The sequence below is a fragment of the Phaseolus vulgaris genome, chromosome 5 (assembly GCF_000499845.2).
Source record: "Phaseolus vulgaris cultivar G19833 chromosome 5, P. vulgaris v2.0, whole genome shotgun sequence".
NCBI classification, from domain to species: domain Eukaryota; kingdom Viridiplantae; phylum Streptophyta; class Magnoliopsida; order Fabales; family Fabaceae; genus Phaseolus; species Phaseolus vulgaris.
Window position 1 is genome coordinate 26,252,135 of NC_023755.2, and position 72,089 is coordinate 26,324,223.

Genomic DNA, 72,089 nt, shown 5'->3' on the forward strand with positions numbered 1-72,089 from the left:
CTTGTTTTAGGGTATGCGATTTTGTATATATATTGTATAGTTGGAAATGCGTTTTTGTCTTCTTTTCTGTGTGCTCTGCGAATATTAAACTATGTATGTAGAACCACCATTTAGCTAAACTTCAGTTACGTAGCACTCAGTGTCTTCATATCAATCTCTTGTTGGTTGTACATCTACATTGTATTTGTCATTTTGCTGCATGTAGAGAGAAGTTTTGGCTCACAATTTTGAGTCCATGTTTGAAACCAGAGTGATGAGAATCAACTAAAGGTGGCTTTTTATAATGAAGAACAAGATTATTCGCCTTCACATTTAAAGTTTTTCTTGTTAATCTTCGCAAAAGATAAAGCCCAAGCCCAAGCCCAAGAAGGCCAAAGCCCACAAAAGCCCAAAGACCATCCCATGAAGGGCAAGGCCAAGTTTTAAATAAATATTGTTTAGAAAGGTGCTTAGAGGGAAACATTAGTAACCTCTATTGTTAAAACATCTTTTAGTCTTTAGTTAGGAGTCTTAGGGGGTGTGTGTTAGTAGATAGGTGTAGGAGTAAATAAGGAGGTGCCAAAGTGAGAGAAGGGATCACACCTTCCTCATGTCTTGGTTTAGGCGCCACTTGCATTTGAATTTAGGGGGGAAATTTGAATTATTTTAGCTTGCATTTTCAGCACCTTAGGCTATAAATAGAGGTGCTCTCTTTGTAAAATTCAGATTGGAATTAATCTAAGAAAACTCTACTCAAATTTTGAGTGAACTTTGGAGAGCTTTTGGAGCCTTCTTCTCTAGTCTTATCTTGATGGATCAATGGAGTCCTCAAGTGGCGGCATCACTCTCATCTAGGAGCATTCCACACTTCTAGTGGCGAGATCATCCATCATCCTTCCATCTTCATGAGCAATTCTCTTCTCCTTCCTTCCTTCTTTGTTAATTCCATGTCTTAGCTTGTTCTTTGTTGTTTTTGGTTCGGCATTTTCAGATTTAGTTTGTGTAGCTTCGGTTCTTTTATGTTCTTTGCTGTCCTTCATCTTATTCTCTTCTTTTTCCAGCTTTTGTTCGGTTCAATTTACTTTCCAGCTTTCAAATTCAGTTTGCTTAGCTTTTGTGCCTTTTTGTTCGGTTCAATTTGACTATAATTGGAGCATCCTAATGAGTTTGGGATTTGGTACTAGTTTTTGGTGAGTTCTTGTCTTAGAACAATGATTCAACTCTAAGAAAAGTGCCTCTATATTGTCCAACTCAAGGTGATTCCTAAGAAGGTCAAGAACCTTTCTCTATATGGCTAGTGGAATCACATCACAGAGTGTAGGAAGCAAAAACTTTTGGGTAACTTCTTCCTGCACCTTTACAAATTTCTTCTTGCACCCCTCACTTTCAGAAAAGACTGTTTGGCCCCCTTTAACAAATTCCTTTCGGATTGTTCTTTCCGAAATATTTCCAGAACATGTTTTATGAATTCCAGATTTATAAATCAGAAATAAAAAAAATGTGTTTCAGAAAAGATGTTTCAGAATAATTTTTTGTCTTCTGAATTTTCACAAAACTACTATTCTAGAAACACCTAAAACTGTAAAGGGTAATTTTGGTATTTCTGAAGAATGTAGGGTGCAGGAAGAAAAGTGTAGAGGTGCTGGAAGAAACACCCAAGCTTTTGACATCAGTAATAGAGAGTAAAGGTGAAAGGAATACAAGGGTGTAATTAGAATCTGCTTAAATTGAGAAAAGCCCAAATATTTGAGGCTTTTTATTGTTAGCAGTCAAGGTAAAAATATTACCTCGTAGTTGGACTAAAGCCAGAAGAATGAGAATTGGCCTAATTTTCTGCGCCTAATAATTTTGTGAGTTTCTAGAATATGCATTTGCCAATATATCACAATATTTGGTTGTATTAATTATTTAGTTAGTTATATTACTTTCTATGTAAGCATTGGTTAACAAGTGCATGAGATGAAACACACGGTTTCAAACCAAAGTACTGCAATTTGAAGGTTCGCGTAAAACTAAAAAAGAGGGCAAAAATGAGGTCCTTCAAATTTTTAGGTGGTTCTGCTTTCACACCCCTCTCATTAGTATGTTCACCCCAACATTTCTAGTATTTGCACCATGCTTTTAATAATTGCACCGCTTTTACCAAAATAAACTGATCCATTCTGCTGGCCCAGTAATTTCACTATTCACCACCACTTTTAAGGTCCGCACGTCCCTTACCAAGTCTAGGCCCATTCAACTAATTATTTAACTAATTCATAATTAAACAAGCTATGTCTATTTTATGCACTGATTCAAATTATTATTTATTGTAATATTTCATATATCTACATGGAAGACTTCTGTTTGATTCTGACTTTTTTAACTGCATTTATCAATATCTACAATAGATTAGACTAGATGATATTATAAAACATTATAGACATTTTTTTGCAATTTTACCTTACACTTTTTGATTTTATGTTTTAATTTTTTTAACTTCATATTTGTAATACTTTTTTTATAATTTCATATGATATTTATCCTGATTGGTTGTGCAATACATGTTATATGAGGGACATTTACAAAGGATGTGCAATTTTTCTTATTTTTACAAAAAAATGGGTAAATTTTTTAAAAAAATACAGAGTAAGTCGTGTGCGAGGAAGTGATACAATCCAAGCCAACAAGGAGATGACCAAGGACTCTAATTACCATTCACACTATGAGAAGTCATCTCAACTTTCAAGTGAAGACCTCACCAAAGATCTAGCAGAACTCACCAGAAAGAGAAATGGGAAAAGATCAGAACATCAAATGTTCTTCCTTATAGTATTCTTAAGAATAAAACAAGTTGTAAATAAATTAGGCAAAGACCAGAACATCAAATGTTTTTTACCTTTGGAAGTGATCCTTCACACTTACTTAACCACTTGGTTAAGTTCGTGTCCAGTGGAGATCTTCCCTAAGTCTCACCATATTATTGTTAAAATCTCAATCGCAAGTAAAGTGTCACATCTAAAATGGAACCATCTAAAATCAACTCACATCAGGAAGTTTTTAATTTGAAGAAGTTGTGCTTAAAAGCACGACTTCTGTTTCGATGAATATTTTTATTTTAACAAATTAGAAGTCGTACATTGAAGAATATAGATGATGAACTCAAACCTCTTAAAGATGAGTGAGTTACTTATTAAAAAAATCTTAATTCTTTTTTAAAGTTAGAGTAATATGATATTAGGGTGTTAAGATGTAACTTTTAAGTGTGTAAAGTTAGATCAGTTTGGAGCATGGTTTTGAAAAAAGCAGTCATTTGCATTGTATACTATGCTTGAATGTATTATACAAATTGATCCTGCCTGTTGACCAGAACGTTGGAACTTGCCTCGTCAAACTTGGATCGACGTGTGCACCGCTTCAACCTCCGTCCTTCGTCACGATCCACCTCAAGAACCTGCAAAAGAACAGAGCGGCGCCGCTGCGGCCGATCGCACTCCAACGCCCAAGTCAGTGACTGAACCACCAAATACTTCAAGAGCAAAACTCTAGAACTCTCAAGGAACCGTGCAATGTTCTCTCTCACAGTATGCTCAAGAACTCGCAAGCGTAAAGAATACAATCTGAACGTCCGTACCTCAAAAGTTCGTTGAGAAACCCTTAAATACCTGGTCATTTTCTCTCTCCTGGCAGTTACAGACCTGGACACGTGGCTCGCATCCAGCTGTACACGTGCCATCATCTGGAGCCTCCTTGACTTGGGCGCTGCTTCTGACTCTCTTTTGGCTAAGTTACTTATGCATGGTACTGCCCAGTGCATAGCTAACTTGGAGCGCGATCTCTACTGGGATTGGCGAGTTAGGGTGCCTTCGTACACCTTCCCTGTGGTCTCGCCGGCCGCCTTCATAATCTGCACCACCTTCATCTTCGGCGATGTGCTTGCTCTGGCGATCTCTAATCACTTGGTCGCCTGAGTTTACATCTGGCGACTTCATCTTCAACTGGGTGATCGCCGGCTCTGGTATGCTGGAGATCGGAGCACGCCAACTTAATAACTGGCGACTCCACGAGCCCCCCGACCTCCTTCCCTTTTGCCAACCTGAATTCCCTTTCGCACTCTAATTTTGCTCTTAACTTAACATTTTAGAACAAGTGATGAATGTGTTGAGGCACAAAGTTGTTGCTATCAATGAATTGGTTAACAAGAAATCAAACGTGGAACTCCAACTCCATAAACCACACAAGGATGAGATCCTTGTGTTTTAGTATTATCTATATTATGACTGTTAGTAATATTTCTACTAGTGCAGTTACATATATATAATTATTTTGTTATAAGCTTCTCTACATAGTTTTATTTCTATATATATATATATACCTTTTTAAGCCTCTGTAAAATACACAAGATAGAATAATATTAGTTCATTCTTTTTCTCTCTCTCCCTACTCAGATACACTTTTCCTAATCATGTCACGAGCTCATTTGTTTTTTCTAATCATGTCTTCCTTTTCCTTTCTTGCTTCCGCTCAAGAACTCTCATTGTCTTCTTCCTCTCCTTCTCCTAAACTTCATAATTTTCCACTCCACTTACCCTTAAACTCATCGATGAAAATTTCCTGGTTTAGTGTTAACAAGTTCTTGTGTAGATCGAGGGCTTAAATCTTCTCAATTTCTTGGAATGTTCCTTCGCTCCTCACAAATTTCTTTCCTCTGGTAATGAAATCGCTAACCCTAATTTTCTTTTGCATAAACAACAAGATAACCTTCTAGTTGCTTATCTTTTGGCATCTATGTCAAACTCATTGTTGACCAAAATGGTTGGTTTAAAATCTGCTTATCAAATTTGGGACAAGTTAAATGTTTACCTTGCATCCAATACTCGTTCTAGAATTTGTAAACTTAAAACTCAGTTGAAATCTCCCAAGCGGGATTGCTCTATATGTATGTATCTTCTTGACATTAAGAGAGTTGTTGACTCTCTTGCTACTGCTGGCTCAAATGTTTCCATAGAAGATCATCTTGAAGTTGTCTTAGACGGTCTCCCTGAGCAGTATGATGTGTTCATCACCTCAATCATATCATGCCTTGACCCCTACACTGTTGAAGATATTAAAGCGTTGCGCTCAAGAAGAAAGGTTTGACAAACATAGGTCTCTTGAACGTTCTTTCATCCAAGCTAACGTTGTCTCTACTCAGTGGGCTCCTTCATCCTCTTTAAGACCTCTGTCTTCTCCAAGAAAATGAATTGCTATAGTAATGATACTGGGGAATGGATCAGGTATGAATATTCAACATATTGGTTTTGTTTCTCTCTATTCTTCTAGTTTTGATATGTCTTTTCTTTTACATAATCTTCTACATGTTCCTTCCATTAATAAAAATCTTATCAGCGTTTAACAATTTTCACGTGATAACAAAATGGATCTGTCGAACACGAACACCACCATGTTGCTGATACAAGTTTGGCTCTTCTTGCTGCTTCTTCTTTTCCTGTTAAATTTTGGGGGGAGGCATTTCTTTCTGCTATTCAGATTATCTATCTTTGACCAACTCCTGTTTTAGATAATGTTAGTCCTCGTGAAAAACTGATTTCCATTAAACCTGATTATAACTTTCTGCATATCTTTGGGTGTGCATGCTATCCCTTTTTGAGACCTTACAATCAACATAAGTTTGATTTTAAGTCATCTTTGTACTTATTTCTAGGTTATAACAATACACACAAAGGATATGTTTGTTAACTCCTTCTGGAAAGACTATTATCTCAAGATATGTTGTTATCAATGAATATTTATTTGCCTTTTTCATGCATAACAGTCATTTCGTTCTTCAAAACGATAATAATACTATTTCTTCTTCTTATTTACCTATAACGGTTGTTTATGTTCCTAATTCTCCATCTCCAATATATTCAAACAATCCATCACCACCTTTATCTACTGTTGATAATCATAGTCAATCTACTCACTGGTGCAAAAAAGGTCAAATACGATAGTCATTTTAGCCGTAAAATGACGGCTTTATGACCGTTGTTGTTCAGCGCGTAGTCTTTTCTCCACAAGCAAAGAAGATGACTATTTAGCCACCATGTTACTTTCAAACAAAGAAAATGGCCAGGGTAAAAGTTGTTGTTTTATACCTCCCTATAACTTGTATATATAATACATGCATGAGGTGTAAAACAACGGCTATGACCAAAGCCGCTGTTATACACCTTTCCATCTAGATGGGAATTTTTTTAGTTCATTCTGTTTAATGCTAATTCCCATATAAATTGACCTATTCAATTATAACCCAGCCAGACAAATACATAAATTTAGGTAATCAAATTATATATATTGATAAAAATGTATTACAAACATTAATAACATATATCTTTACCTTTATTTCTATCTATCTATCTAATTCTTACACTATTGATTAACTATCCTGGAGTTATAAAAATTAAGGAAATATGTAGCTCAAGCATATCTCACATAATATATGGCGGCTGAAGGCAGTGATTGCTCATCCATAAAGAACTGCATTACAAAATAAGGTTCACATAAATTAATGTTAAGATACATATATGTTAAAGAATTATAAAAATAATTTACCATCATGTTACCTGGTCCCAATCACTTTTAATGCCTAGTGATGTGATTCCAATAGCATAGAAGAGAAAGATTCTTGATCTTATTAGGAATCAACTTGAGTTGGACAATAGTTAGGCACTTTTCTTAGAATTGGATCAATGTTCTAAGTCAAGAACTCACCAAAACTAGCACCAAATCCAAAACTCATATGGAAGTTCCAATTATGATCAAATTGAACCGAATAGAATGGAACAAAAGATAAGCAAACTGAAATTAGAAGTGCTGGAAATTAAACACATCGAACCAAATCAAACAAAGGAAGAAAAGCTTGTTGGAAAATGGAAATGATCGAACCAAAAAAGGCAAGAACAATCATACTAGACATGGAAATGAATAAGACACAAAGCTAGAGAAGAGAACACTTATGGAGATGGAAGAGATGGTGATTGATCACGCCACTTGGAGTATGGCTGCTCCAAGATTAGTGTGCTGCTGCCACTTGAGGACACCATGGATCCATCAAGATAAGACTAGAGAAGAAGGCTCAAAAGCTCTCCAATGCTCACTCAAAATTTGAGTATAGTTTCTTTACTCTAAATTCCAATCTGAATTTTACAAAGGGAGCACCTCTATTTATAGCCTAAGGTGCTGAAATGCAAGCTACACAAATTCAAAATTCCCTCCTAAAAAGTTTCTAGAACTGGCGCCAAATACAAAGCATGAGGAAGGTGTGACCTCTTCCTTCACTTTGGCACCTCCTATTCTACTCCTACACCTATCTACTAACGCACCCCCCCTCCTAAAGCTCCTAACTAAAGCCTAAAAGATGCTATAACAATAGAGGTTTCTAATGTTTCCCTCTAAGCACCTTCAACCAAAGAAATTACAAAAAGAGAAAATAATTGTCCCCTATCTCCAAAGCTTTGAACATGCTTCTTGTAAGCCTTTGAGGTGAGCTTTGACCTCCATGGCCGTCCTCCATTTGTGCCTCTATCTCTTCTTGATCTTGTTGATTGGCCTCCATGTCCACTTGAGCTTGATCTCCATCACCTAGTCTTACAATGGTAACCATCTATTGCATAACGTAATAGTCACACTCATAGCCTTCCGATTGTCTATTACAATATAATTCAATAGAAATTAAAAGTTAATATTGATAAACAATGAAAAGAGAAAGAAAAAATTACAAACCTTTAGTGTCATCCACTTCAAATTTTGATAATTTGAATTGGGTCGACCTTTGAGGATGTTATATAAACGCCATGAACTGATTAATACAAAAAACCGCGTTAGTAGATGTTTAATTAGTAACATACGAAGTTAAGTTTATAGTGTACTTATGTATCAATCAAATTCAGATGTGTGGGTGGCTTCTTGTGTAGGGAACAAAACCACACAATAGTCTTATCAACCGTGAATAAGATAAGTAACTGCCAATGACCCTTATATCTTCTATGAAAAAAGTTAGTAAATATTTAAAACATAAAATAGTAATAATTGACGACTTATAATTGAACTTACTCATTAATATAAAGGCATAGGTAAATTTGTTTTCCCTCTTTTTCCAGGGTGTTAATGTTGTATGATTGGGTTTCAGATTTCTTTGTTCCAATGGGATTAATATACAAGGGACCTAAGAATTCATAGGCATCTTCATTCCCTTCATTGATAAAAACTCAATGCAAATACCTACAAGTTATTAGTTAAAGCATAATCATTAATTTAACATAAAGTAAATTGAAATATAGGTAAAGATACTTACATCATAAAAAATTAAATTATATTTATATTGAGCTCCTGGTCCCCACCTGCAAATTCTAACAAATCTAACATGTATATGTACAGTGACATTTCAATGTTTATTCCAAAAAAGGTATCATCCCACGAAATGTCCATAGGGTTTTGACCAATCTCTTTAGCAGCTGCAGCTAAGGAAGTTATAGAACCATCAATCAGAACCTCATGCTTCTTTTTCAGACTCAGTTTCCGACGAGGTTTCTACAAAATAAAGAACATTTGTATTGAATTAGATATAATATATAAATATAAATTAATATAATGAAATGAAATTATTACTGGAGGTTCTTGTATAATTCGAATAAGGTGTCTGAGCCAAGCTATGAATGTCTGAAATGCATCAGCCATACTTGTTACCTCATCTGAAGGTAGTGGAACACGAGCATCAACTACTCGTACTTTTTCCACCATTACCTTCACCACATAAGGGGAGAGAGGGACGTTATGTAAAGTGGTGGACTCTTCATAGACTTTTCCAATGACCACCACTTGAGGAAATATACCACCCTCTACTAGTAGCTCACATTGGCTCATCTAGCCAATGACATCCCCACTAATGTTGTAGGAGTCGCACAACTCCCTTTTGTGCTCTTGGGAACGGGACTAACATGCGACTCAAACGTTTAAGCACAATGTTGTTGCGATAGAAACTCCTGTCGCAAGTCTAGCCGCACCCGTTTAATATCCTTTCTCATCTCCTCCATTAATTTTTGACGTATCTTACTCGTTAGTTCTACTTTTGTCTTTGAGCCAGGGGAGGAGGATGAGTTTCGAGGTGCAACTCTAGAATATTGTTTAATTCCAACCCATTTTCCAATTGCACGTACACGACCACAATGCTTAGGTTGTCCAATTGCTTCGACCAGGATGTCACGACGACCTTCAGGTACAAAATTACCTTGTGATACAAACCCACAGATGACTAAAGACACAACAAGCAATTTCCAGAAGGGTCAGTCATCCAGTTACAAAGTCGGGCCCCACCAAACCTCAAGACAACATTAGCAGAAAAAGAAACTATAAACCAAAGCACCTAAAGTTCTTCCTGCTAGTCTTTTTGAATGTTTAGAATATGTTGTAAATAAGTTGGGCTCACTTGAGGGGTCCAAATAACAAATATAGAATAAAATAAGGTACCTTAAGTATAATAGGGGGTGTGGGTAGCATTTTAGCTTGTTCCTAGCCCATTTGAAGGCATTTTGACCTAGTTTATAAAAGGACAAGCCTAGGATGCGTGATTGACTTAGTCAAACCCTAAGGCTGCCTTTTTTTTCCCTTTTCCCATCCTACCGCTTTAGCTTGTTCTCCAAGGCTCATTCACCTATAAATATGAGGCCTACCTAGTGTATTTTACAAGTTGAAATTATAGTAAAGAAATTTTGCACAATTTTTGTGTGATTAGTGAGTGAGTGAGTCTCCTCCAAAATTGGTCTTATCTTGGGTTCATGATGCTCTCAAGTGGCGGCCTCATCCCACTTATCTTGGTGGTTCCATCCCATCATGTGGTGTGATACACCATTGCTTCACCATCCATAAGTTTTTCTTTCATCATCTCTTCCATTAATCCATTCCTTTTCATGTTTATATCTTCCTTGTCCTTTAATTGTTTCCTTATGTCTATTCGGTTTTGTTCTTCTTGTTCCTATTTCCTTATTTGATTCCGCCATTTATCTTGTCATCATCATCACCATTTAATTTTGTTTTCCTTTTGCCTTTGTGAAATGAACCTTCACATCTATTTAACCACTTGGTTAAGTTAATGTCCAATGCAGCTTTTCCTTAGGTTGTCACCTCTAATTGTCTAAAATCCAAATATAACTAAAGTGTCACCATAAAAATGATCAATCATAAAATCAACTCACATCACCTTGGAAACTTTGCTCAACCAAGGAATCTTGCAAGAGACCAAAATCATATAAGCTTTTAATATAATTAATGCTTTAAAATAAATGGAAAAGAGGATTAAAATAACTTACAATTTTTCTGAGACTATCCGTGATTGCTCAAAACTAAAGGTACCTGACTTTTTAATTTGGGCCATCTTCCATTTTTCGTGGCGGGAAGGTGGTGATGGAGGTTCATTGACCCCTGTATCAACCCCAAACCCAGTCCTCTGTCTGGACTGCTCATTTTCCATCATCAGTGATTGCTCAAGCTTTCGATACCCAAACGAGACATTAGGTGCGGGGTAACATTCTTTTGTGTTGTGACTTGAGCTTTCTTCCGACGATCATGTCATAAATTAAATAAACAAAGTGAATCAAATAATTTAAGTTATTGATGTTATATAAATAAAATAGTTAAGTAACTTCACTTACCAACCACACTTCAGATTAACGGCTTTGAACAAAAAGACACTATGTCTCTTCATCAACATTAGCGTACTTTAAACAAGGATTTTGGCCTTTATAGATGCTAAAAACATATTTCATCGTCAACATTCAATTAAACTGGCGAAATTTAATGCCAATATTAATCTTAGATGGAAGCGATTCAACATTAGGGACATCAAAATGTGTTTGCAAAATAATATCATGAAATTAAAATTGGTCAATTAATATTAAAAAGCATTATATGATAATGATAATAATGTAAAGCTTACTGTGAAATCTTCCCAGAGCATGTTCCGATCGACCTTTGACACATCATCCCTTGAATTAATCAATATAGAGAGCCTCTCGGGAGCAACAATTCCAAGATAGCTACTAAAATTCTCAGCATTATGACCAGAAGCCACTCCAGTGTTGACGTCAATGTCAACAGGTGTCTTCTCACCACTAGCACGTGTCAATGAGAGACGTTTTAGTCTAGTAGGTCATATGTTTGCTATATTGATTTTGGTCATATCGTCAGTCATATCTGTGATAAAAAATTAGGTAACAAACATTAGTTAAATTGCATTGAAAGAAAATCATATAATACAAATACATAAAATTCTAAATTGTATTATAAAAAATATTTCTAAATTTATTACCATAATGGGTTGAATATTCATATGTAAATTCCTTCATTGTGGTCTTTATGGGTTGCATGTACATCATCAACTAGACTAAAACGTCTCTCATTGACACGTGCTAGTGGTGAGAAGACACCTGTTGACATTGACGTAGGATCTTTGACATAGAAAACCTGAGATGCTTGTTGAAACACTATAAATGGCTCATCTCGATAACCTATCTTTCAAAAGTCCACTAATGTGAATCCTGATTCATCAATTTTAACCCCACTCTTATTGTCAACCCATTTACACTTGAAAACTGGAACAAAACACCTAGTATAGTCAACCTCCCATATCTCTTCTATAATACCATAGTATGTCATTAATCCAACTACAGGATTTGTATCTTTTGAAGTGGAAAACTGCATCGACTCAGCTTCAAGAGTAACACCATTGAATTGTACTATTTTCATCCATAGACTTCGTGTGAAATATACAATTTTTCACTTCGTAACCTGTACCGCCCAAGTAGTCAGAATAGATGACGTGGCAGCAAGCTATAATATAGGCGTGTTGAACGGGACACCTGGCTGGCAGAAGGGAAGGAAGTCGGGAGGCTCGTGTAGTCGCCAGTCATTAAGTTGGCGTGCCCCGATCTCTAGCATACCTAAACCGGCGGTCACCAAGTTTGTGTCGTAGTCGCCGGATGTGAACCCAGGCGACAAGGCGGTCGGAGATCGCCGAGAGGAGGACATCGCCGAAGGATCAGGAAAGCTTGTTCCAGGCTTTCGAAGCAAAGGATGAAGTCGTCAGATGGTCATTCCCTAGCTGGCCAGAGGTTGAGGTCAGGGAACAGCTTACCCGAGCATGCACAGTGAAGTAAGTAAAGTAGAATATAATGGCGGCCGGCGAGACTACAGGGAAGGTGTGTATGATGACACCCGTACTCGCCACACAGAGGAGATCGCGCTCCAAGGCAGCTATACGCTGAGTTGCTTCCTGCATAGGTAACTTAGTCGAACAGCCTGAAGAGTAAGAGGTGACGCTCAAATCAAGGATGCTCCAGATGGTGACACGTGTACAGCTGGATGCGAGCCACGTGTCCGGATGTGTAACTGTCAGGAGAGAGAAAGCGCACAGGTATATAAGGGATCCTAACGAACTTCTGAGGTACGCGCGTTTTAGAATACTTCTTTTACGCTCGCGAGAACTTGAGTACGCTGAGAGAGAACATTGCACGGTTCCTGAAGTTCTTAGTTTTCCTCTTAGTATTTTGGTGGTTCAGTCGCTGACTTGAGCGTCAGAGCGCGATCGGCCGCAGCGGCGCCGTTCTGTCTTTTGCAGGTTCTTGAGGTGAATCAAGGTGAAGGACGGGAGCTAACACGGTGCAAAGTCGATCCAGAGGAAGTTACCTTTGTCGAGGCAAGGCTCTCGCGTTCTGGTCAACAGGCAGGATCATAACCTGTATAAGAAATGACATCAAACTTCAATCCAGCAGCCAACCAGGTCAAGGTCTCTGATGTAGTTGAATCCTTTAACACCTTATCTTTAAACCAAGCCATGAAAGTTCTATTATATTCCATCAATACCCATTTCTCTGGTTGTCTTGGGTTATTTGCCTTCACAATGACTTTATGAGCATCTATGTAAGGTATAACCTCATCTGTGTTATTCAATATATACAAATGTGCTTGCAAGACTTTTGATTGAGATTTGCTTACAACATGTACACCGTGTAAACATTTACTTGTAGAATGCTTATGGTGCCATGAGTTGGCTGAAAGACCTATTGGATTTGCTTTTGACATGTACTTTGAACAAAATTCAATACTTTTTTCAGCTATGTACCTTTCAATCATTGAAGCTTACCGCTCAACAGGATACATCCATCTTAAGTACACTGGTCCACACAATCTAACCTCTCCTACCAGATGCACAACTAGATGAACCATGATGTCAAAAAAAGATGGAGGAAAAAACAACTCCAATTCCCACAAGATAACAACAATTTCATCTTCAAGTTCATCTAATTTTAATGGATTAATGACTTTACAACAGATGCAAGAGATGAATGAGCACAAACGGGTTATGGTATGTCTAACAATTTTTGGTAAAATCCCAGGAATAGCTATCGGTAGCAACTATTGCATCAAGATGTGATAATCATGAGGCTTGAACCCAATTAGCTTCAAATCTTGCATTGACACTAGGCTCTTCACATTTGAGGAATGTCCTTGTGGCACTTTCACACCCTTTAAACATTGATAAAAACTTATTTTTTCATCTTTTGACATGGTGTAACAAGCTGGGGGTAAATATGTACGCTTACCCATTTCTATCGGTGCCAACTCGTCTCGTATGTTCATCTCAATCAAATCTAAACGAGCATTTATACCATCCTTTGTCTTCCCGTTAATGTTAAGAAGTGTACTAATTAAACTATAAGAAACATTCTTCTTAACATGCATTAAATCTATACAATGTTTGACTTTTAATCTCGACCAGTACGGAAGATCAAAGAAGATTGATTTTTTCTTCCATATGTTTGTCACTTATCACTTTTTTTTTTACTTACCAAAGGTGTGGAGTATGTTATTTACCTTTTCATAAACCTCAACACTAGTTAATGGAGTTGGTGAACTACTAATCTCTTGATGTCCATTAAAGGCTTTTTTCAACCTCTGGTAAGGATGATGACATCTAAGAAACGTCCGATGACGAAGATATACTATCTTCCTTCCATGTTTAAATTGTTGAGAAGCGGTTTCTTCTTTGCATATTGGACAAGCTTTATGACCCTTAACACTATACCCCAACAAGTTACCATATGCCGGAAAGTCATTGATGGTGCAAACTAACATGGCATGCATCTTGAAGGTTTCATTAGCAAATCCTTCAAATACTTCAACACTCTAGTCCCGCACTAACTTCAAGTCTTCAATTAGGAGACTTAGATAAACATCTATGTCATTTCCTAACTGTCTTGGACCGAGTATCATCATAGACAACATCATGTATTTTTTCTTCATACACAATCTAGGAGGTATGTTGTAAATAACTAGTAAAATAGGCCATGAACTGTGATTCGTACTCATATTACCAAATGAATTCATTCCTTCTGTAGCTAAACCAAGTCGGATATTTCTTGATTCTTTATCAAACTTTAGAATCTCGTCATCAAATTTCTTCCATTGAATAGAATAAGCTAGATGTCGGTACATGCCTTCACATTTTCTCTCAACTGTATGCCATCTAAGATTCTTAGCATCATATGGGTTTGCAAACAAACCCTTCATCATTGGAATGATGGGAAGATACCACATAACCTTCATTGGGGGTCCATGCTTTTCTATCTCTTCAATAGTATAATTATCTTTTTGTTTCAACTTATAACGTGATGACCCACACCTCATACAACTTTTCAACAATTCAAAATCTTTCTTATTTAATATACCACCAATAGGACATGCATGTATCTTTTTAGACTCTACACCCATCCAACAAAGAATCTTTTTGGCCTCATAATTGCAATTAGGTAAAGTATTTCCCTCTAGAAGCATATCCTTCAACAACTAAAGCATTCCATAAAGATTTTACCAGTTCATCCATTTATTACCTTCAAATTCATCAATCTTAACACTGCCGCCAACCGTGTGAAGTTAGTTGATCCAGGATACAATGGAATCTCTACATCACTTGACATACTTCCATATCCATGCGCTTCTACAAAAAACTCAGCTCCCAAATCACAAATCATATCTTCCAATTGATCTTCACGTACTTCACCATGTATTGCATCATCCTGGTGGACCCCACATATTCTTCAAATTATAGAAACACATGGTGTACCGACCAGGTCATTGGGTATGATGACGGGGACAAGAGAAGGGTAGGTGGTCAAGAAGTCAACGTAGTCGCCGCATGAAGAAGCGGCGTTCTGCAGTGTACGTAATCGGTTCTCGCCGAGACGTGTCACTATCTGAGAGAAAGACATTGCCTAAGTAAGACATCGCCCGTAGAGTCAACCCGCATGACGTAAGCATTTCACAGAAAGGGGGGCCCCACACGATGGGATAACCCTAAGTTGGGTGGCGGCACTGTGAGTCCCTCCGCACAGGATAAACGATCAAGTCAAAAGGGCACGTGACAATGCCCACGTGCTCATTAAAAATCTTCAAGGAAGGCTGCATGCATGACACGTGATTAATTAGGGCACCTAAATAGTATGATGGCACGAGAGATACAACGCTCAAGTTAGAGCCCAAGCGGCCACAAGGTTAATCATTGCACTCCAGAAAAGGGAAGTCCATGCGCCAGATACGTTCAGATCCTAGGAATAGCGGCGCAAGGACCTTCTCCAAGGAACCCTAGATAATAGCAGTACAAAGGTAAACCCTAGTTTTCACCTATTTAAAGGGCACGAAGAAGCCCTAGTGAGGTACGCTTTCACAGTTGCATGAGTTTTAACCTAGTTCTCATAAAGTTACTCAGAACAGTAGTCCTTAGTTGTTCTTGACGGCACACCCAGCTATGAGCACAAGGCAATTAGGGCCACACAGTTTAGTCACACAGTTCCAGTTGTTGAGATTATTATACAGTTTCTGGCTACTTTGGTGTTTCTCGCTAGCTGACTTGAGCGTTGGAGTGCAAACGGCCGCGAGGGCGCCCCTTTGTTCTTCTTTTTCAGGTACACACAGACGAGGCAGAACGAAGGTGCCCTAGCTCGTTAGAACAAGCCACGCATAAAGACGACCCAGGTCTACCGGCCAGAACATCTGGCGCCCACCGTGGGGCCGATATAAACATCGGTTCCACCACACAAGCTTTCAGTTCTAGTTTCCAACACTCAGATAAGTCGAGAGGATCCCCAGAGAGCCATGACCACCCGACCAGCATGCGCTAGGAGTGAAGAGATGACCCTACAGCAACTCATGGGCATGGTGCACGGGTTGCAAGACGCAGTGGCAGCCTCGAAAGTAGAACAGGAGCGCATGCAGGCGGACCTGACAGCCTCTCAAGCAAGAAGCGAGGAACTCCACCGCACCAAGGAGGAGTTACGTCATAGATGGCGTGGCAGAGACGAGCCGGAGGCTACATCCCCACCCAGGGAATTCACAACGCCATTTTCACAGGCAATCTTGGAGACAACAATTCCCAATACGTTCACGGGACCCAAAGCGACCTTCACGGGAATGGAGGATCCTGAAGCACACCTCACGGCGTTCCACACACAGATGTTGCTCGTAGGCGGTTCAGACGCCGTTAGGTGCAAGCTTTTTATGAGCACCTTAACAGGGATGGCCATGGATTGGTTCATCAGCCTCCCAGAGGGCCACATCATGTCCTTCGCCCAACTTTCACAACTATTTAGAGAACAGTATCTGGCCAACAGAACTCCCGCCCCAGTCTTGTACGATCTTTTCGACGTCAAGCAGTTCCAAGGCGAAACCCTAAAAGAATACATAAGTCGCTTTGGGGCACAGGTAGTGAAAGTAGGCACCAAGGAGGAACCCATGATTGTGTACGCGTTCAAGAAGGGGGTGCGTCTCGGATCTTTCAGTAAAACCTTCGCCGAGATAAGGCGACAGGCGGTAGAGCATATTGCCTCGGAAGGTGAAACGTACGAGAAATGCGTGACCGCTGCGCCAGCGCGTCCCAAGGCACAGATACGCATGCAACCCGTTCGGGTTCACCAAGCCGTCACAGAGAGAAAACACTTTGACAGGAACCGCGCTTACGAGCCACGGAGGACCCAACCTAAGGGTCGAGTAGAGGAAGGAAGAGAAGCAAGCAAGCCACCGAGGCACAACTTTGTGATGGAACTCAAAGATCTAATTGCGGTGCCCAGCATAGCCGACAGGTTGAGGCCACCGATTAAAGCTGACAGGGTGCTGGGACCTCGCAAGGAGTCACGGTGCGAATTCCACAAAGCATTCGGGCACCATATTAACAACTGTTTGGCGCTTGGCTATCAGTTGGATGAGCTTGTGAAGAATGGTTTCCTGAAGGATTACTTGATGGAGAAGCAGGCGGGACGATCGTCAGGCTCGCAACCGGGGGTAGTGAGGGACAGCAGCACGAGGCGCCCGTTCTCGGTGAAATCCACACCATAGCTGGTGGATTCTCGGGTGGTGGGTGTACTGCGTCACAGCGTAAAAGGTATGCGAGGTCCGTGATGTCAGTGGAAGTTTTTGAGGACCATTCGCCCGATGTGGACATCACGTTCACTAAGGAAGACCTCAGGGATGTTGTGCCGCACGACAACGATCCCATTGTGATCTCGCTCGTCACGGCAGAGAGGACGGTTCATCGGGTCTTGGTCGATCAAGGAAGCTCGGCAGATGTGATGTTCTGGCCGACCTTCAAAAGGCTACAATTATCTACAGACCAGCTGAGGCCATATGGGGGCTGCTTATACGGTTTTGCGGGTGATCAAGTCGAAGTCAGGGGATACATTGAGTTAAGAACAACGTTCACAGATGGGGCTGCTTCGCGCACGGAGAAAATCAAATACCTTGTCGTGAACGCCCCCTCAACATATAATATCCTATTGGGAAGGCCAACACTCAATAGGATAGGAGCTGTACCCTCCACGAGGCACATGAAGGTCAAATTACCTTCAATGGAAGGGGTGATCGTCACCATCCGATCTGACCAAGAGGAGGCGAAGAGATGCTACGAAAACAGCCTCAAGAACAGGCGATCAGTGTGCCATGTGACCACAACACCACCTCTTGGTGCGGGGAATGAGCATAAAAACCGACGAGCTATGGATGCAGCGTCAGAGGGGGCCGTCGAAGGCGACGTAGTTATGGATGTGGCGTTAGAAGCAGCCACCAAGGGCGACGTGACCAAGGAAGATGTCGAGGCGAGGTCTGAGAGAAACGCTCAAGTAGAGGAGGAGGAAAACTGCCCGGAAACCGCCAGGGAGTCAAGCATTGTGAGAGCATTGCTCGCTAGCGAGAAGAGGCCTCGGCCAGTTGGAGATTGGCTCGAAAGGGAGATCAGCGACAAAACTTTTAAGTTGGGAAAGACGTTAGATGGCAAGACGCAAGATCAGATCGCCAAGGTGATAGGCAGGCATCTGGACGCATTCGCGTGGTCTGCCTCAGATATGCCGGGAATTGACCTTGATTTCTTGTGTCATCGTTTAGCAATGGACCCTCAAGTCAAGCCAGTCCGACAAAGAAGAAGGAAATTCAATGAAGAAAGGAGACAGGCGATCAGAGATGAAACGCAGAAACTCCTCGAGGCAGGCCACATCAAGGAGATACAGTATCCGGAATGTCTCGCCAATGTTGTATTGGTAAAGAAGAGCAATGGGAAATGGCGAATGTGTGTCGATTTCAAAGATCTGAACAAAGCCTGTCCAAAGGATTCCTATCCTTTGCCAAGTATAGACGCCCTGGTGGACAGTGCAGCAGGGTGTAAGTTGTTAAGTTTCTTGGACGCATTCTCGGGGTATAACCAAATTAAGATGCACCCCATGGATGAAGAAAAAACTGCCTTCATGACGGAGAAGTCGTGCTATTGCTACAAGGTGATGCCTTTTGGGCTGAAGAATGCGGGGGCCACATACCAGAGGCTGATGGATAAAGTGCTTGCACCTATGCTTGGGAGGAACGTGCAAGCTTACGTTGATGATATGGTCGTGACATCCCTGGAAAAAAACCAGCATATTGCTGATTTGGAGGAGCTGTTTGTTACGATAGCCAAATATAAACTGAAGCTGAACCCTGAGAAGTGCATTTTCAGCGTGGAAGCAGGGAAGTTCCTAGGTTTTCTCTTGCCCTGTCGCGATTCGTGTTTGCTAGTGGAGAGAGGGGCCACCCGTATTTCCAGTGCTTGAAAAGGAATAATAGGTTTGTCTGGACGAAGGAGTGTGAAGAGGCTTTCGTGAAGCTCAAGGAGTACTTGGCGAGCCCGCCGGTTCTGTGCAAACCTCAAATGGGAGCGCCCCTCAGGTTATACTTCGCCGTAACTGAGAAGACGCTGAGTGCGGTGCTCGTCCAGGATCAAGATCAAGTTTAGAAGCCCGTTTATTTTGTTAGCAAGGTGTTGCAGGGCCCAGAAGTGAGATATCAGGCTTTGGAAAAAGCAGCGCTGGCAGTGGTGTTTTCGGAAGGAGGTTGCGCCATTACTTCCAGAGCTTTACAATATTGGTAATGACCGACTTACCCATCCAGAAGGTTCTGAAGAAACTGGATGTGGCTGGAAGAATGGTAAAATGGGCGGTAGAGTTTTCAGAATTCGACATCAAGTATGAGCCCCGGGGACCGATCAAGGGGCAAATCTTCGCTGACTTCGTGGTCGAGCTATCTTCTGAAACAGTGCAGAACGCCGGAGATGGTTTTCGTTGGGTGCTCTCGGTGGATGGGTCCTCTAACCAGTTCGGTAGTGGGGCCGGGGTTATTTTGGAAGGACCCAATGACGTGTTGATAGAGCAGTCCCTAAGGTTTGCCTTTAAAGCCAGCAATAATCAAGCGGAATATGAGGCTTTGATCGCTGGTATCTTGTTGGCAAAAGAGATGGGAGCAAGGGTGCTGATGGCCAAGAGCGATTTATTATTGATCACGGGCCAAGTAACTGGCGAGTTCCAGGCTAAGGATCCCCAGATGGCAGCTTATCTGGAGTATGTGCAGGAATTGAGGTGGTCTTTTGTTTTGTTCGAAGTCGTGCATGTGCCAAGAGAGCAGAACGCCCGAGCTAACTTACTAGCCAAGCTCGCCAGTTCGGGCAAGGGGGGCAGGTAGAGGACTGTCATACAAGAAACCCTGAAGACACCTCGAGCGTTCGTGGCAGACCACCAAGTTCTCCAAGTCTGCAAGTCAATGGAAGGGATGGCGAGGGGTCATAAGTCTTTATCTCAGGAGACCTTGAGGACACCAAGGGTTAGAGCGCATCCAGTGGGAGAGACAAAGATGACACAAGTTTGCGCCGTCCACGAGCCAGACACATGCATAACGCCATACCAGCGCTACATGGCAGATGGCGTACTCCCAATGGACCGGACGGAAGCTAGGAAGGTAAAAAAGAACTCCAGCAAGTTCACCCTCATCGATGGCGAGTTGTACAGGTTTGGGTTCACACACCCCCTTTTAGTATGTGTGCATGGAGAGAAGTGCACGAGAATTATGGTCGAGCTCCATGAAGGGATTTGTGGGACTCACATCGGAGGTCGAGCCTTGGCGACGAGAACTATCCATGCAGGTTATTATTGGCCGACAATGAGGGAAGACTGCAAGATATATGCCCAGCGTTGCAAGCAGTGCCAGGAGCACACCGATTGGCACAAGGCGCCCCCGGAAGGGCTAAAGTCAATCTACAGTCCCTGGCCTTTCCACACATGGGGAATCGATATTCTGGGACCCTTCCCATTGGTGATTAGGCAGATGAAGTATTTGGTTGTGGCAGTCGAATACTTCACGAAGTGGATTGAAGCAGAACCAGTAGCCCAGATCACCGCGCACAAGATTCAAAATTTCGTATGGAAGAATATTGTGTGTCGTTTCGGTGTGCCCAAGCGTTTGGTATCAGATAACGGGACTCAGTTCGAAAGTCACCTGTTGAAGAAGCTGTGCGAGGATATTGGAACACAACAGGTGTTCGCTTCTGTGGAGCACCCACAAACGAATGGGCAGGTGGAGTCAGCTAATCGGGTTTTACTGAGAGGTTTGAAGAGGAGATTGGAGAAGGCCAAAGGATCTTGGACTGAGGAAGTTCCCCGTATAATATGGGCATATCATACCACTGAGCAATTAGGAACCCACGAAACCCCGTTTAGCTTGGTGTACGGGTGCGATGCGATGATCCCAGTTGAAATCCAGGAAAGCTCGCTGAGATTCCAGAACTTCGTGGCGGAAGACTCGAATGCAGAAAGGAGAATGAACTTAGATTTGCTGGATGAGGTTAGGTAGGAAGCAAGGGTGAAGGCTGAAGCAATAAAGAGAAGAGTTGAGCACAAGTACAATTCTAGGGCGAGGCCAAGGCAATTCAGAGATGGCGACCTGGTGATGAGGAAGGCCCACCTGTACGAGATGCAGAACAAATTGTCACCCAAATGGACAGGACTGTTTAGAATAACTGAAACACTAGGGAACGGTGCCTACCGTTTGGAAACGATGGAAGGAGGGGCGATTCCTCGCACTTGGAACGCTACCCATCTCAAGTTTTATTACAGTTAGAACATTGTAAGTAGCAGTTAACTCGAACAAGTTGAGTGAAAAACAGTTTTTCAAGGTGGCGTTCTTTTTCCCCAAGGAGGGTTTTTTAATGAGGCCACCCAATAAAGAAAGTTCGAGTCTATCAAGTTTCCCAAGTTGTTTAAATAAGCATGCTCACCCCTTTTAAGTTTTCCAAATTTATCTCAAAATTAAAGCCTCGTCGCCACCTGGCGATCGGAGGCACAAGTCAAGTTGTAAACCCTCATCGCCAGTTGGCGATCAAAGGTGAAAGATAAGGTTTAAGTCCTCATCGCTGCTTGGCGATTGGAGGCACAAGTTAAGTTGTAAACCCTCATCGCCAGTTGGCGATCGAAGGTGAAAGATAAGCTTTAAGTCCTTATCGCCGAGCGGTGATCAGAGGCACTAGTATAAGATTTTAAGACCTCATCGCCACCTGGCGATCGGAAGCACAAGTATAAAGTTTTTAAATCCTTGTCACCATCCGGCAATCGGAGGTGCAAGTTAAGTTTTAGGCCCTACTCGTCAAGAACGGGTTTAGGCGAGAACAGATAAAGTCATTCTCGCCGTCGAGCGAGTTCAGGCAAGATAAAGTCCTTCTCGCCGTCGAGCGAGTTCAGGCAAGATAAAGTCCTTATCGCCGTCGAGCGAGTTCAGGCCAGATAAAGTCCTTCTCGCCGTCGAGCGAGTTCAGGCCAGATAAAGTCCTTCTCGCCGTCGAGCGAGTTCAGGCCAGATAAAGTCCTTCTCACCTCAGAGTGAGTTCAGGCAAGAACAAAATACAAGACCTCTTTGCTTAAGCAAATTGAGGCAAGTTCGAAAGTCGTCAGTGCAGAATCAGGCCCGCCTAGTTTTAGGCGATGACCTAGAAACACACATGTCACTTGGCAGATCAGGCAAGCGAGATTTCAGATACTAAAAATGACTCTCGCCTACTGCTCAGTAAGTAATTTCGTGTCAAATGTTATTGCTATAGACTAACCGTTTGTTTAAGATAAGTTGATTGCTAGAAAATTAAGCATCAGTTTGTGCTAAGTTAGTTGGATTAAGTGAAAGCCCACCAAGTTATCCAGTGATCGCACACCAGATAAAAGAGAAACCATGTGCATATGTTAAAGCGGTTTGAATTAAAAGGGAGTCATTACAAACAGTTTCGTTGCACATAAACAGGTGTTGAATATATAAGTCTTTCGGAAGGTTTCAAAACAAAGCGGCGAATGGAAAACTTAATCTGAAGGTACAATTTTTTCCATCTACCACTTCATGGCAAATCGAGAACTGAGAAAGGTCCAAGTCAGGGTAAGCACAAGCAAACTGCTCCAAGGCCGCGCCAAACCCGGAAGTCAGAACATTTGCAGCACTGAGGTCGAGTTCTTCAATTTGTTTCTTCAGCTTTCCGTTCTCCTCAAGCGCCTGGGTAAGCTTTGCTGCAGTCTCGCTCAGTTCCTTGGCTTTTTGATCCTTGGCGGTTTCGCTTTTGCCCAGCAGGTCCTCCCTCTCAATAGATTTGGCCTCGAGCTCAGCCACGTAGGCCTGTTTAGCCTTAAGGATCTCCTCCAGGTCCGCTAACTTCTCCCGCTGATGCACGAGTCTGCCCTCGAGTTCGGTGGCCTCTAAGAGCTTGACGTTGAACTTTTTGTCTAGCTCAGCGCTGTTTTTACGTTCGTCCCGCAACTCGTCCTTCAGAGCATTCTCTAACCTTGAAAACTCCAATCCCCTCATCGTAAGATCACGCTTAAGTTGTTGGACTTGGTCCTTCGCAGCACCGGCTTCAGATTCATACTGGTTCAAGGAGTCCCTTAGAGCCTCGCCCATCATCTGGTAAAGGCGTTTCTCTACGCACTCAGTAGTCACAGCGTTAAGGTGAACGGCGTGGGCTTTCAAGACCTCCTCGACCGGGGCTGGAAGAGCAGGGATTAGGAGAGGGATTGAGGGTTGGTTCTCACCACCACCCTCACAAGTGGGAACGACCAGGGAAGCGTCAGGGTGCGGCGACGATACGTTTGGCTCCACTACAGGCTGGGGAGACCACTGAATATCCGTAGCCTGCTCCAGAACGCCTCCAGCAGCTGAAGTGTTCGATGGTAGAGCGTCCCCAGCACTCTCAAAGGGTGTGGAGACACTGGGGGGATTCTCTGCGTAATCTGGGCCTGTACTCTCGATTGCGGGCAGCTCGGCGACAGTTGCCCTGTTCCTTTTACAGATGAGTCCATCTTCAGTACTCTCGTCATCCTCCTCATCCGAAACCATTGTGGGATTCTTCCTCTTGGCCCTCTTTGGTGGCAGTTTCTTTCTCGCAGGGGCAGGAGGGGCGACGAGGGAAGATGAGCCCACGGGAGGAAGCTCGCCTCGAGCTACGGCGGCTTCCGCTACAGAATTCGGGACGGTTTGAGAACCCGCGGCGAGTTTGTGGCGTTTGGCTATAGAACGCAGTCTGGCCATATGATCTTTCCCCAACATTGTATCTGCACAAAGTGATCAATGTTCACAAATCAACCCAGTTACAGATACAGGTAATTAGCAATACAAGGATCAGGCGGCGAAGAGTGAGCGCAGGACAGCGTAATACGAACAAGTTTGATAAAGAGTAAAATAGACTTGGCACAGGAAGAGAAATCCAGATAGACTAGAGGGGAAAACCTATGTAAAAGTCTAGTTGATCCTCATAGAATTCCAACTTGATGATTGAGGGGGTGGGTAAGGTAGTATTGGTGGAGGCAACTTCTTTCCAGAAGTTGCACAAGTCTCTATCAAGCTCCCCCATCTTCTCTGGACTCCTAGCTTTCCGAAAATGATCCTTGGAATCCTTTTTTCCCTTGTTAACCCAGTACAAGGGGAACCCATCGAGAAGCGTAGGATTCTGATCATTACAACAAACACGAACAAACTTACCCTTCCAATCCTTATAAGATTGCTGGAAGATGGAAAGGATGGATCTCCCAGCAATCCCATTGAAGCTTACCCATAGGCGATCCCCTGGGTTTTTAGCCTCGAACAGAAACATGAACACATCTACAGAGGCTGGATGGCCTAGGTGCGCACAAACAATTTGGTATGCCCTGACAAACGCCCAGCCGTTGGGATGCAGCTGGGCAGGGGCAATATCAAGCTCGGTCAGGAGCTCCCTCTCAAAGCGAGTAAAGGGGAACCTGAGCTTAACCTTCTTGAACACGGTTGCATAGACGAAGCAGAAAGGGTGGCCATCCTTGCCATCGTTATCAGTACAGACAGGTTCCCCAGGAGGACAAGGACGAATAACAACCTTGTCGTCATGCTCCTTATGGAAGGTGAGGTGGGTCTTATCTCTCAAGCGAAGAATATCGGCCTCAGAGTTAATCAAGGAAGTCTCGTTCAGCAGAGCTGGAGGAGCCCATGGGTACAACAGTTTGTAATAAGGAATGGGGCATGCGGTGGCACTGGTTTGTGGGGGAGTTGATTGCGATTGGTTAAGACGAGAGGGCGCAGGCCTCTGAGCCCGGTTTGAAAGGATTGCAGGATCCCTAGGTGGGTTACGAGATGTGGAGGGGTTTCCTGACGAAGGTTGTTTGCGAGATTTTGGAGGAGGGTTTCGAGAGGGGGCAAGGTTGTTTGGTGTGGCCCCTGTACGAGCCATCGAAAACTGCAGGAAAGACGAAAGGAGAATGAGAAAAGGAAAGCGGAGGGTCGATAAAAAGAATAATTCGATTCGAAAACGGGAAGGGAAATCAGCATGAACAAAGGGGGTCGCAGAAAGGGAAAGAAAAACCTAAAACGCAGGAAAAAGCAAAACAGAGAACAAAAGCCCACAACGTATGCTCCAAGCAGTTAAGGGATGATGCAAGCCGATTAAAATGCGGTGAGCACTAACGAAAGTGATAAAAGGTTTACCTTTTTGATGATCGAAGGAGCGCGCGAGGAAATGATGAATAGGGAGACGAAGCGTTCACCAGAGCGTATCGAAAGTTTGAAAGCGCAGAAGAAAGATAATGTAACAGTGTAGTGGCGCGAGAAGTTTAGAGTTTCGAATGTTACGGGAAGCGCAAACGACACGAAATAACAACCATCGATGAGTCCACGTGTCATTTGATAGGGGGGTTGGTGAAGTGTCAAGTCAGTAACCAGCGTGGGCCTTAGCGCGCGAAGCCACGTAGATCGCCGTAGTTAACTTATCCCTCCGCCAAAAGAATCGCAACCCGCACGCCAGTCGACTCATCAAGGGCGATAACGGGACCAAGAAGTACGCATAATCGTCGGTTGCGCAGAGGCGGTCTTCAACATGTGCGACCACCGGCAGTATCATTGCCAAAGGAGAAACCAGGCGATCTGACACCGCTACAAGCAAGACATCGCCGACTATCCCGATAAGCTCGGGGGGCGAAAATGCCGAGGGTTCGAATAAGAAAGCTCAAACGAGCGAACATCCCGCACGAAAAACGAAGGTCGAGCAGAGCCATGGGTGAAGTGATCATGAGTAAGGTATTTAAGGAATAAGGAAACAAGCAAACGCTATCTAAAGAATTCACGCCAAGCATAATGAAGGGAATGACAGAGGTAACGCGCGCGACATGGCAAAGAACGTAAGCATGCAAAATAAGTCGAACAACATTTAACGTAAAGGAAAAGTAAACCAGCGTTAGGGTTACAAACGGAGTTTATGACAAGTGCAAGATGAAAATATAACCCTACGCACACATCCTAATGTTGCACAAGAAGCGAGAACATATCGCTCATCAGTGGCCCCCAGAGTTTGAGCAATATGACGAAGAAGCCTCATCTCCGAACCTCAAAGCCCGAGTCAGCAATGCCCTCCGACGATCGTTTATCTTCGAACCTACATAAAAAGGAGCAAAGTACAGTAAGAGACAGAAATGAAACAAAGTATTTCCAAGCAAAATCATACAAAAAATCCAGCAAAAACAGAAAGAAGGAAGGTCATAGGGAAAGCCTCACACACATATGTATTTCCCCAAAAGCTCGGCGTTATACTCTAAACTTATCAAGGTAGCCGCGTCGAAACCTCCAGCGCCCGCCAGGATCTTGCAAGCCTCCTGATCCCTTGGGGACAGCTTCTTGAGAAGCTTAGCTTTTAAGGCTCGGGCGTCCTTTGTCCAATACAAAGGAAAGCCGTCTAGAGCGGAAGGCGCAAGGCTGGAACAACACACCTTGAAGAATCTACCTTTCCACTCCCTGAAGGTTTGCTGGAAAGGAGTCAAAAGAATCCTGCCAGGAATGTTACTAAGAGTCACCCATAGGTTATTTCCCTGCCTCTTCACCTCGAAGAAGTGAAGGAAAATATCTACGGAGGGTGCACATCCAAGGAAGCCAAACAGAATGCCAAAGGCCTTCACGAAGGCCCAACTGTTAGGATACAGTTGGGCTGGGGCAGTGTTCATATCTGTTAACAACTTCTTCTCGAACCTAGAAAAGGGAAGGCGTACGCCGACACACTTAAAGACTACTTGGTAAAAATAGAAAAAGGGGACCCCATTATTGGATCGTTCATCCCCACACACCGGCTCCCCTAAGGTGCAAGGAAGCACGGTGATGTCGTCATCATGCCTTTTAGCGAAGGCACGGTGATCGTAGGAACATGGATCCCCCTTGTGTTCCCTTATGGGCCTGGTGGAGAGTAAGCAAGAGTACTCATCGAGAAGTTCGCTCGAAGCCCATGGGTAAAGATCCTTATAAACCACTATGGAGGAAGAAGGGTTGGTGGACATCTTAGTACGTGCTATCTGTGAAGGGGCTAAAGAGCAAAGAGGAAGGGCTCAGCAATAGAGTGGAGGAAGGGGTTGGCAAAGAAAGAACACAGGGGAAGTTCTTGAGAAGAAGATGAATAGTGCAAGAAAGATGTGAAAGAAGTAGAGTCAGTAAGTTGATGTGCGGGGTTTTCAAGATGCGCCTTATGACCGGGCCACGTGTCGCGAGGTCAAGGTACGAATTAAAGTGCCATCCGTCTCGCTCAGAGAATATCATATCATCAGAGTCCTTGAGAGGGTACGTTGCGCCGGCAATGCAGAGATGTCACGTCAATCGGTCGGAGGATGACACGTCATCAAAACGTCGCAAGGGCAGCAGGGGGCAAGCTTTAGTCTTTTTGCTGAAAACAAGTTATCAGCTCAAGACTGGGGGGCTTGTGTACCGACCAGGTCATCGGGTATGATGACGGGGACAAGAGAAGGGTAGGTGGTCAAGAAGTCAACGTAGTCGCCGCATGAAGAAGCGGCGTTCTGTAGTGTACGTAATCGGTTCTCGCCGAGACGTGTCACTATCCGAGAGAAAGACATCGCCTAAGCGGACATCGCCTAAGTAAGACATCGCCCGTAGAGTCAACCCGCATGACGTAAGCATTTCACAGAAAGGGGGGGCCCACACAATGGGATAGCCCTAAGTTGGGTGGCGGCACTGTGGGTCCCTCCGCACAGGATAAACGATCAAGTCAAAAAGGCACGTGACAATGCCCACGTGCTCATTAAAGATCTTCAAGGAAGGCTGCATGCATGACACGTGATTAATTATGGCACCTAAATAGTATGATGGCAAGAGAGATACAACGCTCAAGTTAGAGCCCAAGCGGCCACAAGGTTAATCATTGCACTCCAGAAAAGGGAAGTCCATGTGCCAGATACGTTCAAATCCTAGGAATAGCGGCGCAAGGACCTTCTCCAAGGAACCCTAGATAATAGTAGCAGTACAAAGGTAAACCCTAGTTTTCACCTATATAAAGGGCACGAAGAAGCCCTAGTGAGGTACGCTTTCACAGTTGCATGAGTTTTAACCTAGTTCTCATAAAGTTAGTCAGAACAGTAGTCTCTAGTTGTTCTTGATGGCACACCCAGCTGTGAGCACAAGGCAATTAGGGCCACACAGTTTAGTCACACAGTTCCAGTTGTTGAGATTATTATACAGTTTCTGGCTACTTTGGTGTTTCTCGCTAGCTGACTTGAGCGTCGGATTGCAAACGGCCGCGAGAGCGCCCCTTTGTTCTTCTTTTTCAGGTACACACAGACGAGGCAGAACGAAGGTGCCCTAGCTCGTTAGAACAAGCCACGCATAAAGACGACCCAGGTCAACCGCCCAGAACACATGGTAAATTTAATAATTCAACATGCCATGTCCAAGTTATATAAGATTGAAGAAAATCACATAGAAGGTGCTCCCTAATTTTTTTAATATTCAGTATCCTTCCATTCAAACAATTAACGCACAAACACCTAAACTTTACCCTATCATGACCACTATTATTGGCGTTACGTTGCATAAGTTGTATAAATTCTTCTACTCCTCTTTCGTACTTATCACTTATGTGAACGAAATTAATCCAATTTTGATCCATTATGTTTTGTAATGATCATTCAGGTGTTTACTAATAAGTGTGAAATCTCACGTTTGTCGAGGGTCAAACACACCTGGACTCAATACCAACACGTATCAATTGTAAAGGATCGAACACCCTTCGACTCAATACCAACACGTATCAATTGCTGAGAGTTGAACACCCTCAAACTCAATACCAAAACGATAATTCTATTCTAACCTAACAACTAACATAATATAAATTAATAATAAATTCAAATTATAATAAATACTATATATAAAAATTAAAAATCATTAACTAAATAATATCAATCTATTTACAATCTAATAATTTAATAATTCTATTCTAACCTAAAAACTAACATAATATAAATTTAAATAAAAAAATTATATTAAATACAAAATATACAAATTAACAACACTAAAAAATTATTAAAAAAAAAATTAAAACGTCACCAACCTTATGAGTGAAGGCAACAGTGGTGGTGAAGTGCAACAATGGTGAACGACATCGGCGATGGTGGCGAACGGCAGCAGCGGCGGTGGCGAACGACAGCAGCGAAGAACCAAATGGAGGTACATAGAAAACCCAAAGAAGACAACGTGCAAGTCAATGAAACAGTAGGATATGAAAAACCTTCACCAACAATGGAGGACAAAAACGAATAAGAGAAACAAAAAATAAATAAATAAGCAATTGTGAGTAAGAAGCAGAGAGCTCTAAAGAAACTTACACAATGGCTCGAAGATGACAATGACTCAAAGACGAAGAAGAAGAAAAGAAAGCCAAGAAGGAAAATAAAGTGCGAGAAGACAAGGAAATACGAAAGCATAATTGGTGCTATGAATAAGGGTAATAAAATGACTATAAAACAACGACTATGAGTAAATCCCCCGTTTTAGACTAAAGCATTTGGTCTAAAACAAAGGCTATAAGTTAAAGCGTCATTTTAGACGAAAGCACTTGGTCTAAAACGAAGGCTATGAGTAGTAGCCACCATTTTAGACCAAGCGCTTACTCATAGCCACTATTTTATAGTCATTTAATTTCCAAAAGACGAGGAGATGCTGGTATACGCCTTCAAAAAGGGCGTGCTGCCGGGACCTTTCTGTGAGGCGCTAATCAGGGCTCACCCCGCCACGTTTGCTGAGGTTAGGCGACTTGCGGTGGCCCACATCGCCGATGAGAGTGAGGTCGCCGAGAAGAGAGGGAGCGTGGCCCACGCTAGGCCACATGCCCAGACCAGGATCCAGCCACAGAGGGTGCTGGAGACAGCGGCGGCCTAGAGGGATCAAAGGACTCGCCATCCTTATGATCCAAGGAAAAACAAGGGCAGGGGCCCAGGGCGCCCCAGGGAGTACAATCGCCCGCCAAAGCATAAATTTGTCATGGGGTTGGCGGACCTGATCGCCATTCCCAATATAGCAGCCAGGCTCAAGGCACCTGAGAAGGTGGGCGACAAGGTGTTAGGACCAAAACCAGACGCCTGGTGCGAATTCCACCAGAGTTTTGGTCACACCGTCGATTCATGTTTGGCACTGGGATACCAGCTCGACGACCTGGTCAAGAGCGGTTTCCTGAATGACTACCTGCTGGACAAGAGGACGGGGGGCGCGTCGAGTTCCCAGCCGGCGGGGGGTGAGGCTCAGCAGCATGAGATGCCCACTCATGGAGAGATCCACACCATCGCAGGAGGTTTCTAGGGTGGTGGATGCATCGCATCACAGAGGAAGAAGTATGCAAGGTCTGTGATGACGGTGGACATGTTCGAGGACCACTCGCCAGATGTGGACATTACGTTCACAAGAGAAGATCTCAGGGACGTTGTGCCTCATGACAACGATCCCATAGTTATCTCGCTTGTCACAGCGGGGAGGAAGGTCCACAGGGTACTGGTGGACCAAGGAAGCTCGGCAGATGTGATGTTCTGGCCGACCTTCACACAGCTGCAACTACCCCTTGACCAGCTGAGGCCCTATGGAGGGTGCTTGTATGGGTTCGCTGGCGATCAGGTTGAGGTTAGGGGGTACATCGAGTTAAGAACTACATTCACGGATGAGGCGGGCTCGAGGACGGAGAAAATCAAGTACCTCGTCGTGAATGCTCCCTCAGCATATAACATTCTGTTGGGAAGACCAACACTCAACAGAATAGGAGCTGTGCCCTCGACCAGGCACATGAAGGTGAAGTTGCCGTCTATGGAGGGGGTGGTGATCACCATCAAATCTGACCAGAAGGAAGCGAAGAAGTGCTATGAGAATAGCCTGAAAAATAAGAGGTCAATAAGTTACATCGCTACCACCCCGCCTCCCGGTGTGAAGCCCAGGTCGACGGTGGTGGAGGCGACCGCCGGTAGCGATGTCGTCATGGTAGATGTTGAAGCAAGGGAGGAGAACGCCGATCGGGAAGAAGAGGCAAGGAACCGCCCAGAGGAAGCGAGGGAGCTGGGAATCGCCAAGGCGGTGATCGCCAGAGAAACCCGACCCAAACCCGTCGAGGAGTGGCTCGAAAGGGAGATCGGGGAAAGGTCTTCAAGCTGAGAAGATCTTTGGAGGCTGACCTCCAAGACCAGATCGCCGAGGTGATAGAGCGGCATCTGGATGCATTTGCATGGTCTGCTTCAGACATGTCGGGAATCGACCCCGACTTCTTGTGCCATCGCCTAGCAATGGACAACCAAGTCAGACCAGTGCGGCAAAGAAGAAGGAAGTTTAACGAGGAGAGGAGGCAGGCGATCAGGGACGAAACACAGAAGCTCCTCGCCGCAGGCCATATCAGGGAAGTTCAGTACCCTGAGTGGTTGGCCAATGTCGTGCTGGTGAAGAAAAGCAATGGATAGTGGCGCATGTGCGTCGACTTCACTGATCTGAACAAGGCTTGCCCAAAGGACTCGTATCCTTTGCCAAGCATAGATGCCCTGGTCGACAGTGCTGCGGGGTGTAAGTTGCTGAGTTTCCTGGACGCCTTCTCAGGGTACAACCAGATAAAAATGCATCCTATGGACGAAGAGAAGACCGCCTTCATGACCGAGAGATCGTTCTACTTCTACAAAGTGATGCCCTTTGGGCTAAAGAACACGGGGGCCACATACCAAAGATTGATGGATAGGGTACTTGCACTAATGCTGGGAAGGAATGTGCAAGCGTATGTGGATGATATGGTCGTGACCTCGCCGGAAATGAGCAAGCACGTTGCGGACCTGGAGGAGTTGTTCACCACAATCGCCAAGTTCAGGTTGAAGCTGAACCCCGAGAAGTGCATTTTTGGCGTGGAGGCAGGGAAGTTCTTGGGATTCCTCTTAGCTGAAAGAGGAATAGAGGCAAATCCTGATAAGTGTGCTGCCATCTTGGCGATGAGGAGCCCGGCTACCGTGAAGGAAGTGCAGTAGCTTACAGGTCGGATGGCCGCCCTGTTTCGTTTCGTTTCGGCCAGTGGAGAGAAAGGCCATCCGTACTTCCAGTGTTTAAGGCGAAACAATAAGTTTGCCTGGACGAAGGAGTGTGAAGAGGCCTTCGTCAAGCTTAAAGAGTACCTGGCGAGCCCGCCGGTTTTGTGCAAACCGTTGGTGGGGACCCCTCTCATATTGTATTTTGCTGTGACTGAGAGGGCGGTGAGTGCGGTGCTCGCCCAAGACCAGGCTCAGAAGCCTATTTATTTCGTCAACAAGGTGTTCCATGGCCCGGAGGTGAGGTATCAGGCCTTGGAGAAAGCTGCACTGGCTGTGGTATTTTCGGCGAGGAGGTTGCGCCACTATTTTCACAGTTTTACAATACTGGTGATGACCGACTTGCCCATCCAGAAAGTCCTGAAGAAGCCTGATGTAGCTGGGAGGATGGTGAAATGGGCAGTGGAGCTGTCGGAGTTCGACATCAAGTATGAGCCCCGAGGACCAATCAAGGGGCAAGTTTTCGCCGATTTCGTGGTCGAGCTCTCGTCGGAGGCAGCACGAGTTGAAGGGGATGGTTTTCGTTGGGTGCTCTCGGTGGACGGATCGTCAAACCAGCAGGGTAGCGGTGCTGGAGTCATCCTGGAAGGGCCCAACGATGTGCTGATTGAACAGTCCCTGAGGTTTGCCTTCAAAGCCAGCAACAATCAAGCAGAATATGAAGCGCTGATCGCCGGAATCTTGCTGGCCAAGGAGATGGGAGCCAGGGTGCTGATGGCTAAGAGTGACTCGCTGTTGGTCACGGGACAAGTAGCAGGCGAGTTCCAGGCCAAGGATCCACAAATGGCGGCTTACTTAGCGTACGTGCTGGAATTGAAGGTTTCCTTTGTCTCCTTTGAAGTGGTGCATGTGCCCAGAGAGCAGAATGCCCGAGTAGACTTGCTAGCTAAGCTCGCCAGTTCCGGCAAGGGGGGTAGGCAGAGGACGGTGATCCAAGAAACTCTGAAGGCGCCTAGAGCATTTGTGGCAGACCACATGATCCTTCAAATAAGCAAGTCGACGGAGAAAGCGGCGAGGAGTCACAGGTCTTTGACTCAGGAAACCTTGAGATCGCCGAGAATAAGAGCATGTCGGGGGGAGAGGGTGAACATGACACAGGTCTGCGCTACGCATGAGCCAGACACATGGATAACACAATACCAGCGATGCCTGGCAGATGGCCTTCTCCCGCTGGATCCGACGGAGGCTAAGAAGATAAGGAAGAACTCCAGCAAGTTCACAATGATTGATGGCGAGTTGTATAGGTTTGGGTTCACACACCCACTCCTGGAATGTGTGCACGGAGAGAAATGTACAAGAATTATGGCCGAGCTCCATGAAGGGATATGCGGAAGTCACGTCGGGGGTCGAGCTCTGGCCGCAAGAACCCTCCGTGCAGGTTACTACTGGCTAACAATGAGGGAGGACTGCAAGAGGTATGCACAGTGTTGCAAGCAATGTCAGCAGCACGTCGATTGGCAAAAAGCGCCCCCAAAAGAGTTAAAGTCGATTTACAGCCCTTGGCCGTTTCATACATGGGGAATCGACATCCTGACACCTTTCCCATTGGCGATCAAGCAGATGAAGTACTTGGTGGTGGCAATTGAATATTTCACCAAGTGGATCGAAGCAGAACCAGTAGCCCAGATCACCGCACACAAGATCGAGAGCTTTGTGTGGAAGAACATCGTGTGCCGGTTTGGTGTGCCTAAGTGCCTGGTGTCAGACAACGGGACTCAGTTTGCAAGTCACCTGTTGAAGAAGTTATGCGAAGAGGTAGGAATTCAACAAGTATTTGCATCTGTCGAGCACCCTCAGACGAATGGCCAAGTAGAGTCCGCCAATCGGGTGTTGCTAAGAGGCTTGAAGAGAAGGCTGGAGAAAGCCAAAGGATCCTGGGCTGAGGAGGTACCCCGCATAGTTTGGGCGTACCACACCACCGAGCAGTCAGGAACACATGAGACCCCGTTTAGCCTGGTCTATGGATGCGACGCAATGATTCCAGTGGAAATCCAGGAGAGCTCGCCGAGATTCCAGAACTTTGTAGCGGAAGACTCGAATGAGGAAAGAAGGTTGAATCTGGATTTGCTGGATGAGGTCAGGGAGGAGGCGAGAGTAAAAGCCGAGGCAGTGAAAAGGAGGATTGAACGAAGGTATAACTCGAAGGTGATGCCGAGGCAGTTTAAAGAGGGCGACCTGGTGATGAGGAAGGCCCACCAGTACGAGATGGAAAACAAGTTGTCGCCAAAGTGGACGGGACCGTTCAGAATAATCGAGGCGCTCGGGAACGGCGCCTACCGCTTAGAAACGTTGGAAGGAGGGGCGATTTCTCGCACTTGGAACGCCACACACCTCAAGTTATATGACAGTTGAAGCTTTGTAAGTAAAGACAAACACGAAGAGATTTGCAAGCTTTCTGTTAAAACAGTTTGAAGGGGGCACTCTTTTTTCCCTAAGGAGGGTTTTTAATGAGGCCACCCAATAAAGAAGAGTTTTCAAAGTTTAAAGTTTCTAAGATTGCATGCTTGTTGTTTCGAAAGTTTTAGAAAAAGACCTTATCACTCGTACGTGATTTAAGGCAAGTTTGAAGTTATGCTGCATGCTTTCTAAAAGTTTTAAAGTCCCCATCGCTTTTCGGCGATTGGCGGCATCAGTTAAAGTTAAAAGTCCTCATCGTCTTTCGGCGAGAAAGAGATTAAAGTCCTCCTCGACTTTGTGCGAGTGCAGGCGAGAACAAGTTAAAAGTCCTCAGTGCATCCAGGGAAGAGGAGATGTAGTCCCTGGGCAAAGTAGAGGCACTAGATAAAGACCTTCTCACCGTCGAGCGAGTTCAGGCAAGATAAAGACCTTCTCGCCGTCGAGCGAGTTCAGGCAAGATAAAGACCTTCTCGCCATCGAGCGAGTTCAGGCAAGATAAAATCCTTCTCGTCTCGAACGAGTTCAGGTATGGTGTGAAGGGTGGAAGAAGTTTAAAGGATGGCTAAGGTAGGTTCAAAGAGAACGCCTAACTATCCGGCTTATTGTTCTGAAACTCAGGGAGGTAGAGAAGGATCTGAAAGGCGCTTCTACCCCCAGATGAGGGAACAATAGCCAAGTTATGAAGGCAAAAGGAAGCTTACATCGCCAGGACCCTATGGCGATCAGAAGAAGTCCAGGCGATGGCAAGAGTAAGGGCCTATTTCGATGGAGCAGATCAGGTGAACTATATCTTAAACTATCAGTTGGATTGAAACTTGCTGTTTAGTAAGAAGTTTCACGCTGAAGTTCGTTGCCTTAAGTTCACAAGTTATTAAAATGCCATCGTTTGAGAGTTGATAGTTTGCTCGAGTTTGAAGCAGTAAGTATACGATTGGGCCCGCAGAATCGCTAAGATAATTTTTTTAAGCGGTTTCTACAAGGAAAAGCGAAGTAAACAGAGAGACCATGTGCAGAAGCGGGAGAAGTTATAATAAGGGTGGTATCAGTTCGAATGCATAAGAAGAAAAAAAGTTATTACAGGTAAAGTTTGTGCAAAAAGGAACAAGCATTAATTCCCAGGGAATAAGTGATGGAGGGAGACGACTAATCTTCAGAAGGCACGATCTTCCCATCCACCACTTCATTACATATCGACACCATGGAGAGGTCGAGCTCGGGGTACTGGCAGGCGACTTGCTCCAGGGCGGCGTCGAATCCGACGGCAAGGACTTGGGCAGAGCTTAGTTCGAGCTCTTCTTTTTGTTGTTTGAGCCCCTCGGTTTGCTGCTTCAGCTCGTCAGCTCGTTTCTTCAGTTCTTCAGTTTCCCCACGAGCCTGAGCAAGGTCGTCAGCAACCTTCTTGCCTTCGTCCCGCGCCTGGGTCAGCTCTGCAACAATTTTCTCGTTTTCCTCTCGAGCATTGGCGAGCTCGTCCACGGCGTCGTCCCTCTCCTTCTCGACCTTTTCGAGGAGAACCTCCCGATCAACCGATCTCTTTTCAAGGTTCTCTACCTTGGCTGCATCCGCTTTCATCGATGCCTCCAAGTTGGCCACCTTAAGCCTATAGGGAACCAGCTTGCTCTCCAGCTCGATTTTCTCTTGAGCTAGGAGGTGCAGTTTCTGGCGCAGATCGGAGGCCTCCTTGCGCGCAACCCTCAGCTCGGCGCGTCCTCCACCCTTGAGTGATCGATCTCTACCATCATCAGGTTGCAAGACAGCTTTTCCGCCTCGATCCTTATCAGGCGATTTTCCTCCTGGAGTGTGGAGATCTCGTCCTGAAGCTTTTTGTTGGAGCTCTTCACAGCCTTTGTTATGATTGAGGGAAGGTCCTCTGCCATCATCTTTAGTTTAGCTGTGAAAGGCCCCCAGACTTCTTTGACCAAGGGGGGAAGGCTTGCAGTTGCTGCTGGTGGAGGTGCTGAAGGAGCCTGGTGCTGACTCTCACCACCACCCTCTTGAATCGGTTGAGCAAAGGGGTCTTCCTGGCGTGGTGGTGAAGTAGGGGACTCGGTTATGAGTATCGGTGAGTTATGAGCGCCCTCATCCCCACCTGGTGCGGCTTCAGCAATTGAGGCGGTTGAAGGAGGACCCTCTCCAGCAGATACGAACGGCGTGGAGGCACTAGGAGGGTTCTCCATGAAGTTGGGCTCGTTGTTTTCCGCCGCAGGAAGCGCGACTGCCAAAGGTGTTGCTTGGACCGGCGGTGTTGGAGCTGGGGGAGAAGGCGGTGTTGGAGCTGGGGAAGAGGGCGGTGTTGGTGTTGGGAGAGCGGGTGGTGAAGAAGGTGCCACCCTTTTCCTTTTAGTGACAAGGCTGTCCTCAGTCGCCTCATCATCCTCATCCTCATCTTCTTGAACCACTTGAGGGGTTTTCCTCTTTGGTTTCCTTAAGATGAGCTTTTTTCGTTGAGGGGCGGGCAGTGTCTCTGGAGGAGCTGGGCCTTAAGGAGGCGATCTGCCCTGGGCAGCGGCGATCTCCACCACTGAGTTGGGCACGGTCTGGGAACCCGTCGCCAACTTATGAGTTCGGGCGAGCGCCCTCAGTTCAGCTAATTTGCCTTTGCCCAACATGAGGTCTGCACAGGGTAAAAATATACAAGTAAGCACAAAGGCAAAAGCAAAACATACGAGTACGTGTGCGAATAATGCAAACAGATGGCGCATGAATTAAAAACCAAGTCCAGTGCGCAACACGCAGGATGCCCGATGGTAGATAACAGAGATGCGCAATCAGTTCCAACGCAAAACGAAAACCTAAGTGTCGAGGTAAGTGCTAACCTATGTGAGCTTCGAGTTGGTCCTCGAGGAACTCGAAGGAGATTATTGCGGAGGTGGGAAAGGTGATGTTGGCGGCTGCTACTCTCTTCCAGAAAAGGCATAGATCTTTGTCTAGCTCGCCCATGTTGTCGGGACTTCTGGGCCTCCTAAAGCTCTCTTTGGCGTCTTTGTTCCCCTTGTGTACCCAGTACAAGGGGAAGCCGTCGAGCAGGGAAGGATCTTGGTCGTTGGCGCACACCTTCACGAATTTTCCTTTCCAATCTTTGTAAGATTGCTGGAAGATGGAGAGGATGGACCTCCCAGCGATCCCGTTCAGGCTAATCCAGAGGCGGTCTCCTGGATTCTTAGCTTCAAAGAGGAAGAGGAAAACGTCAACCGAAGCTGGCAGTCCCAGGTGTGCGCACATAATCTGGAACCCCTTTACGAACGCCCAGCTGTTGGGATGAAGCTGGGCGGGGGCGATGTCGAGCTCAGTTAATAATTCCCTCTCGAAGCGAGTGAAGGGAAGTCGGAGCTTCACCTTCTTGAAGAACGTCGCGTAGAGAAAGCAGAACAACTCGCCGTTGCTCGCTTTATCGTCAGCACAGATTGGTTCATCCGGGTGGCAGGGCAGCACGACCATTTTGCTGTCATGCTCCTTATGGAATGAAAGATCAGATTGGTCCCCTTTTCTTAGTCGGTGCACGCCCAACGTTGTGCTTATGGAAGAGGTTTCCTTCAACAGAGTTGAGGTGGCCCACGGATAAAGCTTCTTGTAGTCTTGTGTGGCAACGGAAGCTCCTCCGGCAACTGGTGGAATTGCCTGAGCGAGATTGGGGTGAGAGGTTGCAGGCCTCTCAGCCTGGGAAGAGGGAGCACCAGATGCTCGTGGTAAGTTGTGCGCTTGGGGTGGAGGGTTTCGCGATGAAGGAGGAGGGTTCGCGGTGGTTTTCGTGCGAGCCATCGCAGGAACTGCAAAGGAAAAAGGAAAAAGGATGAACAAAGGTTACAGAGAACAACTCGACGGTGGACGAAGAATGTAGAACGAACGAACGGGAGTTCGTTGTGACGAATGTAATGGAAGACGAAGCCCTAAGTTACGAGAAGGAAGAAGAGGAGGAAACAACCCACAGCGTATGCACCAGACAGATAATGGATGATGCGAATCGGTTAAAATGCAGCAAATATCAACAGAGGAAGTAAAAGAGGTACCTTTTGATGATCAGACGAGCGTTGAAGGAAGTTGGAGATTGAGAGAGTTGAGGAGCGTCGTGGGTTTGCAGAAGAAAACGCAGAGCGTTTTGAGAATGCAGAGGGATGATGAAACAATAGAAATGAAGGGGTTTAATGGTTTTTCAAACGTTTTTAGAAGCGCAAACGACAGTTGAAGATGACCGTTGATGAAGCCACGTGTCGAGCGATTGGAAAAAGGGGTTTGGTGGAGCGTCAGAAAAGAGGGTACGAACGTTTGGAATTCCATGCCAGCGCCATGTAGATCGGTAGTGACGTGACCTCTTAGTCTTTTCGCTGGACAAGTCTTCGCTTAAGACTGGGGGGCTTGTGTACCGCCCAGGTAGTCGGAATTGATGACGTGGCCGCAAGCAATAGTATAGGCATGTTGAACGGGACACCTGGCTGGCAGAAGGGAAGGACGTCGGGGGGTTCGTGTGATCGCCAGTCGTTAAGTTGGCGTGCCTCGATCTTTAGCATACCTAAACCGGCGGTCACCAAGTTTGTGTTGTAGTCGCCGGGTGTCAACCCAGGTGACAAGGCGATCGGAGATCGCCGAGAGGAGGACATCGCCGAAGGATCAGGAAAGATTGTTCCAGGCTTTCAGAGCAAAGGATGAAGTCGTCAGATAGTCGTTTCTCAGATGGCCAGAGGTTGAGGTCGGGGGATAGCTTACCCGAGCATGCACAGTGAAGTAAGTAAAGTAGAGTATAATGGCGGCCGGCGAGACCACAGGGAAGGTGTTTATGAAGACACCCGTACTCGCCACACAGCAGAGATCGCACTCCAAGGCAGCTACACGCTGAGTTGCTTCCTGCATAAGTAACTCGGTCGAAAAGCCTGAAGAGTAAGAAGTGACGCTCAAGTCAAGAATGCTCCAGATGGTGACACGTGTACAGCTGGATGCGGGCCACGTGTCCAGATGTGTAACTGTCAGGAGAGAGAAAGTGCACAGGTATATAAGGGATACTAACGAACTTCTGAGGTACGCGCGTTTTAGATATACTTCTTTTACGCTTGCAAGAACTTGAGTACGCTGAGAGAGAATATTGCACGGTTCCTGAAGTTCTTAGTTTTCTCTTAGCATTTTGGTGGTTCAGTCGCTGACTTGGGCGTCGGAGCGTGATCGGCCGCAGCGGCGCCGTTCTGTCTTTTGCAGGTTCTTGAGGTGAATCAAGGCGAAGGACGGAAGCTAGCACGGTGCAAAGTCGATCCAGATTTGACGAGGCAAGGCTCTTGCGTTCTGGTCAACAGGCAGGATGAAGAAACAAAAAATAAATAAATAAGCAATTGTAAATAAGAAGCAGAGAGCTCTAAAGAAACTTACATAATGGCTCGAACAATGACTCAAAGACGAAGAAGAAGAAGAGAAAGCAAAGAAGGAAAACAAAGTGCGAGAAGACAAGGAAATACGAAAGCATAACTGGTGCTACGAATAAGGGTAATAAAATGACTATAAAACAACGACTATGAGTAAATCCCCCGTTTTAGACTAAAGCATTTTGTCTAAACCAAAGGCTATAAGTTAAAGCGTTATTTTAGACCAAAGCAGTTGGTCTAAAACGAAGGCTATGAGTAGTAGCCACCATTTTAGACCAAGCGCTTACTCATAGCCACTATTTTATAGTCATTTAATTTCCAAAATGCCACCGCGGTTTGATGGACAACGATTATCAGTAAAAGCACTGTGACTCGTACTTCTCTTATTCGTGTTACCAATCTTCATCCCATGATAACTCGTGCTAAGGCAGGTATCTCTAAACCTAAAGTTCTCCATACTTTTATGACTAATGAACCTTGTGAACCATCAACTTACAAAAATAAGCTATGATTCATCCTCAATGGCTAAATGCCATTCAATCTTAATATCATACTCTGGTTCAAAATAACACATGGACTCTTACTTCATTGCTTGCTGATGCAAACTTAGTTGGTTGTAAATGGGTTTTTAAATAAAAATATAACTTGGATGGATCTTTTCAATGCTACAAAGCATGCCTTGTCGCCAAAGGATTCCAACAATCTAAGGGTGATACAAACCACAACAACCAACAAATGATTAAGGACACATCTAGCACTTCACAAAAAGGTCAATCATCTCCGTACACAAAGTCAGGTCCCACCAAACCTCGAGAAAGTATCAGCAGAAGAAGAACAAGCTATAAACCATAATATCAAAAGTAAATTGGCCCCACTTTGGGGTTCCAAATAGCAAAATAGGCTAGATTAGGTTCACATAGCATAAAAGGGAGTGTACTTAGCGAAATGGGCTTGGACAAGGCACCTAGAATTAGGGATTTTAACCTACCTTCTAGAAGCTATGCCTAAAGGTGCGGTTTTGACCATGGTCAACACCCTATGCAACCCCTCTCCCTTTCCATTTCTACCCTTCACCCATCTTACCCACCCTTCCTATAAATAGGGCGTCTTGCCTCAAGTATTTTCAACTTGAAATTGGATGTAAAGAAACTCTACTTGTGTTATTTGGGTCTTATCTTCGATGGGTAGTATCCTAAGTGGCAACTCTGGGTCTTATCTTGAGTGAGTGACATCTCAAGTGGCGACTCTTGCATCACTGATCTTGGAGTCCCTCTGTGATGGAGATCAAGAAGAAGAAGAGAATGAGGTTGAAGTTGAAGATGCTCAAAGACATATTAGCTCATCATCCTTTTTACCTCAAAGGATTACAAGGAGCAAAGCTAAAGAGTTAGGAACTAGGCTTCGAATGTTTTCTCTTTTTGTAGTTTCTTTTGTATAAAATTTAAAATACATAGAATAGTGTTTAGGAAGGTGCTAAAGAGGGAAACCTAAGACACCTATTGTGTATAGCATCTATAGGCGTTAGTTCTATGAAAAATCTAGAAGGTGCCTCTCCACTCTCCATTTAGGCGCTAGAATTGGAAGAGTTAGAAGGCTACCTTGTAAAGCTTCTCTTGTAAGCTTCTTTTGTAAAAGGTGACCGGTCCTCCTCCCTATAAAAGGAAGGCTTGGGTCTTTGAAATAATAGAATTGATTTTGTGAGTAAAGAACCTCTCCCAAATTGGTGAGTGAAATTGAGAGAGACTTGTGTCTTCTTCTCTTCTAGTCTTATCTTGAGTGCATTCTTGGACTCTCAAGTGGCGACAACTACGCTCATCTTGAAGTCATTCATCCTCCAAGTGGCGTGCACACCTCCAAGATCTCCAACCACATAAGTTTCCTTGTTCTTTTCATCTTCTTCATCCATTTCCATTCCAAAACAAACTCTAAAACATGTCTTTGTTGTTTCTAGTCATTTCAATTGGTAGAACTTGCTTGTCTTGTGTTTATATTCGGTAGTTCCTTTTAGTTTGTTGTTCTTGTGATTTTAATTATGTTTCCTTGAGTTTTAATCAGTTCATTTGTGTTCTCTCTTGTTTTAATCGGTTCATATGCCATAATATGGGTTTCTATATGAGTTTGGCTTGGTTACTTGTGTTTTTTGGTGAGTTCTTGAATGATAAGAACATTGATCCAATTCTTAAAAAGTGCCTAATCATATTCCAACTCTTGTTGAATCCATAACATGTTCATATCATATCATATCTCTATCATGTTATTGGAATCACATCACTCTGCTCCAAGTGGCGTGAATTCCCTTTCTAATCCATAAGTTCTTTTCATCCCTTCATCTTTTTCTTTTGACTCCTTCACCAACCCACTCTATCACTGGTTTCAGTGTCTGTAATAGGGCCACTGACTTTGATGATCGCAAATTCACCACTGGATATTGCATCTTTGTTAGTCGCAACCTTGTTTCCTGGTCCTCAAAGAAGCAAAAGCTAGTCTTCAGAAGAAGTACTGAGGTTAAGTATAGAAGCGTTGCTACTGCACTTTCTGATATTATCTGGATTCAGTCCCTAATGACCGACCTACACATTACTTCTTCCACTCCAACACTCTATTATGATAATCTCGATGTTGTTCAAATTGCTGCAAACCCTGTTATGCATTCATGCTCTACTCTAAACAATTTAACCTAGATATGCATTTGTTCGTGACCCTATTCAGAATAAACAGTTGTTGTTGGTTCATCTTTGATGAACATAGTTTTATTCACACTTATTAACTTTAATAATAAATTATTGGAATGTAATAATAAATAAATCCATTGTTTTAATTAATATTCTTCTAATTAGATTTTGTACCGTCCCGTCCCCGGGCGTTGACCAAAGTCAAAGTCAAAGTCAAAGCCAAAGTCAAACATATGTTGGGACCCATCCAGGGAGCCCAAGGAGGAAAGTCAACAGGTTGACCGCTTAAGGCGTCGCCAGGATGAGGCGTCACCAGGTTAAGGCATCGACGGTATCACCCCCTGATACCCACGGGTAGGAAAGACCGTGGAGGGGGCAACACCACGAGGGGCCTCAGTACCTCAGAACAGTAATAAAGAGAAGAGAAAGGTGGCTTCAAGGCCATATTCCCAGTACTAGTGAGGAGTAACCTGACTTGTGAAGTACCCATGCCACCTCTTAGAGACCCTTGGGCCAGATACGACCCATGAGAGGGCCATGCCCCGGGGGCGAACCATGTGCGTGGTACGAGAGGAAGGTAGATACACTCCCAGGGCGAGTGACTAGAGGCCGGGGCGCATGAGTTGGCACCCAGAAAGTCACCCCTTGCACCAGATGCACTTCGAGGAAGGAGGACTTACACGATGGAATATCCCTAAGTTGGGTTACGGCGCTGTAAGGACCTCCACGTAGAATAGCGATCAAGTCAGAAGAACACATGGCAGTAAGCATTGAAACATCAAGGTATATAAGTTTCCCTGAAAGTTTGCTAAGGTACGTTGTTATTTAGTTTACGTTTCAAACATTTTAAAGCACTTTAAACGCTTTAAATGCTTTAAACGTTTTAAACGTGTTGAATGCCTTAAATGCGCTTTAAGACGCTTTAAATGCGCTTTAAGACGCTTTGAATGCTTTAGACGTTTAAAAGAGGCTTTAGACGTTTGACAGAAGGGGAGACTCAGTTTTACACACACACACACTCTAGTTGTTTGCTCGCGAACACACTATGCGCACAGGCAATTAGAGAGAAATCAGTTACTCAGTTATTCAACCATCTTCAGAGCATCCATTCACGGTGCTCCGATACGGAGGTGTGTTCTTTGATGTTTCTCGCTAGCTGACTTGATCGTCAGAGTGCAAACGGCCGCGAGGGCGCCCCTTTGTTCTCTCTGTTTTAGGTACTCACGGTGGCACAGGGAGGAGATTTGGAACAAAGACTAGGGAGTCCTTGATACGCGAGTCTTAGCTACGCACGAAGCACATTCTGGTCAACCGGCGGGAACAGGTTTCTTTGGGCCTTAATTATTATTTCGTTTAATTTTTTATTTTTAACCCAAGTTGCTTGTTTTGGATCAAAACAAGAAACAAAATCTGAAATGAAGAATTAGAGAATTAAATTAGAAAATATCTGAGAAAAGGAATAGAATGCAAATTTCTGTTAGGATATTCTCTAAAAATCCTGCAATTAAAATTCCTCTGAAAAATAGAGAAAATATACTTTGAAGATATTATTCAAGAAAATGTTCTGCAATATCTCTCACAACAATGCTGGAATCAATTACAATCAATGCACTAATTTGAAGAAAATTAGAAACAATATTTTTGGAAGAAAAGCAAGAATAAAATCTGAGACTATTTAAGAATGAAGATATATGTTTATTTATTTGAAACAAGAAAGGAAACCTCTGATAATTGTATAACAATATCATAGGAAATATTTTTATTCTGATTTTGTGCAAGGGAAATAAGATTATAAAAGAGACTTTAGAGGAAGGAAGAAGAAGCTTTTTGGATCGTGTTTTAGAGGAGCAAACACATTCTAGACCTAGTTTTCTCATATAATATTCAAGATATTCTTTTTATCATATTTTATTGTATTTATTTATATTATCGTTATCTTATTTTTATTTATCTTTATTGTATTTATCTTTATTTCAAGACCTAGTTTTCTTTATATATTTTATTTTCATCTTATTTTGATTTGCTTTTATTTTTTTCTTTATATCTGTTATCGTTATTATTTTTATTTGTCTTTATTTTATTTTTTTATATCTTTTATTTTAATCTTATGTTTGTTTTCTATATCGGTTATCTTTATCTCATTTTTATTTGCCTATATTTTATTTTCTTAAATCTTTTATTTCCTTATATATGTTATCTTTATCTTATTTTTATTTTTCTTTATTTTATTTCCTTTTATCTTTTATTTTGATTTGCCTATATTTTATATATTTTTTTAATTTTTTCCTGCCATTTTTTTATTTATGTTTTTGGTTTTATTCTTATTTTTTTTTATAAAAATGATTTCATGTTAGGCATCACTATGCAACTAGACATCTCGGCTAGGCTAACACCTCAAGTAACAACAATCATCTGCCATTACATGAAAAAAGTATTATTTAAAAAAAGAAAAAAATAAAGAAAATACAAAAATATGGGGGGACTAGGTCAAAATCCATATGTTAACAAAAACGATACATAGGATGCTCAAGGCCATGAAGCCCAAGCCCAACAAGGGGCCCAAGCCCAACGAATTACTAGGAGCATGGCAAGAGCTTTGGGACAAGAGTATAATAAAATGGCTCTTCTTATTTCTTTTGTAGAATAGGGGTGTGAATGTAATAAAAAGGTGTAAGTAGTAAGGGAGTCTAGGGGGGAGTGTAGATAGGAGCCTAGGGGGTACCAATCTAGGAAGGAAAGTCACACTTCCTTCATTGTCTAGATTGGCGCCGAATTTCATTTCATTTGTGTGCCATTTGGCTTGCATTTTCAGCACCTCTAGGCTATAAATAAAGGTGCTTAGCTTGTATAATTCAGATTGGAATTTTATAGTAGAGAGACTATACTCAATTTTGGAGAGAATTTGTGAGTTTTGAGTCTTCCTCTTCTTTGCCTTATCTTGTGAGCTATGGTGAGCTTCAAGTGGTGGCACTCCATCACTTATCTTGGTTCAAGGTTCCAAGTGGCGTGAATGGCTTCTTCCAATTCTCAAAATCCAGCAAGCATCTTCTTCTATAAGTGTTCTTCTTACCTTTTCTTCAATTTTCCATTCGGTAGTTTTGATTCCTAGAGTTTACTTCTTTTTCTACCGTTTAATTTTGTGTTTCCAGCATTGTGTTCTTAATTCTGTTTTGGTTCAGTACCTTGCTTTTAAATTCTGTCCAGTTTTAATTCTTGTTCTTATTTCCTTTTGTTTTGATTCAATTTGACAAAACATGGACTTCCATATGAGTCTTGGTTGGTGCTTAGTTTTGGTGAGTTATTGAATTTAGAACATTGATCCAATTCTAAATTAAAGTGCCTTTCAAATCCAGCTCAAGTTGTTCCTAAGAATGTCAAGAATCATGTGTTCTTGTAGTTACATTTACATCATGTGGTATCTAGAGTCTAGGCTTGTTTCTTGCTTAAATTTTGAGTTGTATTGCACTTTACATTTCAAGAGCTCTTAAATTCAAGTTGTTTACCATTCTGTTTTAGGATTTATTTTGAGTTTTCTTGTTGTTTTCTTTTGTTACACCATGTGTTTGTGAAAAGGTTTCTAGCACTCATTGTTCATATGAGTATGGCTGCTCTTTTGGAATGGCATTCTCCTTCCTAGAGTTGACCTTAAGCTTCCTTTCACTTGTGGTTATATCTTGTTATATGTCTTTTAATTTTGTAATCATGTCAAGTTTTGTCTTAGTCATGTTATTCCATAATTGTCATTACTTCTAGTAGTACTTTTATTGCTTTAATTGTTTCTTGCTTTGGTTTACTTTATGTTTTTTGAGTTTATTGCTTGATCCTTTGTGCATTTTCATTTTTAGATTTGAGTTCATGCTTGTAGTTACATTTTCATTTTCATTTTTGATGTTTGTTCCTAAGAATGTCAAGAATCATGTGTTCTTGTAGTTACATTTACATCACAAGTGGTTAAGTAGATGTAAAAGTTCATTTCACAAGGCAAAAGGAAAAAGAAAATTATAATATGAAGACGATGACAATTATAGGTGCGGAATTAACAAGGAAAGCAATAACAAAATGCAAGAACAGAATAGACAAAAGGAAACCAAAAGAAGAACATATTTATGAATTGAATGGAATGACAATGGAAGGAAAAGATGAAGGAAAATGAAGCTTATGAGAAAAGGAGTTTGAGATGATGAGCACGCCACTTGAATGATGAAATGACTCCAAGATAAGTGTTGGAAGCCGCCACTTGAGAGGTCTCAAATTTTCACAAGATAAGACTAAAGACTAAGAGGAACAAGCCTCACTAGCATCTCACACAAAATGTGCAGAGTAACTTTTCTCTATATCATTCAACTTGTCAATACAACAAGAGAGGCCTCCTATTTATAGGATGTAGAGCCTTGGAGAACAAGTTGTGAGGGTAGGAAGGAAAAGGAAAATATGGTGCGGCTTAGGTCATTGACTAAGGTCAATGTCGCACCATCATACATATTCTAGAAGGTAGGGTTTCCTTCCTTCCCTAATGGACTTCTCATAGGCCCAATTTTATAACTTCACCTCCTATTTATGCTATATGGACCTACTCTTGTTTATTCTACTATTTGGATCGCTCAAGTGAGCCCAACTTATTTACAACATATTCTAAACATTAAGAAGACCAGCAGGAAGAACTTTAGGTGCTCTGGTCCTTGTCCAATTCTCCCTCTGATGAGGTCTCTACTTTGAGATGACTTCTCATTGTGTAAATTAGCATCCTTGGTCATCCCCTAGCAGCCCCATTAGTGTTAATTTTAACCCAACCTGGTAAAGAAAACTCCCATCTCACACAAAGAGGACGAAGAACTTTACCAGTATGAGTATTAATACCAAAAAACTTGATCATGTTGAAATCCAACATATCATTTTTCATATAAGCTTTAGACGAGTTACCCACCAGATAAGTTAAATCTTTAATAACCAAAATAGCTCGAGAAACCTCAATCTTATCCTGAAAACAAGCAAAATTCCTCGTACGCCATATCATCCAAATAGAAAAAGTTATCACAACAAGCTTAATCAATTTAACCAAAGGACTACCATCACTCTTAATAAAAGGAAGAAGACCATCTGATCCTGCCGGTTGACTTAGCGCAAGAGCGTTGCCTCGTCACGATCTTCCTCACCAGCTTGGCACCACGTGCCCTCCAAGTCCACTCCACCGATAGCCTCCCTGAGAACCTGAAAAACACACAGTGGCGCCTCTGCGGCCGGTGGCGCTCCGACGCTCAAGTCAGTGACAAGAACACCCAAAGAACTCAAAGAGAATATGCTCTGTAGGACCGTACTGTAGGCACACAACCCTAGCAGTATCAGCCGTAGTGAAAAATGTACCTCTGCAAATTCTGTTAAGGTTACCTTTATAGCTAGGTTTCTTCTCTCTCTAGGCCGTTATGCTTTTGGACGCGTGGCTCGCATCCAGCCCTGCACGTGTCACCATCTGGACTGGGATAGCAGGTAGCGTCCAGCCCTACACGTGTCGTCATCTGAGCCAAGGCAACTTGAGCGTCATTTCTCCATTGCTCCCAACCCTACACGTGTCATCATCTAGGTTGGAGTAACTGGTAACATCCAACCCTACACGTGTCGTCATCTGGATTGGGGCAACTTGAACGTCATTCTTGTGTAGCAACCAACCACACAGCTAAGTCCTCCACTTAAGGAGCAAGCTAGCGCACAATGCGCTGTGAAACATCACCTGACAAGGCGAGTATCGGATGCAACAAAGTGCATCATCTCTGTGATATCGCTCGTCGCAAGTGCCACCTTCCTTACTGCTACGCCATACATGCTCTAGCTGAGGAAACCTTGCCACCAACGAATGTCCCCTCTAGGAATCCTGTCACTGATGAGCAATTTGTTCCCTTCAACCCACTCAGCCTTCACGCCACATGCTGGCGCAACAGTCATCTTACTGAACTTACACGCTTGAGATTACCCTTCTGAGCCTCCAATAGTTTTAACTGAGTTTACTGGGAGATCCGGCGATGTGCTCCTCGTGGCGACGTGTAAACCACCCGAGCTCCTAGCATTCCTCGGCGATCTCTCACCACCTGATCTCCTAACACTCTCATACGGTGATTGCGACGTAACTCTGGTGACCGCCGGTTACGCACACCAGAGATCGGAGAACGCCAATTTAGTGTAACCGGCGACTGCGATGTAACTCTGGTGACCGCCGGTCACACACACTAGAGATCGGAGAAAACCGATTCAGTGTAACCGGCGACTATGCTCACTTCTGAACCATTCATCTTTTCTAGCCTACGTGTTCCACTGAGCACGCCCCACCCGGGCACGCGCAAGACACGTCATCGCACCAGATGACCTGGTCGGTACACCATCCTTATTAGAGAAATGAGAAGTAGGAAAAATCTCTCGAACCCAACTCCAAATACCCAAAGCATTAGGGCATTTAAAAAATAAATGCAGAATAGATTCCTCGTGCTTTTCACAAAGCGTACACATAGAACAAATATGCAAACCTTTATTCTGAATATGTTGATCTATAGGAAGCCACTCATGAAAAACTTTCCAAAGTACAATAGATTTGGAAGGCAAAATAAATGAAGACCAAATTAATTTACCCCAACCACAGGAAACTCCTGGTTCCAACAAGAAAGTCCTAACCAATTTAAGAATGAAATGACCAGACTCATCTAGAATCCAATTAGGAATATCATGTTCCTCCTTGACCATGATATGACTAAAAGGATGAGGCATCTGCTGTAAAGACAATGAAATATTCCAATCACAACATGTCCAAAACTAAGAAACTGTATCTGGAATGCTAAAACCATCAAATATCCCTGCAATATGTGTTAAAGAAGTAGTAGAACATTATTTATCATTCCAGAAATTAATAAAAGAACCTGTACCAACAATCCAAGTAGTATAATCAAGTATAGTAGAATAAAACTGCTTAATTCTAGGCTTCCTACCTTTATATAGTTCGTAGGGAGTTTTCTTAAAAATAGGTTTAATCAGAGTTCTGTTAAGCACATAAGAAGCAGTATATACTGCATCTGCCCAAAAATATTTAGGTAGATTAGATTCATTTAACATGGTCCTAGCTAATTCCTCTAGAGATCTATTCTTCCTTTCAACTGCACCATTTTGTTGTGGTGTCCTAGGAGCAGAATAGCTATGTATGATCCTATGTTTTTCACAAAACCTATCAAACTTTGCATTTTAAAACTCTCCCCCATGATCACTACGAATTTGTTTTATGTTATTTTCATTTTCATTATGAAGAACCTTAGCCATTTTCTTAAAAGCTTTATATGCATCATTTTAGAAGCAAGAAAGAGAGTCCACGCATATCTTGAGAAATCATCAACAATTACCAAAGCATAGAAGTTTCCAGCTAAACTAGCAGTCCTAGAAGGTCCAAACAAATCCATATGCAGAACATCCAAAACTTTATTTGTAGAAACAACATCCTTTGTTTTAAAAGAAGTTCTTATTTGTTTACCCTTTACACATGCATCACACAATCTGTTATTTTGAAACTTTATATTTGATAAACCAGAAACAAGATCCTTAGACTTCAACTTATTCAAGTGATTTGTTTGGATATGAGCTAACCTCATGTGCCACAACCAAGACTCATCACTTATTGATAGCAAACATTCATTTTCAGAGCAACTATTCATAATATCTAAGAGATAGATCTTGTTTACCCTTCTACCTGTGAATAACACCTTACCAGAGGTTTCATTTGAAATTGTACAAGTGTTGGCTTCAAAATTAACCTTGTAGCCCTTATCATACAGTTGGCTAATACTTAGAAGACTATGCTATAGTCCTTCCACATATAAGACATTCTCAATTGTGGTTGAATGTTGAGTACCAACATTTCCTCTTCCAAGAATTCTTCCTCTATTGTTGTCTCCATATGTGACATGCCCCTTAGCTTTAAGTTTCAGACTTGTGAATTGAGCCAAATCACCAGCCATATGCTTTGAGCATCCACTATCCAAGTACCACTGGTTTTTCCTGCTGTTTTTCTGCAAAACAGATTTAACACATATGGTACCCCTTTTTAGTCTAGGGTACACCATGATTAATACCTTTCCTTAGGAAGCCATTTGGCCAATCCTTTAGGAACAAGGTACCTTATAACTTTACATGTTCTAGAGATATGTCCAAACTTCATGCAGTAAAAGCAAGATGCAGTATGCATTGTATTTGAACTGTTAAGAGAAGAAAAACCTGTTTTGGAAGGAACAACAAAACTGGACAACTTTTTCACATTGTTCTTTATTCCAGGATTATATACTAGCCCATTTTTATTAAAAATAACATTTTGAGACCCCAACAATGTTTCAAGATGTTCTCTTCCTTTGGTGAAATTTGATAAGGTTTTCAGCAAATATTCAACTTGTTTTTTCAACTTCTTACAATTTTCACAGGTTTTTATAGATGCATGCAAACATGTCAATTCAAGACTAACCAAATTAGTTTTAGCTTTGTGTAATTCTTCCTCAAGTGACTTAACCTTAGGTTCAAGTACCTTGTTTACTTTGTTCAGTTTGTTACATATGACAGCCAATCTGTTTGCTTCATCATGTGTTTTCTTAAAGGAAATTAACAACTGATCATAACTTTCAGAATTAGTGGAAAAGTCATTCACCAAATCAGAGATTGATCCTTCATCATTCACCATGAAGCACAAATTTGCTTCTTCACTTCCAGTTGAGGAGTCACTTGTTTAGGAAACTTCATTTTCTTCCCAAGAAATATATGTTATTTTTCCTTTGCCTCTTTCACTCTTCTTGCTTGCTGATTTTTCTTTGTTTTGATTGTTTGGACAATAAATCTTTATGTGACCTGGTTTACCACAACCAAAGCAAGTATAACTAGAAGAATTTGAGTCATTGGATTTTGAGAACCTTTTTCTTTGTTGAGTTATGTCTCGGTTCTTCCTTTTTGAGAAATATGCTGAATTTTCTACTGAGCACACTCAATGTCTCATCATGTCCAGGATTCTCCTCTTCCTCACTTATATCATGTTCTAGGGTAGTCTTTAAAGCAATTCCTTTGGCTCTTTTCTCCAATGTTTCTTGTTCTTTCAATCTTTTGAGTTCTAGCTCATGCTCCATCAATTTTCCAAACAATGCAGCAGTGGACATCTTGGATAAATATCTGGATTCAGAGATTGTTGTTACCTTAGGCTGCCAGCTCCTGTCAAGGCATTTCAGCACCTTTATGTTGAGCTCTTCCTTGTCAAAGACCTTACCAAGTCTAGCGAGATGATTTACAATATGTGTAAACCGTTTCTGCACATCTGCAATGCTCTCTTCTGATTGCATCCTGAAAAGTTCATATTCTTGAATGAGTGAATGCTTCCTTGCTCGTTTCACATCATCCGTGCCCACATGGGTTACTTCTAGTACTTCCCACATCTCCATGGCCGAGTTGCATTGAGACACTCTAAAGAATTCATCCATATTCAATGCAGAGGTAATAATGTTCTTGGCTAGGGAGTCATACTGAGCCTTCTTCTTTTCACTTTCACTCCAATCAGACCAACGCTTCTTTACTATTTCTTCTTTGATAACCTGCATAGGCACAAAAAGGTCCACTGACCATTGCATCCCAAATACCCATGTTAATAGATTCCATGAAGATTTTCATTCTAAATTTCCAGAATGCATAATTCACACCACCAAACATAGGAGGTCTATTAATAGCGCACCTTCAACAAAAGGCATTTTAAACTCAGACATAATGCACAAACTTGAGTAACGTACAAGTCTTAGCTCTGGTACCAATTGTTGGGTCCATTAGTGTCTAAGTTCAAGAGGGGAAGGGTGAATTGAAGTTATAAAAATTTTCGCAAACACAAACTGGTTTACAGTATATCAGAAGTAAAAAGAACAAATTGTTTTTAATAGAAACAGATTAATTTTTCAATACACTTAAACACAACTAGAACTTGTTCAGATTATGATTAAGATCAAATAGAGAAAGTTGACAGAACTAGATTGGTTAATTTTTAACAGCTTGAAGAACACATTTTATACCACAAGATCAAACAAGTTAATTCAACACAAAACTTCATAGAAAACGAAACTTTATCAAAGATTTAATGAAGAAAATTGTTTGTCCTTAAACCAATTAAAAACACATATTCAACATGCTTTGTTTATGATTAAAGAACTTTTCCAGATCAAGAAGAACAATTTTTATTAAGCCCAGAAATAACAGGTTCAATTTCAAATGAACATATTTCGTTCTTGCCAGATTAACCAAAAATAAGAAACGAGTGCAGGGGTGAGAAGAATAATGCAAGCACACTTTATATTGGTTCACTCATAATGAGCTACATCCAGTTTCACCTTACTCCAAGGTGAAATTTGTTGATTAAGAGTGATCATGTGCTTTGAAGAATCCAAATCCTAGTTGTTTGACGAAAGACTGGTGTTGCTGTTGTGTTTGGGTGGGATATGGGTAGAATAAAATGTGATCCACTCCTTTGTTGAATCTAAAACTGATGTGATTTAAAACCTTTTTGAAATCAAGTGTTTTTCCAACTAAGTGAAAAACAACTTGTTGTTTTGTCGAATCAACCGGTTGTTTTGCTCTTAGGATTTTTGAAAAAGGTTGAAAACTGTTTTGGTTTGGTTGACTTAACTGTCAAGCCAAAACAATCGGTTGTTTCGTGGTTTCAACCGATTGTTTCTTTGAAAATCCTAACAAAATTTAGTTTTAAATGGTGAATCTGTTTTAAATATTTTCTAACTAAATACACTCCTTCATTAATTGTTTTGACCAATCTTTGGAAAATATAAATGGTTTGTTTATGTTTTCAAATAAGTAAGAAACAGATTTGAGAAATTCATTTTGACAGATTTGATTCTAAGATTTTAAGATTCACATCAAGCTTTGGATTTTCAAGAGAGAGTGGAATATGATTGCAATTGTATTCAATTCAGTTTGTACTATGACCAGGTGTAATCCTTTCTAAACCTACTGTATTTCTGGTGTTGTGTTGCCAATGAGTATTGTGTGTTCTTGAGGTGTTCAAGATCAATACTCTTGGTGTGGTTTGCCAAAGGTAGTGTGTTTCTTGAAGGGTTCAAGGTCACTACTTTGGTGGTTTGTGTTTTGTAATCTGGTTTGATTGCTTAGTGGATTACCCAATGGTTTTCTGGGGACTGGATGTAGCTCTTGGTTTAAGAGTGAACCAGTATAAGTTGTTTGTGTGATTCTCTCTTACCTCGAACTCATTTAAATTATGTTTTAAGCTTAACTGATATAAACAACCGATTGTTTCGAAGAAACAACCGATTGTGTTTTTGTATATTGCTACATAAATTGCTTGAGTTCTTGGCTAACTTGATTTCTATTATGGATTTATACAAAGAATTTCATTAAACCTGAAATTTTTTTCAAAAACCCCTCTTAAACAATTCACCCCCTCTAGTTTAAGGCCATATATTCTAACAAAATTCACTAAAAACCAGTTGCAATCAATTACAACACACAACAGTTCTTGAACCCTACAAGAACAATACAACCAAAGCTGAAAAACTCTATTTCAGCACACCTTGCACTCCTAGAAATCCTATCAAGGAGTAACTTACACAGAACACCTTTTACAAGAATGAAAAAGGAAAGATAACACCTGAAAGAAGATGCAAGAACTCAAAGCAGTAGCTTCAGTGTAGCAGAACATCACCAACACCTTCACCAAGATCAAGGTTCTCCTAGAACAAGCACACTTGAAGATCTCTTTGGAAAACATTTCAAAAGCTCATTTCAATCATTCTTCTCACACAAAAAACGTTTAATCTCTATTAAAACCGTGATTGCTCAACACTCTTTCATGTGAGAAAAACCTTTCATTATATAGAAATCAGTTTCTAACAACTTTTCAAAAACAATTAAAAAGTTGTCATAAAAACAACAGATTGAATTTAAAACTAACAGTTTATTTTTCAGGAAAAATGGTAGCTCAGCTTAACCGAAATAACTGATTGAATTGCACTTTTGGTGTCCTAACAGAATTTCAAAAATCCTTTTAGCATAACAAAAATAAACCTATTGATTTTCAAACAAACAGATTTATTTTTGTGCAGTAACCTGATTCTTGAGAAAACCTTAAAAAGCTTTTTGAAAAACATTTAATCACTTCATGTGCTTGATCTTACCACCTTGATTAGGCATCTAGGATAGGTCAAGTAGCAAAATGAAACCTTAAACTCACACTAGTCTAAATACAAGATCATCTAAAAACACATTACAATCTTCAAATCAAACTAGCTATTTTCTACATCAAACACACACTAAGACTGGGTAGAGAAGAAGCTTCATCCATCTTCAACAGATTGGAATGCTACTACTGATGGCAAGGAAACCTTTTTATACATGTTCAAAATGTCACAAGCTCTAGTGTAGATTAGAATTTAATTTCTTGTTAAAATTAGCATAGGAACTTTATTTGTATTTTTTGTTAAAATGAAGTTTGGTACCTAAATACCAACCTAGATTAAATTAGGGTTTCTAAAACTCCTAATTTAACCTAGGCCCATCCTAGGCAAGCCCATTAGGAAGTGCACGTTCCAAGCAAGGAAGCAAGCTTTCCATGTGCTTCATTTAGGCGTCAACTTCAAAGCTAGAATAGTTTGAATTTTCCTCCTTTTCATTTTGTTTCAAACCGGCCCTCATTTGCTATATAATGAGTGGCTTGGTTCATGTATTTGCAAGATTAATCATATGAGTGAATTGTTGCCAAATTTGTGCCAATTACACTCTTGTCTCCTACTCTCCCTAGGATAGACGTTTTATCTTCATTCTTCACCCACCAAGTGATTAGGCCTCACCTATCACTCACCATACATCTCATACACCTTCAAGGATACCACACCTCTTAGGAGATCCTTGCACCCCTCTTTCATATTCTTCCGCCACCATCATTCAAGTTTCGTCACACATGAAGGAACTTCTTCCATCAAATTTAGGAGGAGAACACTCAGTCACAACTCACATAAAAATTATGCATAATTTCTTTACTATAATTTCAACTTGTAAAATACACTAGGTAGGCCTCCTATTTATAGGTGAAGGAGCCTTGGAGAACAAACTAAAGGGTTAGGGTGGGAAAAGGGAAAAAATGGGAAGCCTTAGGGTTTGACTAAGTCAATCCCGCATCCTAGGCTTATCCTTCTAGAAACTAGGTCAAAATGCCTCCAAATGGGCTAGGAATAATCTAAAATGCTAGCCACACCCCCTATTATGCTAATGGTACCTTATTCTAGCATATCTTTGCTATTTGGACCCCTAAAGTGAGCCCAATTTATTTACAAGATATTGTAAACATTTAAGAAGACTAGCCAGAAGAACTTTAGGTGCTCTGGTTTATAGCTTCTTCTTCTGCTGATGTTGTCTTAAGGTTTGGTGGGACTCGACTTTGTAATTTGAGATGACTGATCCTTTTGGAATTTTCTTGTTGTGTCTTTAGTCATCTGTGTGTTTGTATCAAAGACCTATTACTATAAGCAAAGTTCTAAGCAAGCTTAAGAAGGTAAACATTATTTTTATGGTGAAGGTTAATAATCCTCAAATTGTCATTCTCAAAAGGAGAACAAAGCGTAGCCCAATTAACAGTAGCTATGCCTTTTTTCAGAATATCTCCAGTCCATATAAAATTTCTACACCACTGCTCAACTTGCTTAAGAAGAGAAACAAGCCATTTATACAAATTAAAACTATAAGATATAACTCCCGTAATCACCGTATTGACCAACTGAATCCGACACATCATGCTGAGAGATTTACCTTTCCAAGAGGCTAGCTTCAGTTTGCTTTTATCAACCAAAGGTTGAAGAAACCGACCCTTTGGAGCACCAACAAAGATAGGCACTCCTAAATAAGTGAAAGGTAAACAACCATGACTACAAGAAAGAATACACTGAATTTTGGTGACAAATCTTGTAGAATTATCCATTGTGAAAAAGCTGACGAGCTAGCCATATGTAGAATCTTCTTATCATTCACAAGCTTAGAGAGACCTCTACTAAGCACTTCCTCTGCAAGAAAGAAAAGTAGAGGAGACAAAGGATCACCTTGTTTGACACCTCTACTACAAGGAAAAAATCCCACCAAATTCCCATTTATTCTGATCGAAAGCATAGATGAACGAAGAATAGTACTAATCCATCAGACAAACGAGGGGTGAAAACCAAAGCGTGACAAAACTAATAGTAAAAACTTCCAACTCAGAGTGTCAAAGGTTTTATGAATATCAACTTTGTAAGCCATATTACCTCCCCAAACCTTTTTAGAAAGCATGTTAATAGATAAGCAATACCAATACAATCTTGAATATGTATGACCTGCACAAACCCATACTGATTAGGAGAAATTATTTTGGCAGCCACAAGAGCAAGTTGATCTACAAAAATCTTGGAAATAATGTTACATTTAAAACTAGCAACAACAATTGGTCAGTAATCTTTAATGGATTCATCCCCTTGGATCTTAGGAATAAGAGATACCACATTACTGTTCATTATAGGGAGAACCCAATTTTGTTTAAAAAACTATTGGAGAGCATTGCAAACATCTGTCCCAATAATTTCCCAACAAGAGTGATAAAAAACACCACCAAAACCATCGGGACTAGCAGCACTATTACCATTAAGGTTAAAAACAACATTCTTGATTTCCAAAAAATCAGGAGATTTAATCAACATCATATTCTCCTCAGAGGAAATCATCTCAGGAATATAAGTACCAATAAAATCTTCCAAATTGCTTGTATCCTGCACATGAAAAATAGACTCGGCATAAAGAGTTTTATAGAAGTCCAAAATATGTTCTTCAATGAGTTTAGGATCCTCAATAATTGCATTATCAATCCTTAGACGATGAATCCCTCTAGAATTATTTCTCATTTTCATCACAGCATGGAAAAAAGAAGTATTTCTATCCCCATCTTTAAACCAAAGCATCTTAGCCCTTTCTTTCCAAAAAAAGATATTGACAGTGAAGAGCATGATCAAGCTCCTCTTGAGCAATCTTTTCTTGACAAATAAGCCCATAGATATCAGACATACTACCAGTCTCTAAGTTTTGTTGAATACCAAAGAGGAGACCCTGTTTAAGAAGAACTGTATTTTGAACATTACCAAAAGAATTTTTATTCCAGTCTCTGAGCTCAATTTTCAACCTTTTTAACTTATGTTGCAAAATAAACACAGGACAACCAACAACCTTATTAGCCCAAGAGTCATGAATTAGATTCAGACATTAAATGTCCTGAACCCACATAGAAAAGAAACGAAAATTGTTAACCTTTCTCAAAGAATTACTAGCAAGACTAGCAAGAATAGGGCAATGATCAGAACAATTTTTAACAAGAACCTGATAAGTACAGAAATCCCATTCATCCAGACACACTCTGTTACATAAAGCCCTATCCAGTCTTCTATGAATTCTATGCAACCCTCTCCTTTCATTACACCTAGTATAACAAGATCCAGTAAAAGCCATACAAGAAAGATCATTAGTATTAATCCAATCAAGGAATTCATTATTAAAAAACCTGATTAGGAGCTACCCCCCTCCCCCCCCCCCTTACAGTCATCCGCCGAGGGCACAACATTAAAATCTTCCAAAATACACCAAGGCCATATGAAGGAACTAAGATCCCTTCACAAAAACCATCTAGCCACATATGTGTTAGCATTATAAACACCTGCAAGGCTAAAATGTTTATCATGAAAATGGCAAGTTACAAAAATAAACTATTCATTTACCAAGAAATTTCGGACCAGATTAGGAACTGACAAACACCAAAGCTTAGCAACTTTACTAACAATAGGAGACGTAGCCACCAAATGCATATTAACAAATTTCAAAAGGATTTCAAAAGCAATAGTGTACGACACCATAGGCTCAGCAAGAAAAAACAGAAGGGGTTTATGTAGTTTAAGTAAACTAATCAACATCGCCACAATTTTGTGGTTTCCCAGTCCTCAAACATTTCAAAAAAATGAAGAGACTTTCATTGCGACGTTGTGGAGAGAACTGTCTTAGCAGTTCTTTTGGATTTACCAGTCCCCTTAGGTGGTCTCCCTGGTTTTCTTTTAGTGCGAACTATCTCCTCCCAATATCACTGACATCTTCCTCGATCTCTTTAGGATCAGTCCAAAATTTTGAACCAACCTGATTTTCAATAGTGATATGGTCATAATTAAATTCAACAATGGTAGTAGACGTACAAATATAAGGATCACCTCCCACATCTGTAGTTTCGAAACCATCAAGATAGGAAAAGTGATTTTGCAGGACCAACGATAGTGCTTTAACATCCCCAAGAGATTTAGCGTTCCAAGGGAGGTTTGAGGCGACGAAGATGGTACAATCACAATAGCAGAGACCTCCACGTGACGACCATCAATTGGAGTATTGATTGGTGCTGTAGAATTTTCTGGTGATTTAGCCCTCCCAGGAGATGTGGGACGCAACGAAGATGGTATCGTTACAGGGGCCGAGACTTCCAAGAGTGATCCTCAATAGGAGCATGAGACTTTGAGCCTTTAGCTTGCATAACATCAGGTGAATTCCTTAGCATCCCCTGGTGTGAGTGGACAAGCCCTTCCTAGATTCATGATCGGAGGCATCCTCAAGAGCAGGCATGTCAGCAAAATCATCCTCCACTCCACCTGGTTTATCAAAAGCGAGATGGCCCAAAGGTGACCCTACATTAGCCCTGCCAGGAACATTAATGTTCAATGTACCTGTGGGGCCTTCCACGAGCTTCGGTTGCGGATCTTTCTTCTGATACTCTTTACGTTGTTTAGGAACCGTGGTCCTCCCCTGATTTTGTTCATCAAAAATTATCTTCTGAGAAGATTTATGTTGAGGCCTAGGAACACAAACCTAATCATGAATCACCTGACACTGAGCAAGATCATGCCCTAACATCTTACAGTGAGAGAAAAAAGGAGGGAGCCATTAATATTCCACAACAACTACAAAAGTATAGTCTGAACGTTCAACCCATATGTGATCGGCAAGAAAGGACAACATATCAATATCCACTGGGACACTAGAAAATATACCCCTATTCTTTCTCATAGTATTCTCATCCAAAGACAAAGGAATACCAAGACCTCTAATGATGGAAAAAATCGCCCTTGGTTTCCAATACTCCAAAGACAATTTGTAGATTCGAGCCCAAGCCTAAGTTTAGGTACTCTTCATGGTAGCTAGAATAAAATCTTTTGTCCACACAAACAGTCTCAAGAAACCCGGAGATAACTTCAAGGAACCCATCTGCCCATCGCATGTCTTCTAAAGAAACGAACTCAAACTCATAAAAACTGTCCCGACCAGTCCTCGATCATCGACCTAGAGACTGACCTCAGACATCACGTATCGATGCTTGGTGATGGAGGGGGGGTTAGTCTTTGGACACTGGTATTCTAAGCCCGATGTTGGAGATCGATATCGGACCTCACCAGTAGAGGGAGAAGATCGTACATCGGTCGCCTGAACGTTGTAGAAGGCCACGTAAGGTGGGCTAATAGCCATGACAAGTTAACAGTTAAAGACATGACATATGTGGGAAACCTAGGTCACGAGGGATCCACGCACGTGGTGTGTATGACACATGAAGGCGCAACACGTATGGATAATCCTAGGGGGCGTTAAGGCCCATTAGGGTTAGGGTTTCCAAGGAAGCTGCATGCATGGCACGTGAACACTCAGGGCACCCACGAAGCAGATGGCGCGATAGAATAGGGGCACAAGTTGGTACCCAAGCGGCCACTTTGTCATTTGTTACTCTCATGTTAAGGGGAGTCCATGTGTCAGATACGCTAAGATTCTATGAATAGCGACGCAAAGACATTCTCCAAGGAACCCTAGTAAAGGGCAACAACGCAAAGGTAAACCCTAGTTTCAACCTATATAAAGGGTGCCAAGAACCCTAGTAAGGTACGCAGTTTTCAAGACTGAAGCTAATATACACACTTGGTGTTTCTTTGCCCTGATACTGACTTGAGCGTTGGAGTGAAAATGACCACTAGGGCGCCCTTTTGTCTTTTGCAGGTGGGAGGTTTCTTGATCAAGAAGGTACGACTCTCAGGAAAAATCGAAGGGCCGCTGTAGTTGTTAGAGCCAACCGGCGGAGCAAGTCAACTGGCAGGAACATTTGGCGCCCACCGTGGGGCCCGTTAAATCAAGGTCCCACTCGCAATCACGTTAGGAGTTTTTACCAGCAATATGAGGAGTACAAGGCAAGCAGCCGCTGGATCCGCAAGAAGGGTACCCTCCATGGGGACAACGTTACCAAGCAACAAATATTGGATACGATGTGTGCCCTCCAGGAAGAAGTGGCGGCATCACGAGCAGACAACACAGAATTGCGCAGAGCCAATGAGGAACTGCGTAGGGATCTGCAACAGGTAGGGGAACGCGCAGTGGATGAACGTGCACCACCAGTACCACTTAGGGCACTTCCCGTGCCGTTCTCACGAGCGATCATAAATACGGCGTTACCAACAACGTTTCTAGGCCCGAAAGTCTCCTTCAAAGAAGTAGAGGACCCAAAGGCCCATCTCACGGTGTTCCACACCCAGATGATGCTCACTAGAGGATCTGACACCGTGTACTGCAAGATGCTTTTGAGCACACAGTCGGGCGCAGTGTTAGAATGGTTCGTTAGTCTTCTCGATAGACACATCACCAATTTTGACTAGTTTGCTACACTGTTCAGGTAACAATACCTTGTGAACAAGGCCCCCGCCCGGCTTTCTTATGATGTTTTTGATGTCAAACAGTACCAGGGGGAGTCCATGAAGGACTACCTGAACAGGTTCGGGATCCAAGTGGTAAGATTGAAGCCCACCGATGAGGCCATGATAGTACCTGGGCCTTTCAGTGAATCACTGCTAAGGTTCTACCTGAAAACATTCACGGAGATTAGATGCCGAGCGTTGGCACACATTGTCGTAGATGACTGAGTAACGCAGAAGCAAGGTCTCGTCGGCCTTTTTCGACCTCGAGCAGACGCACGGCCTCAACCTATGAGGGTTAATGAGGCGACCATAGAGAAAAAGATGGTGGAAAAGCCCTATGAACGGGCCTAGGCCGGGGCACGCACAAGAAGGAATTCTCCCCCGAAACATAATTTCCGAGTGGAGCTCAAGGAGTTGATTGCTATCCCAAATATAGCGACGAGATTGAAGGTACTGGCTAAGACCGATAGGAAGATGGGGCCTAACAAGAACGCTTGGTGTGAATTTCATTAGGAAAATGGCCACTACATACGTAATTGTTTGGCCTTGGCGCATCAAGTAGATGAACTAGTAAAGAGCGGCTTCTTGAAGGACTATCTTCAAGAGCCACAGGACGACCAGGCGCTGGTAGATGCAGGAGCGGATCAGGGGCACGAGGTGCCTATCCACGGGGAGGTAAATACTATCTCGGGAGGGTTCTCAGGAGAAGGCTTCACTGCCTCCCAGCGAAAGAAGTACGCACGAGGGGTAATGGTAGCGGAGGTACAACTTGAGGACCTAATCCCTGACATCGACCTCACCTTCACGAAGGCCGACCTTCGAGATGTCGTACCTCACGACAACGATCCGGTGGTGATTTCGCTGGTTACAGCAGGGAGAAGGGTGCACTGCGCCCTCGTGGACCAAGGAAGTTCAGCCGACGTGATTTTCTTGACAGCTTTCAACCAGTTACAGCTGTCCACGGACAAGTTAAGGCCCTACACCAGATGTTTGTATGGTTTTGCAGGTTCGAGGGCACATAGAGTTGAGGACAATGTTCATGGATGGCGCATATTCATGCACTGCCAGCATCAGGTACCTCATTGTTAACGCTCCTTCTGAGTATAACATATTGTTAGGGAGACCAACTTTAAACAGGTTGGGAGCAGTACCCTCCACGAGTCGTATGAAGATGAAACTGTCTTCCCTTGAGGGAGCAGTGATCACCGTCAAATCTGACCAGAAGGAGGCGAAGAGGTGCTACGAAAATAGCCTCAAGACAAATAGAGGGGTGTTTTTTGTTACTTCCAGGCCACCGAGGGAAGACAGAGTGACCCGCGAAGAGATCGTCCGAAAAAACTGACCCGAGCCCGCAGGAGGTGTGGTGGAGAAGGAGATCGGAGGAAAGATGTTCAAACTTGGGCAGTCCTTGAGCAAGGAGTCACAGGATCAGGTTGTTGGGGTCACAGTGCGACACCTCGACGCGTTCGCATGGGCCGCCGCCGACATGCCCGGTATTGACCCTGATTTCATGTGTCATTGCCTCACCATGGACCCCAAGGTCCGACCAGTCCGCCGGAGAAGGCAAAAATTCAATGATGAAAAGCGTCAGGTCATACGAGAAGAAACTACTAAAGGTTGGCCACATCAGAGAAATCTAGTACCCCAAGTGGCTAGCCATCGTGGTATTAGTAAAGAAGGCCAGCGGAAAATGGAGGATGTGTGTTGATTTCACGAACCTCAACAAGGCCTGTTACAGAAAAGGCGATCAATTCGGTCCTATTGCAGGATCAAGACCAGACGCAGAGGCCAATCTATTTCATCAGCAAGGTATTGTAGGGGCCAGAGGTGAGATACCAGACCTTAGAGAAAGCAGCCTTAGCGGTCGTATTCTCAACAAGAAGACTCTGCCATTACTTCCAAAGCTTCACCGTGATAGTGATGACAGACCTTCCAATCCGTAAGGTCTTGCAAAAACCAAATGTAGCGGGTAGAATGGCACGATGGGCGGTGGAACTGTCTGAATTCGACATACACAACGAACCTAGAGGCCCCATGAAGGGACAGATCTATGCAGACTTCATAGTGGAACTCTCCTCGGCAGCCACACACTAAGAAGGGGCAGATTTCAGGTAGGTACTCTCTGTAGATGGTTCCTCAAACCAACAAGGTAATGGAGCAGGTGTTATCTTGGAGGGACCGGATGGGTTGCTGATTGAGCAGGCCCTACGGTTCGCTTTCAAGGCTAGCAACAACTAGGCAGAGTATAAGGCCCTGATCGTAGGAAATGTTGCTGGCTAAGGAGATGGGAGCAAAGGGGTTGTTCGCAAAAAGCGATTCCTTGTTAGTTACAGGTCAGGTCACGAGGGAATACCAAGCTAAAGACCCTCAGATGGTCGCATACCTAGAATATGTCCAGGTCTTGAAAGAGTCGTTCAAAGTGTTCGAGTTAGTCCATGTGCTCAGGGAACAAAATGCCCGAGCAGACCTACTTGCAAAGCTAGCCAGTTCGGGCAAGGGGGGCATACAGAGGACGGTGATTCAGGAGACCCTGAAGACCCCTCGAACCACCACGGGCAATGTGGCTAAAATTCAACAGTTTAACACATCGGAAGGGACGAGAAGGAGTCTTCGATCGCTAATGCAAGAGACAGTGAAAACACCCAGAATAAACAGATACCCAGTTGTTGGGGAAATAGCGTCGCAAGTTTACCAAGTTGTGTCAGGAGAAACCTGGATGACGGCCTACCAGCGCTACTTAGCCGATGAAATACTCTTGTTAAAACCCGTAGAAGCTCGAAATATCAAGAAAAATTCAAGCAACTATTCAGGCACGGATTCACCCATCCTATACTAGTATGCGTGGACAGTAAGCAATGCACGTGCATCATAGCAGAACTACACGAAGGGATATGCGGTAGCCACATCGGTGGTTGATATCTCTCGTCAAAGGGCATTCGTGCAGGATATTACTTGCCAATCTTGAAGGAAGATTGCACGAGATACGCCCAACGATGCAAGCAGTGCCAACAACATGCTGATTGGCACAAGGCACCCCAAAGGAGTTGAGATCGATCTACAGCCCATGGCTGTTTCATACCTAGGGGATCGATATTCTGGGGCCCTTCCCTTTGGCGGTACGACAGATGAAGTACCTTGTGGTTGCCATAGAATATTTCACGAAGTGGATTGAGACTGAGCCAGTGGCACAGATCACAGCTCATAAAATCCAACACTTCGTGTGGAAAAACATAGTGTGCCACTTCGGAATCCCGAAGAAGTTAGTATCTGATAATGGTACCCAGTTTGCAAGCCAGTAGTTAGGCAAGCTATGCACGGAGCTGGGGATAAAGCAAGTATTTGCGTCAATAGAGCACCCCCAGACGAACGGACAGGTCGAGTCGGCCAACCGAGTCCTGCTCAAAGGTCTGAAGAGAAGGCTGGACAAAGCCAAAGGTGATGGAGATCAAGATCAAGAAGAAATAGAAGCCAATAATCAAGGACAAGAGGAGGTAGAGGCCCAAGTTGAAGACGCTCAAGAAGTCATTAGCCCACCTCATAGGCTTACAAGGAGCTTGCTGTTGTTGTGCTGTTTTAGTTAGGATCTGGGGTAGATTGTATTTGTAGTCCACCTCTTGATTGAATCCAAAGCATAGGCATTCTCAATCTTTTTGAAAGAAAAATGTTTTTCAAACTTAGTTAGAAACAACCGATTGTTTTGTCGAAACAACCGATAGTTAATACTTAGATGTTTTTAGAAAAGATTGAAAACTGTTTTTCAAATGGTTGAGCTGTTAAAACCAAAACAACCGATTGATTCGAGGAAACAACCGATTGTTTCTTTTGGTACCATAACAAAAAAACTGTTTTATGTTTGACTGAGCTTTAAATGATTTAACTGCTTACGCTCCAATCTTTAAATGCTTTGACCAATCATTAAATGCAATGAATAAGTTTGTTAAGATTTGATAACAAACAATATCTTTGAATAAATTCAGAAAAACAGATTTGAGTAACAATCTTTTGAATACAAGTTTTTGAGTTTTTCAAAGAATTGAGATTGCTTAGAGTTTGTGTTTGATCAAAGTGTGTGGAATAGGATTTTGGCTTGTATTGATTTCAGATTATATTCTGTAACAAGTGTAATCCGTAAAACAAGTTTCGTTTGTGTGTTTGCTGAGATTTGTTGTGTGTTCTTGAGGGGATCAAGAATAGAAATCTTAGTGTTGGTGTGTTGGCCAAGAGAAGTGTGTGTCTTGAGGGGATCAAGGTCACTTTCTTGGTTGTGGTGTAAGTGATCAAGGTGTGGTTGCTTCGTGGATTTCCTTAGTGGTTTCTGAGAAGACTGGATGTAGCTCTGGGTTTAGAGTGAACCAGTATAAACTTTTGTGTGCAATCTCTCTATCCTTAATCTCTTTAAATTCAGTTTTGATTTTGTTTGCTGGTATAAACAACCGATTGTTTCTGCGGAACAACCGATTGTTTTTCTGGTACTACTGTTTTTGCTTGTTATTTTGGCAAACTGAATTCCTTATCAATTGTTTCTTGAGATAATTTCATTCTTGACTTAAAAGTTTGCGAAAACCCTCTTTAAACAATTCACCCCCCCCCCCCTCTCGTTTAAAGCCATCCATTCTAACGATTGGCATCAAGAGCTTGGTTCTTGAAAGTTATTCAAGTTGATCCTAAAACTGTTTTTAAAATGGCTGATAGACCACCTTTTTGGGAAGGTGCTTCAATCAACAGGCCACCTCTGTTTTGTGGTTTGAACTACCAATTTTGGAAAGTAAGAATGAAAATATTTATGGAATCTCTTGACAAAGGAATTTGGGATGCAATTGAAAATGGTCCTTTTGTCCCAAAATTTGAAAAAGATGGATCTGTCATTGAAAAGCCTTGGTCTCAATGGACTGATTCAGAAAGCAAGAAGGCCATATTCGATTGCATTGCCAAAAATATAATAACCTCTGCTTTAAATTCTGATGAGTTTTTCAGGGTCTCTCAATGCAAATCATCAAAAGAAATGTGGGACACCTTGGAAGTCACTCACGAAGGTACAAATGAGGTAAAGAGAGCTAGGAAGCATACTCTAATCCAAGAGTATGAGATGTTCAGAATGCTTAAAGGTGAAACAATTGCTGAGGTGCAGAAAAGATTCACTCACGTCATCAATCATCTCATGAGCCTTGACAAGACCTTTGAAAAGGAAGAGCTGAACATCAAGATCTTGAAATGTCTTGATAGAGCATGGCAACCAAAGGTAACTGCTATTTCCGAATCTAAAGATCTAACATCATTAAGTATGGCTTCTTTGTTTGGTAAGCTTAGGGAACATGAGCTAGAGATGAATAGACTCAATGTTCAAGAAAGCGAAGATAAACACATAAGGAGCATAGCCTTAAAAGCTTCCAAACACAAAGGAAAACAAGAATCCAGTGATGATAGTGATGAGGAAAACCTTAGCTTGCTGTCAAGAAAGTTCAGCAAGTTCTTGAAGGTTGGTATGGAAACAAAGATAGGTATGGAAACAAGAAATCCAATGATTTTAATTCCAATAACTATACTTGTTTTGGTTGTGGTGAGCAAGGTCATATAAAGGCAGATTGTCCAAACAAGAGCAAGGAGAAAAGGCCTAGCTACAAGGAAAAGAAAGGCAATACAAAGAGAGCCTACATAGCTTGGGATGAAAATGAGGTATCATCATCAAGCTCTTCATCAAGTGAAGATGAGAAAGCAAACATCTGCTTGATTGTTGAAGATGATGATGAATCTTGCAGCTCAAGTGAGGTTAGTTCATGTGCTTCTTTAAATGAACAAAATTATAGTGAATTACTTGAAGCTTTTCAAGAAACTCATGATGAAGCTAATCGATTGGTTCTTTCAAACAACCGTTTGAAAGAACTTAACAGCTGGCTGGAAAAGAGAGTGAAATCACTTGAAGATGAGATTAAAAAATCTAAAAATGATTTCAAAAATCTGGAAAATCATTTCAAAAATTCTTTTTGCAAGTGTGACACCCTCATTTGCGAAAATTGTGAAAAGCTTGAGAAAAAGGTTCATTATCTAGTTGACACTGTGGACAAGCTTTCAAAAGGGAAATCTAACTTTGAGAATGTCTTGACATCTCAAAGCTGTGTTTTTGGAAAGGCTAGTTTAGGTTTCAATCCACAGAATCAACAAGATAAGTTTTTAAAAAAAATTCAAGAAAGCCAGTAAAACAACCGATTGTTAAATCAAAACAACCGGTTGTTACATGCTTTTATTGCATGAAAAAGGGCCATTCGGTTAGATTCTGCAAAATAAGAAAGTTCTCTGTACCTAGAGGCTACTTGAAAGGAATTCCTAAATGATGTGAGGTTCCAAATGAGAAAAAGAAATCTATTGGACCCACATTTGTGAACGGACCAAATCTTGTTGCTTGAACTCATGCTTGTGCAGGAATTCTAAAGAATCGTGAAGGACTAAGTCATGTGATCAAGTTCTTGGAAGAAAAAGACCATCATTGAAACTGAATCAATGCTCTGCATCTGTCCAAAGGCCCTCAACACTGAAAAGAGGCTTCTTGATTATAAAACACATGGCTCATTGAAGAAATAACATAAGGATAAGACTTTCCTTTCTCTGTTATTAATTTCTGTTTTAAAGCTCTTTCTCATGGTTAAAAATCTTCTTTAAAATGCTTATTCTCATTTGCTTTGAACTTTTTCTGCTCATGGTTAAAATTCAAAATCAGTTTTAACTGCTGCAGAAAAACAATCGATTGTTTTGAGTCTAACAGCATAGTGAAGAAATAAATTTAATTTCTATTTTGAATTTCTATCCATTGCAGATCTTTTTGAAGAGAGAATCCTTGGTCAAAGAACTTGTGTTGAAAGCTGATCATGTTCAGAGAGAAGTTACAACAGTCATAAAGGAATATATTCCAAAATCTTGGAAATTCAAGAGCCTTAATGACTAGTCAAAGATCACATGTGAAGACCATGTGATTTTCAGCTTTCTCTGACGTTTTCTGTCCAGAGCAGGGTCAAGTCCTCTCTCTTTGAAAATTTGGTACCCACTCATATCATTGAATGCTATTTCATTCTTTTACTGCTATAAATTCTGTTGCAGCTGATCTCTTCCTCAAGAACAACCAATTGCAACATCTCTTGCAAAATCTGTGAAGTGAGCTTTTCTCTATTTTCTTCTCTGCCATCATGGAATCAACTCCTCCCACCTCAAAGAGAGTCAAAACCAGAAGTTTAAGGTCTGAAGGAAGGCTAGAAGGCTGGTTTTATGGAGACAATGATCTTATTGAGAGGTATAGGTATGAAACAAGTATAAAAAAGATTAACAACCCCAAGGTTGTGTGTTTTGATTGGCTGAAAAGTCAAAAGCTTGATAATGTAAGGAGGCTGCTCAAAGATCAATCTCTCTGAAAGTTCCTAGAGATGAAAGGAAACATCTACCCAGATTTGATAAGGGTGTTCTACACAAATCTCAAATTTGAGGGAAACAATCTAGTTTCTCATGTAAAAGGTGTAGAAATGGAGATAACCCATGAGGTATGGGCTGCTGTTGCTGGTCTCAAGTTCTCTGGCCTCAGAATCAACAAAGGAAACATTGGAGTAGTGGAGGATTTCAACAAAATCCAATACTACAAGAGTTGCTTGAAGAATCAACATGCTCAAGTTAGAACATGCTCGGTTAGGGGTCTAAAGCTTGATGAAAGGTTGTTAGCCCTCGTTGTGACTTGGATTCTAACTCCAAGGGGGAGCAATCATTCAGTGCTTACTGAGGAAGATCTGGTGTATATCTTTTGCATCATGAAGAAGATCAAAATCAAGTGGATCCACATCATCAAAGAGCACATGCAAAAGGCTATGAGGTTAAGTGACTATCACTATACATATGCTGTTTTGGTATCTAAATTTCTACTCTATTTTGAAGTGAACCTTGAAGATGAAACATCTGATTTGGTCAAGTCAACTCAAGAGTTGAACAATGGATCACTTAGAAAAATGGCTTTTACCAAAGTAAGTGGCAAATGGATTAGCAAAGATGGTGACCTTGGTGCCTCATCTAGTGCTGTTGTTGATCTTGAACAAGATGAACTTGGTGATATGGATGTTCAACATGAAGATCCACTTGAAGATTATCAAGATGCTGGACCTAGTGCTGATGCTGGAAATCAAGAAGAAAGGATGCAAACCATGTCTCCTTTTGAGAGACTCATGGTAAATAGGCTTGATAGCTTTGGGGAGAATCAAAGAAATCTCCATGATCTTTGTGTCAGTAATTTCTAGAGGATTGACAACAGGTTTGACAGCATGGATGCACGCTTCATGAATCTAGATGAACAGATCGAAGCTGTCCAGAACCAAATCTTTGATCTTCAGTTTGATGATGATGATGAATGAGGAAAAACAACCGTTGATGTATCGAAACAACCGATTTTTTTTTGGGCTTATATCAGTTTGTCAATTTTCTTTCTTTCTGCTGTTGTTGTTTTAATTCTGATGTAATCAAAACAATCATCTCTTTTTTTATCTCTTCTTTTTGTCTATTTGTGAAGACAAATAGGGGGAGATTTATATGTTGTGTTTGATTTCAATTTTTATGTTTTTCTGCAAATCAGTATGCTATAGTTTGAATGTTGTTTATCCTGGTATTATGCTCTGAATTTCTGTATTTGTTTCTGTGCTAACCAAATATCAGAAGTTATATGCTTTGCTTAAAACTGTATCCTGCAGGAACTGCTTCAGATTCAATCAGGTACAACACAAGCATCAGGGATTTGTCTTCATCAAATAGGGGGAGATTGTTGAACCAAGTGGTGTTCAAGCTTTGAAGAATCCAAACCCTTTGAAGGATGTTGAAGTCTTGGTTGTGCTTGTTGTTGTTGTGCTGTTTTAGTTAGGATCTGGGGTAGATTGTGTTTGCAATCCACCTCTTGATTGAATCCAAAGCATAGGCATTCTCAATCTTTTTAAAAGAAAAGTGTTTTTCAAACTATGTTAGAAACAACCGATTTTTTTGTCGAAACAACCGATTGTTTATACTTAGATGTTGTTAGAAAAGATTGAAAACTGTTTTTCAAATGGTTGAGTTGTTAAAACCAAAACAACCGATTGATTCGAGGAAACAACCGATTGTTTGTTTTGGTACTATAACAGAAAAACTATTTTATCTTTGACTAAGCTTTAAATGATTTAACTGCTTACGCTCCAGTCTTTAAATGCTTTGACCAATCATTAAATGCAATGAATAAGTTTGTTAAGATTTGATAACAAACAATATCTTTGAATAAATTCAGACAAACATATTTGAGTAACAATCTTTTGAATACAAGTTTTTGAGTTTTTCAAAGAATTGAGATTGCTTAGAGTTTGTGTTTGATCAAAGTGTGTGGAATAGGATTTTGGCTTGTATTGATTTCAGATTATATTCTATAACAAGTGTAATCCGTTAAACAAGTTTCGTTTGTGTGTTTGCTGAGATTTGTTGTGTGTTCTTGAGGGGATCAAGATTAGAAATCTTAGTGTTGGTGTGTTGGCCAAGAGAAGTGTGTGTCTTGAGGGGATCAAGGTCACTTTCTTGGTTGTGGTGTAAGTGATCAAGGTGTGGTTGCTTCGTGGATTTCCTTAGTAGTTTCTGAGAAGACTGGATGTAGCTCTGGGTTTAGAGTGAACCAGTATAAACTTTTGTGTGCAATCTCTCTATCCTTAATCTCTCTCTATCCTTAATCTCTTTAAATTCAGTTTTGATTTTGTTTGCTGGTATAAACAACCGATTGTTTTTGCGAAAAACTGATTGTTTTTCTGGTACTGCTGTTTTTGCTTGTTATTTTGGCAAACTGGATTCCTTATCAATTGTTTCTTGAGATAATTTCATTCTTGACTTAAAAGTTTGCGAAAACCCTCTTTAAACAATTCACCCCCCCTCCTCTAGTTTAAAGCCATCCATTCTAACATATGGTTCAGACATTATGATCCCGGTAGAAATCCAGGAGAACTCACCACGTTTTCAGAACTTCATGGTCGAAGAATCAAACGAGGAGAGAAAGGTGAACTTGGACCTGCTGGATGAAGTAAGGGAGGAAGCAAGGATAAAGGCTGAGGCCTTGAAAAGGAGGGTAGAGTACAAGTATAGCTCTAAGCTGAGACCTCGGCAGTTCCAGGTCGCCGACCTAGCGATGAGGAAGGCCCACCCGTACCAATTAGAAGTTTGTTGTTATTTATTTTGATGATATCCTCATTTATAGCTTATCTTTGAATGACCATAGGATGCATGTTAGACAAGTCTTGGAAACCCTTAGGAAAGAACATTTGTATGCTAACCTTGCTAAATGTATGTTTGCACTTGATCATATAGAATTCCTAGGGTTTGTTGTGAGTAGCAAAGGGGTCCATATGGATCAAGCTAAGGTGGTGGCCATTCAAAATTGGCCTACGCCTACAACTATGAATGAAGTTCGAAGTTTTCATGGACTTGTTTCTTTTTATAGAAGATTTGTACCCAACTTTGGTACAATAGCTGCACCTCTCAATGATATAGTGAAAAAGGATGTGGTTTTTCAATGGGGAGAAGCACAGCAAAATGCTTTTGATGTTTTAAAAGAAAAATTGACTAATGCTCCCATTTTAGCCCTTCCTAATTTTTCTAAAACATTTGAGATTGAGTGTGATGCTTCAAGTATAGGCATTGGGGCTGTTCTCCTTCAAGAGTGCCACCCCATAGCTTATT

General features: G+C 42.1%; 4 protein-coding genes across 4 annotated transcripts; 2 read left to right on the forward strand and 2 right to left on the reverse strand.

Moving 5' to 3' along the window:
* The first annotated feature begins 16,143 nt into the window (after window positions 1–16,143).
* On the forward strand, window positions 16,144–17,379 carry LOC137834198 (uncharacterized). Its single transcript, XM_068642260.1, has one exon. It carries the CDS (start codon window positions 16,144–16,146, stop codon window positions 17,377–17,379), a length of 1,236 nt encoding a protein of 411 aa, XP_068498361.1.
* Window positions 17,380–17,441: 62 nt separating this feature from the next.
* Window positions 17,442–20,019, forward strand: LOC137834199 (uncharacterized). Its single transcript, XM_068642261.1, has 2 exons — window positions 17,442–18,693; window positions 19,331–20,019. Exons 1-2 carry the CDS (start codon window positions 17,442–17,444, stop codon window positions 20,017–20,019), a joined length of 1,941 nt encoding a protein of 646 aa, XP_068498362.1.
* A 15,710-nt stretch (window positions 20,020–35,729) lies between these two features.
* LOC137834201 (uncharacterized) lies at window positions 35,730–36,158 on the reverse strand. Its single transcript, XM_068642262.1, has one exon. The coding sequence runs from the start codon at window positions 36,156–36,158 to the stop codon at window positions 35,730–35,732; it is 429 nt and encodes a 142-aa protein (XP_068498363.1).
* Window positions 36,159–57,179: 21,021 nt separating this feature from the next.
* Window positions 57,180–57,680, reverse strand: LOC137834202 (uncharacterized). Its single transcript, XM_068642263.1, has one exon. It carries the CDS (start codon window positions 57,678–57,680, stop codon window positions 57,180–57,182), a length of 501 nt encoding a protein of 166 aa, XP_068498364.1.
* Window positions 57,681–72,089: the final 14,409 nt, after the last annotated feature.

What these genes read in the sequence shown, in the direction of transcription:
- LOC137834198 (XM_068642260.1), top strand. Translation starts at nt 16,144, where the DNA reads ATGACCACCCGACCAGCATGCGCTAGGAGTGAAGAGATGACCCTACAG.
- LOC137834199 (XM_068642261.1), top strand. Translation starts at nt 17,442, where the DNA reads ATGTCAGTGGAAGTTTTTGAGGACCATTCGCCCGATGTGGACATCACG. An exon ending in GGTGGACAGTGCAGCAGGGT is followed by an intron (nt 18,694 to 19,330) that starts GTAAGTTGTTAA and finishes AAGGTGTTGCAG; the next exon opens with GGCCCAGAAGTGAGATATCA.
- LOC137834201 (XM_068642262.1), bottom strand. Translation starts at nt 36,158, where the DNA reads ATGAAAGCGGATGCAGCCAAGGTAGAGAACCTTGAAAAGAGATCGGTT.
- LOC137834202 (XM_068642263.1), bottom strand. Translation starts at nt 57,680, where the DNA reads ATGGGCTTATTTGTCAAGAAAAGATTGCTCAAGAGGAGCTTGATCATG.